This window comes from Apium graveolens, chromosome 8 (genome assembly GCF_009905375.1).
Source record: "Apium graveolens cultivar Ventura chromosome 8, ASM990537v1, whole genome shotgun sequence".
In the NCBI taxonomy this organism is placed as follows: Eukaryota; Viridiplantae; Streptophyta; class Magnoliopsida; order Apiales; family Apiaceae; genus Apium; species Apium graveolens.
Window position 1 is genome coordinate 147994673 of NC_133654.1, and position 72089 is coordinate 148066761.

Here is a 72089-nt window from a genome sequence, read left to right on the forward strand (position 1 = left end):
AGAATTGTATCATTTGCGTGTTACACTTAAGTCTCTTACTAAAAAAAATGCTAAAATCAAAGAAAATAACTTGTTTTTAATTGAGAGGAATAATGTGCTTGAGTCCCAGTTTGTTGAGTTTGAGAAACTAAAAATTGAGTGTAAGATTGCCAAGGAGGAATTAACTGAGTCCTTGAAAAAGGAAGAGATTTTAAAGAAGCAGCTCGAGCGTGAACAAGAAGTGATTAAAGCATGGAAAACATCCAGGGATATCCATGCTCAAATCACCAAAGTTCAAGGAATTGAGTCTTTATGTGATAAAGCCTGGAAAAAGAATAAAGAGAAACTAGAACCTATTTTGGTAAATGGTTTGCTAACAGATGTAGACTCGACGGATGATGAGGACTATCCGTCGGATAACAAAAAGTGTTATCCGTCGAAAGATGAAAATCCTCATATGTCGGCTGTGAGCAAGCCCGTTAGCAAAGCCAAACTAATCAAGCTAAATGAGAAGTATGGGTCTGTTTCCAAGAACTTTGTTTCAGGAGAGTCAAGTCAAGCTAAGAAAGGGAAAAAGGTTAAGGTTGGTCACATGACTGTCAAACAGTTAAGTGACAGACTTGAGAAAATTGAGGTAAAAACAGAGACTAAAAGGAAAAACAATAGGAATGGTAAAGTAGGGATTAACAAACACAATAACTACACACCTGATAAATATGCTCCTAGAAAAATCTGTGTCAAATGTGGTAGTGTAAATCATTTGTCTGTTAATTGCAAATATGCCATGCCTACTCCCATGTCTGTTCAGTCTCAATTTCCTAACATGAATGCAATGCCTCCCATGCCTATTAATGCTATGCCTACACAGAACATGAATGCACAGTTTGCTAATATGCCATTTGCACCTAATCCATATTATGCTGCATACAGCATGTCTCAAATGCCATTTAGCATGCCCTACTGGAATAACATGTTTACACCAAGCATGCCATTTCCTGGTAGCCATAATATGCATGATAATTCTGTTGCATTAAATGGTTTCAAAGGCCCAACCCAAATGACTAAGGAAGAATCTGAAATTCCTAAGTCAAATGAGTTAAGACCTAAGAAACAGAAGAAGAAAGCTAACAAGGCAGGACCCAAGGAAACTTGGGTACCAAAATCAACTTGATTTGATTTTGATATGTGCAGGGAAACAGAAGGAATCTTTGGTACTTGGATAGTGGTTGTTCAAGACACATGACTGGTGATTATACCCTGCTCACAGAGTTTAAGGAGAAAGCTGGCCCAAGTATTACTTTTGGAGATGACAGCAAGGGTTATACTGTGGGATATGGCTTGATTTCAAAGGACAATGTCATCAATGAAGAGGTTGCCTTAGTGGATGGTCTCAAACACAATCTGTTGAGTATCAGCCAGCTTTGTGACAAAGGCAATTCAGTAACCATCAACAAAGAAGCCTGTGTTGTGACTAATAGTCAAAGCAACAAAGTGGTTCTCACTGGTGTGAGAAGAGGAAATGTATATCTAGCTGACTTCAACTCAACTAAAGCAGAATCTGTAACTTGTCTTCTCAGTAAAGCAAGTCAAGATGAAAGTTGGCTATGGCACAAGAAGCTATCCCATTTAAACTTCAAGACCATGAATGAGCTGGTAAAGAAAGAACTAGTAAGAGGCATTCCTCTAGTGGAGTTTACAAAGGATGGACTGTGTACTGCCTGCCAAAAAGGAAAGCAGATTAAAGCATCATTCAGGAAGAAACTTGATTCAGCAATTGAAGAGCCTTTGCAACTGCTTCACATGGATCTGTTTGGACCAGTCAATGTATTGTCAATCTCAAGGAAAAGATTTTGCCTAGTAATTGTAGATGATTTCTCAAAGTTCTCTTGGACATATTTCTTAAAGTCTAAAGATGAGGCTAGTGAAATCATCATCAATCACATAAGGCAAGTCAACAATCATCCTGATTTCAAAGTTAGAAGAATCAGGAGTGACAATGGAACTGAGTTCAAGAATTCTGTCATGAGAGCATTTTGTGAGGAAAATGGGATTCTGCATGAGTTCTCAGCAGCAAGGACTCCACAACAAAATGGAGTAGTGGAAAGGAAGAACAGATCACTTATTGAAGCTGCAAGGACAATGCTTGAAGAATCAAAATTACCAACATATTTCTGGGCTGAAGCTGTAAATACTGCATGCTACACTCAGAACATTTCTCTGATTAATCAAGCAAGATGCATGACTCCTTATCAATTGTTCAAGAACAAGAAGCCAACTCTAAACTTTCTTCATGTCTTTGGCTGCAAATGCTATATTCTGAGAAATCAAACTGATCAACATGGGAAGTTTGATGCTAAAATAGATGAAGGAATTTTTGTGGGATATGCTGTTGGTAAAGCATTTAGAGTCTACAATCTAAGAACCAACATTGTTATGGAATCTATACATGTTGTGTTTGATGATAAAAAGATTGAAGGACTGGAAGATGGAGATTACCATGAGAGCCTCAAATTCGACAATGTTGAGATGGTTAGTGATGACAGTGATGATGAGAGTGATCAAGAAATAGTGTCTAAGGATAATGCAGACAAATCTACCACCAATGTAGTACAAAACTCAACATCCGTCGAGTTGCATAATGCTTCATCCATCGGAAGGCAATCTGTATTATCCGTCGGAAGACAACCTGCCTCATCCGTCGGTACTCAAAATTCACCATCCGTCGGGTTATCAAAAGGAGCAGGAGGTCAAGACAGATCACCTACAGAAAATTCTCCCTTCTCAAATCAAAGATCCACAAACTCAGGGGGAGTTTCAAGCAATCAAAACTCAATCTCACACCAAGACAATCATGAGGCCTCTTCATCTAGAGCTAATCTACCTCAACAAAGGAAATGGACAAAAGATCACCCCTTTGAACTTATCATTGGTGATATTTCTTCTAGAGTTCAAACAAGGAGAGCAACTCAGGAAGAATGTCTATACAGCAACTTTCTGTCAAAGGAAGAACCAAAGAAGGTAGAAGAAGCTTTGTTAGATCCTGATTGGATTTTAGCTATGCAGGAGGAGCTAAACCAATTTGAAAGGAATAAAGTATGGAAGCTGGTACCCAAGCCTAAAGGAAAGAATCCAATAGACACCAAGTTGGTATTCAGAAACAAGATGGATGAAAATGGCATAGTAATCAGGAACAAAGCTAGATTGGTTGCTAAGGGCTATTGTCAACAAGAGGGAATAGATATTGATGAAACATTTGCTCCTGCTGCAAGACTTGAAGCCATCAGAATCTTCTTAGCCTATGCAGCCCATGCCAATTTCAAGGTCTATCAAATGGATGTCAAAAGTGCCTTTCTAAATGGAGATTTGGAGGAAGAAGTGTATGTTAGTCAACCTCCTGGTTTTGAAGATCCAAATTTTCCAGAATATGTCTATTATCTATTGAAAGCACTTTATGGACTGAAGCAAGCACCTAGAGCCTGGTATGACACTTTATCAAAGTTCCTTTTGGAAAATCACTTCACAAGAGGTACTATAGATAAAACTTTATTTTTCACAAATGTTAATGGCTCTAGCATACTTGTTCAAATTTATGTAGATGATATTATTTTTGACTCTACAGATGAGAAACTTTGTAAAAAGTTTGCCAAATTGATGCAAAGTAAGTATGAAATGAGTATGATGGGAGAACTAACTTACTTTCTTGGTTTACAAGTTAAGCAAGTTAGTGATTGAATATTCATTAGTCAAACTAAATATATTTTTGATCTTTTAAAGAAGTTTGATCTAATGGATTGCACATCTGCAAAAACTCCCATGGCCACTGCAACTAAGCTTGAACTAAACACTACTGAAAAGTCTGTGGATATTTCAAGCTATAGAGGCATGGTTGGCTCACTTCTGTACTTAACAGCTAGTAGGCCAGATATAATGTTTTCTACATGTTTGTGTGCTAGATTTCAGGCTGATCCTAGAGAATCTCACTTGATAGCTATCAAGAGAATTTTCAGATATCTCAAGGGAACACCAAGACTTGGCATTTGGTACCCTAGAGATTCTGGTTTTGATCTAATTGGTTATTCAGATGCAGATTATACAGGTTGTAGAATTGATAGAAAAAGCACAACAAGAACTTGTCAATTTCTAGGAAACAAGCTTGTGTCCTGGTTCAGTAAAAAGCAAAATTCAGTTTCTAATTCTACAGCTGAAGCTGAATATATTGCTGCTGGCAGTTGCTGTGCACAGATTTTATGGATGAAAAATCAATTGCTAGACTATGGTTTGCAAGTTGAAAGGATTCCTATTTTCTGTGATAACACAAGTGCAATTGCCATCACTGAAAATCCAGTGCAACATTCAAGGACAAAGCACATAGACATCAAGTACCATTTCATAAGGGAACATGTGATGAATGGTACTGTGGAATTACATTTTGTTCCCAGTGAGAAGCAACTTGCAGATATCTTTACCAAGCCACTGGATGAATCCACCTTTTCAAGATTGGTAAGTGAGTTAGGTATGCTTAATTACTCTTAATTTATCTGAGTTATTTTGCAAGTTGAAAAGTAGCCAGAAATGTAGCTGATTTTTAAGTCTTGGATGAAATTTTGGCTAAGTCAAAATTTACATCTCGACGGATGACCCTTATCCATCAAGTTTAGTCATCCGTCGATATACTATTTGCCAATAAAAATCAATTACCTTTCTGGAATCTTTTAAAACTCGACGGATAACAGTTTATCCTCATCCGTCGAATTGTCTAAATCTCAGCCGTTAATTCCCTGAACATTATCCATCGAGTATACTTACAGTTTGTAAGCATTACACGACGGATAATGGGTGGAATTTTTACAGTTTATTTTTAAAAAATGGCTATTTTAGGCAATTTCTATTTTTTAATTTATTCTTCTTTATTATTTTTATCCGTTGTTTTTGAGATAGTATAAAAGCTTATTTCATTCCAATTATTTTCTTTTATCACTCTCAAATTCAACTGCTTCTATTTCTTTCTCTCTCAAGAAAATCTTTTCTTTCTCTCTTCAAGCTTTCTTTCTCTAACAATGGCACCTGTAGTAAAGATTATGTCTCAAACTGGGTTCATTTATGAGAAGAACAACTTCACTGCTTTGGTCAATAAGGGTATTCAGCAATCAGAAGACTATCACAAGATGATAGACTTTGTGAAGAACTGCAAGTTAAATTACGCCATGCTGGAATCACCCACAATTTTCTGTGAAGTTGTTGAAGAGATGTGGACCACTGCAATCTACAACTCTACTGACAAGACCATCACTCTAACCATCAAAGGTAACAAATTCTGTATCAATAGTGATGTGATAAAAGCATGTTTCAAAATTCCTGATAATAATGTCACTTCACCACACACTGACACAGATCTTATCAATATGCTTAACTCCATGCATTATGCACTTCCTACTACTAAACTAAGTGATATTAGAAGAATGGGTCTTAAGAAGGAGTGGAGTTTTATATGTGATGTAGTTACTAAAGTGTTCTTTGGAAAAGTCAGTAATTTTGATTCTGTGAAAATTTCCATGCTATACATGCTAGTCACAGATAAATTTTACAATTTCAGTGACCTTGTCTTGGTTGAGTTAGGTTTTAAACTAGGTGAGTTAGCTAAAAGAGGAAAGAATGTGTATTATGCTAGATTTTTCATGTTATTGGCTAACCATTTATGTCAAGAAATTGTGCTTGAGAACCCAAACAACAAACTGGCTTGTTGGGTTCAAGAGAGAAGACTCATTGCAGACTTGAACAGAGCCAACCATCACAGGGATGTGCCAATGTTCTACTTTCCTGTAATACAGGCACCTCAGGTAAGTGAGGTAAGTTCATCCATCCCTTCAACTATTCCAACCTCCTCAATTTATTTGAGTTCAGGAGTAGTTATGGCAACTGTGACAATGACCAAACAGTTGCCTACCAAAGCTGCCAAAACTACTACAATTTCTAAATCCAAATCAAATAAAACCCCTCTGGTATCTCTCAAAAGGTACCAGTTGAAAAATCCACCAAAACCAAAGAGGGGAGTGTGAAGGAGGGTAAGTTAGGTGAGGGAAGGGGTGAACATCAAAGAAACCCCAAGAATAAGGTTGAAGAGTTGAGTGAATCCCAGCCTAGCCACACTGCAGTTTCTCAACAAACTGCAGTGCTTAAAAAGGACAAAAACTCACTTCTAGCTGCATCCTCCCAAAAGGATGTAGCTATTGAACAAAGCTCTCAGCCAAGAGCACAGGCCAAAAGGGTTAAGGACACAAGCTCACCCCAAACTTACACAAGAAAGAAGAAATCTAAAACCTCTGGGGATGCACAGGGCACACACACAGTGCAAACTGGTGCTAAAGACACAGTCCATGCACTTTCTCAAATTCAGTTTGATGTGGCTCCAATAAATGTGGAGTCACAGCCAAAATCTCTAATAATAGAAGCATCTGAAACACCATACTCACCAACAAACTCTCTGGAAGTGGATATGATAAACACTTCAATTCCTAATTCCCCTTCTTTAACTCTGTTGGGGAAGTCAAAATCTAGTGCAAGTGAGCATCATCTTTTAGATGATTTGTTGGCTCACTTGCCAATTCTTTCAGATTCTATTATGACATATGTGCCTCAAATATCTTCAATCAACACAGAGTCAACAATAGTTTCTCGTCCCACCTCATTCATTTCTACTCTCTCGAAGGATACTGCTCATTCGTCGAGTAGTGATTGTATCCCGATGGATAAGCTAAGCAGCGGTTATCCGTTGGATAGCATTACCACTCACTCGACGGATATCACTTATCTGTCGAGTATCTCTGCACAACTTCAAACTTCAATTATTTCAAGTGCAGAAGATTTAGTGGTTGTACAGTCACTCTTAGGACTGAGAGAGGAGAGTGTATTGAGTGAGAGGCTGGTTGCTCCCAGGCAAAAGGAGAGGAAAAGAGTGAAACTTAGCAATCCATTTATTCAGGATTTCCAAAATTGAGTGAGACGAGTCCCACCTTAGTAGGTGAAGGTGAGGGTGTGAGGGTGGGGAGCCAGGGTGAGACCCTGATGCAACAAAAGAGAGATTATGAGAGAAATGCAGGTCCAGGAGAAATAAGGGTGGATCCAGCCATTGGTAGTGAGTCAATGTTTGTGGATGATGCTGAAAAGGAAAGACAATTTCAGCAACATTACAAAGCTGTAATTGATAACGTTTCCTTGGATGCTGACACTTTTACTCATCATGTGTCAGCCTATCAATTGTTGGCTGCTCAGGGCAATGTGGAGGCAGAACAGACTTTGAACTTAGTACACACCTCAGAATCTCTTCAAAGAGATAAAGTTGTTGTCAATAGGATGCCTTCTAAAGCTGGTGAGCCATCTGAAGAATTTAAAGTAAATTCTAATGATAATGACTCTATTTCTTTGGATGGAAGCATGAACTTAGGGGGAGATGTAGGCCCAAGTTCTGTTTCAGATTTACCTGAATGGGCATGGACAAAGGAATCTACACCAGGATAATTTGGTGTATCCTTGGTTAAGCAAGTGATGGCTATTCAAAAGGCCCTTCAGGAAACTTCAGATGCTGGTACCAAGGCTATTCTTCAAGCTCATCTAGACTCTCTACATCTCATGAAGATCCAACAGTTAAGACAGAATATGAGTGTGGATGAACTAAAAAGGGATATAGCTGACTTGAAGACCTACAATTCTGAGAAGCTGGATTCAGTCATGCCATATGGTACCATGCAAGATCTATTACAAAGATTGAGGAGAGAATCAGATTCTGAAAAGAAGTTGGCCAAGCTAGAAGACAGAGTTCAGGTTATTGAGAATTCAGTGGCTATCCTTCTTCAAAATCAACAGACTCAGACAAATCTTCTCATGCAACTGGCTAAAGCACAAGGCCTGACTCCTCAACTTGATGATAACAAAAAGGGGGAGAGAGAATCAAGTAAGGGGGAGAAAGGACCAAGTGAGGGGGAAACACTTCAAGTTCAAATCAGCAAAGTAATTGTACCTTCAATTACTGTCTCCAAGTCAACAGTTGCAGATGGTATAGATCTGATTAAAGCAGCAGCAGCAAACTTGAAAGTTGCTGAAAAAGGAAAGTTGAGTTTGATCAACTGGAATAAGATTGATGAGGAGATACAGAGAAAGTTTGAACTTGTCAAGGAGCCAGTTAAGTCAGCCATCCATCTCTCTCAAGTCAAGCCAATCAGTGTGAATGAGATGAGCATGAATTATCTGGAAAAAGGACAATCTTCCTGCATCAAGTCTCCAAAGGCTGAAACAATTCTAAAACCAAGGGCAAATTATCCAAAATCATCTTTGAAGAACCCCTTAGACACTGTGTATGAGACACCCAAGCCTGATGAGAAGAAGCTTTTGTCAAGATCTATTGTCTTCTATAAAGATCCAGCTGATTCAGCTTCAAAAAGGAGAATTGCTAAGATATTCAGAAATGTAAAGGAAATTTGTGTGGTAGCTGGACATCCACAATTTGCTCAAGCAAAGAGAGAAGAAAAAGTCAGATTGAAGCAGGAAAAGAAGCAAGCTGCTCTAGATGCAAAGAAGTCTAAACAAAAGAAAGAGCAGATTGCTATCTTGGCCAAGCTACAGGCTGTGAATTCATCTCAACAAATTCCCTCTCAACCATCTGAAGCTGCTGAATCAAAGAAGAAAATTGAAGAACAGAAGAAATCCCCAAGGAAGAAAGAATTGGGTAGAAGAACAAAAAGGAAACTGGATATTGTTGATAAGGAATTGGAAGATCAATTTCCTAAGGAATCCACACCAGCTACAACTCAAGCATCAAAGCCCTCTGTGGTATTTGAAGACATAAGGGTGGTGGATCCCTACAGGAATATTCATGGTGAACCTATTATGCCGAAGGATGAGCCAATAGAGTGGGATAATATACCAATTCCTGACTTCAGCTTACCAATCCTTAGCAAGCCAAAAAGGACAAAGTCAAGGGCAGTCAAGAAAGTGAAGTTGTCACCTCTCAAATCCATATAAGTAGTTAAAGCTCAACCCAAAGTCAACAGGGGAGACTACTTGTACTTGTGTGACATCAAAGAATTTTCAGATCTAAATCTTTATCTGGATGAACTGGATGAAGTAAGGGGAATTGATGCATACAGAAACCTACTTGAAAGGTTGGTGTTCAAGTACAAAGGAGGAAGGGAGATTCAGTGGCCACTTCACAGGATTCTTCAAGAGAGCCAAGCTGTGCTGATTAAAGTTTATTCATCCTTCAAGAAAAACTTTGGGTTCACTGTAACTGCAAGAAGACTAGTATTGAAGAAGATTGAAAAACTAAGGAGTATTAGAGCTAAAGATGCACTCCCAAAGACTCTAATCATCCCATACACAGGGAGAAGAGTGCATCTAAGGCCCTACTGGATGATGGAGTTCATGGATGACAAAGGTGTGAGAAGATTCTTCAGGTTAGAAGACCAATTGAGTATCTCTAGCAATGAGACTCTCTTGGAAATGTAAGAAAAGCTAGATCTCTCAGAATCCGATGAACTGGAATTCCACAGGCAGCTCCAAAATCAGATTGAGGAAAACAACAGAAAGCTTGGAAGAAGATCCAGACCTTCAAGAAACTAAAAAAATCTGCTCAGGCTAGAGGAGCATCTTGAAATGACTGTGAGCCAAACCTTGTACACTTTGATTATTTAAAGCACTTTCAGTATTATCTACTTATCTTAAAAAGCTGTATGTTTAGGATATTTGGTTATCATCAAGTACCTCTTAATTTATGGCTACAATTCCAATAGACATAAATTGTGGGAGATTGTTGTGCATATGTTGTGTACTTGATGATTTCATAAACAAAACATCTAAGTGGATTTTACTTAGTGAAATAATGTAGCACTCGACGGATAAGAATTATAGTCCCGATGGATAACTCATTATAGTCCCGACGGATGTTAACTTATTATCCATCGAGTGAGTAGCTTATGTAATAATAAGTCTGTAGCACAGTTCTGTATACATCTTTGTATAAATTCTATAGTAGCCTATAAGTCATGTTGACTTTAACTAGATATGCAGAATAGGTTGATTAATTGTATATAAATGATGTCTTGTAATTCTGCATAAGTGAAACGAAGTCAAGTGCCAAAATAGCTACCGACGGATGATTAACAAAACCATCGACGGATGATCAAATGACTATCAACGGATGTTTAATATAGCGGTCGACGGATGATCAATGAAGCCATCAACAGATGTTCAGAAAGTCGACGGATGATCATATATCCAACGGATGTTCATAGAATCCAACGGATGATTATGTAAAGAATTCAAACAGCAGTTGAACAGTAAAAGCTGAGCACAGCCGTCGAGATGTATACAAATCTACTATGGAAGCCCATTAACTGGGTAATAGAGGACGAAAAGCAGCAAAGCTTAAGACTGATAGTTTTTATATTTGTTCAGTCTTTTTGACTTTGTAATATTGGTGATATATAAACCAAGAATGTAGCAAATAGAAAAAGAGAGCTGAGATACACAAAACAGAGAAATCTTTGTAAGCAGAATTATTAGCATTTCCCTATATTCTCAACAATTCAATTTGTAAGCAGCTGTGAGCATTCCTGCACACAGAGTCCTCTCGATATATAATATATATCTCTGGTAGAATTGTTTAAATCTACCAGAAAGTTTTTAAAGACTCTTATTTTTAATTACTTATGTTTTGATTCAATTAAGTTTCTATTCCGCATTGTGCAAATCAAAACATTATATCTATATTCGAGTTGAATATTTTTATTTCGAGGAAAAAGGTTCAAGAATTTCATTCAACCCCCTTCTATAATTCTTGCTATATTGTTAAGGGACTAACACATTTTCTGCAGCCATGCTTCAAACAGATCTTGGACAATCCTTTCCATCGCTTATACAAATTTTCCAAATGAGTAGGCAGTTCATGTTCAATTGAGCACATTGAATATTAGATTTAAGATAAGTAAGCCAAATGTTTATACATATGAGGTAAATAATAAATGTATAGATAGAGAGAGTTGTTACCATATTATCCAAATCCTCCATACTTGAGTATTGTCTGATCACCATTAAGGATTGTTCACAATCAAGTCTTACAACATTGTAGTAAATACAAGAAAGGTACCTCTCAGTAACATCATGATTACGATAATATATAAACTCATGCATAATCCAATTTTTATAATTCTCTTTATTGAAGAAAAATATTGGCTCAACTGATGGATGTGTAATCGAAACAGCCATATGGTTGAAACACTGGAGAGTAAAGTTGCCATACCCATAATAATCAAAAACAACAATAGAATACATCTTTAAATCATAAAATCTCATAAATTCTTGAATGCCGTAGATTTTTTTCGATACTTATCATATTGCGCATTCCAAACAATTGGCTTGCACTTTAGGTGTAATTGGGAATGAAGTTTACTCCTGAATTTATCAATAAAACTAGACGAAACCCTCTGCAATTTTGGATAGATAATGCAATGAGGTTCAATATAAATTGAACTTCTTAATAATGTTCAAATATAATCAGTTAAAAACTTACAAATGCTCCATCTTCATCTTTCTCCACATTTGCAGAAACAAAACTGCCTAACGGTTTTCGTCCTCTACCTATATTTAACATTTATCAATCATGTATACCTAAGTTTTTAAATAAGAATCCAACAAGCAATGAAAAATATTGTCTGACATATTTACCCATATCTCAGTCAATATTCCAGGAGTCGTGCTTTCTCTTAAGTTCCTGAACATTCAAATTTAAAACTCAATTCAAAACAGTTCATGAAAAAATCTTCAAAAAATCGTGAATAATCTACTTTTGGAAATCTTATCAATCTGCTATATGGAAATATAGGTATCCAGCGGTGAACTAATTATAACAATTTGAAATCAAATCATTGTCTATATGACTCCGAACTAAAACATGCAATCAACATCAATACGAACCCCCGACAGTACTCTATCTCGCACGCGGACTACTGACAGACACAATACATACTAAACTCGGCTAAGTAAAGTGCGGTATCGGTTACTCTTATACATATAAATGGAGAATTACATATACTGAAAATTGATATTTTAATGAAAATTAAAGTCTTAAACAAACTATTAGCCATGAACTTTACAACCAATTGACAACAATTAAAACATGGATAGATGGGGTTACTAACCTCCATAAATTGTTCATAATCTTCTAATTGAGAGAGTTGGTTTCCATGATTTGAAGTAGTAGCCATCGATTCTCCCTCGGCAGAGCTCTGTTCTATGTTTTGTTTGTCGTTAACGGTATTGTGCCTAAATCCAACACTTTGTTAAAGATATGTTGGGTATGAATTACCTAATCTTTATAAATTTAAATTCTTTTAAATTAAATATTACAATATACATACTATTGAAATTTTGTAAAGATTATTAAATTAAATTTTATATTTTATCATTAAAATAATATCATAACAAAATTTATTTTAATTTTAATCCTTATATGCTTATAAATTAATAATTATCACATTTTATAAATTAATAATTATCACGTTCTATGTTTTGTTTGTCGTTAACGGTATTGTGCCTAAATCCAACACTTTGTTAAAGATATGTTGGGTATGAATTACCTAATCTTAAAATATAAATATAAATTCTTTTAAATTAAATATTACAATATACATGTTATTGAAACTTTGCAAAGATTATTAAATTAAATTTTATGTTTTATCATTAAAATAATATAAGAACAAAATATATTTTAATTTGAATCTTTATATGCTTAGAAATTAATAATTATCACATTTTATAAATTAATCAACACAAATTAAAAAACACATGTTGAGATTATTTTATTTTTTTATTAATTAAATAAATTATTCTTCAATTATTTCCTTAATAAAATTGTAATATACCTTAAAATTAATCTATATCATATGAAAAAACGTGAAACATGCGCTGATTTTATTACAAACAAAATTTAAAATTAGTTAATTATGTTTTAAAACAAAAATTATGACAACACAACATATATTTTTCTAACATACGTGAAAAAGTATATTCGCGTATATTTTTTTTCATTAACTGAAAAGTTACGTAAATATTTCTCTTTATATTATTTAATATTTTTTAAAAAATTAAATATAGTTAGAACGCGTAGCGCGGACAAAAATCCCTAGTTATTAATAATATGTAGGTGTTGAATACGCCCCTTTCTTTTGTTATCCGCCACTCCATATTATAGGGCATACGCTTTTTACGCTCCCGTGTATCGTGGGTAATTTGCGCGGCACTCGCCGTTAATCGCCGCCAATAGATAGTTTGGGTATTGGATCGGAGAAAATTAATTAAGGTTATCACCTCCTTTAAATATCACTAGTCGATAAAGCCGCGCTGCGACCTAAAAAACTTTTTTACAAAATTAATAGGAAGATTATTTAAGAAAAACGTGAACAATAATAATTCATAATTATTGCCAATTGTGTGTCACGCTTTGTTAGGTCGACAAATGTTATAATATACATAATGGATACATTTTTTTCATGATACCAGTTTATATCACGTTTTCAAAAGTCGATAATAATCGTACTAATTATGAGGTTTTGTTAGGCCTCTGTTGTAATAAAAATATATTAATTAGATAAATTCTAATATAAACTAATATTATAATTTAATAAAAATTAGTTTGATCCGCTCTCCCTTCAAACACAATACTATTAAAAATTTATTATGATTTAGATAAAAATTAGTTTGAGCCGCACTCCCGTCAAACACAATTCTAATGAATAAAATCATTAAAATTTAGTTTGTGGCGCATTCCCATCAAACACAAAACTAATTAAAAAATTAGTTAAACTTAGATAAGATTTAGTTTGATCCGCCCTACCGTCAAACACAATACTAATAAAAAATATATTATAATTTAGATAAAAATTAGGTTGAGCCGTCCACCCATCAAATACAATACTAAAAAAAATTATTATAATTTAGACAAAAAGTATTTAAATATTGAAAAAATAAACAGATTTCTGCAAATAAAAAATATTGTATTGGATATCTTTATATACACTCAAGAGCAAATTAAATAAAATAAATAGGGTTTTGATAAACAATTTTAAGGATTTGTACATCGAAGGGTCTATCGGCCCCTTTTCACTCCCATAGGTCTTTCCTGACTCTATGAAGAGAATTTTTTAAATATAATACATATTTGAATAATTTTCAATTATATCTAGTTGTTAAAATTTATTTTTATTTTCTATTTTGAATATGTCAGTAGCAACTTATTATTTTTTGGTATTTTGATTAAATTAAAATAAGTTTTAATTATTATAAGTATTTTCCGTTTTGAATATGTTAGTACCAAATTTTTTTATTTTGAATAAATTAATATAAATTTTAATATTATAGCCTTACCTAAAATTTAGGACTTTACACTCGAGAGCGGACGACTTGTAAAATTAAATAAATAAATAAGAACATTACGATAAACAATATTAAAGATTTGTACGTGAAAGGTCTATCGACTGTTATAACTCCATGATCATGGTTTCTTCCTAGTTGTTTGTATGCAGGGATTTGTTTAAATATCATCATTTTCGAAGAATCTTCATTTATATATAGCTGTTGTAATTGATTTTTTCTTTTATATTTTGAATATGTTAGTATTAACTTAATTTTCTTTTCTATTTCAAATAAGTTAAAATAAGTTTTAATTATTATAAGTCTTTTCCATTTCGAATATGTTAGTACCAATTTTTTCATTTTCTATTTTTGAATAAGTTGAAATTAGTTTAAATTATTATAAACTTGAACTTTATTTCTAGTTCTACACGAACATAGATTTTATTTTCTAAAATATTAACTATATAAGAAAAATTTATACTCTATATAAACTTGGATTTTATTTATACTTCTACATGAACTTGGATTTTATTTTCTAAAATATAGGACCTAGATAATGAAGTTCCAATTTTTTAGTGGACTTCGAATTTAAATAGGAAATTATGATTTAAGTTATGTGGGAAAAAAGGTAAAAATTTGTTTAAATAAATTCTAAATAGGATTAACTTCTAAATATATATTATCTTTCCTGTTAATTTGAATTGATTCGAATGAACAAATTCTAAATAGGATTATTTTTAAATATTTATTATTTTCCCTGTTAATTCAAAATAATTCGAATAAACAAATTCTAAAATAGGAGTGACTTCTAAATATTTATTATCTTCCTATTAGTTCGAATATATAAAAGGAAATTTAATTTTATTGAATTAAAATAGAGGAGCTCCAGAAAAATAGATAAATAATATTCAGACGATTTTGGAGCTTCTGGGGGTTTTGCTTTATATATATAATAAAGATATTAAGATTTATTATCTTCCCTATTAATTGGAAATAATTTAAATAAATAAATCTTAAATAGGAATGATTTCTAAATATTTATTATCTGTATTAATTCGAATGTATAAAAGGAAATTAATTTTATTAAATTAAAATTGAGGAACTCTAGAAAAATAGATAAATAATTTTCAGACAATTTTGGAGCTCCCGGAGATTTTCCTTTATGTATATTAAGATTTTTGTAATAAAAAATTATTTTCTCTCTTCTCTTTTTCCTCTTTTTTTTCTTTCTTACTCGGCACTTTTTGTCTGGATCTTTTTAAAGTCGTTACTATAATAATAATAATAATAATAATAATAATAATAATAATAATAATAATAATAATAATAATAATAATAAAAAGTGAGTATAGATATAATTGTTGAAGTTCAAATATATAAAAAAAATTAAATAATTAGAATTTAATATTTTATAATATTTATAAAAAAGCCACCGATACTTTGATTTTAGTAAGTATACAAACACACGGCACATCATAGTTAAGTTCTTTTTTTGCTAGTGCATATATATAGTTGTTGTAATTGATTTTTTCTTTTATATTTTGAATATGTTAGTATTAACTTAATTTTCTTTTCTATTTCGAATAAGTTAAAATAAGTTTTAATTATTAAAAGTCTTTTCCATTTCGAATATGTTAATAGCAATTCTTTTATTTTCTACTTTTGAATAAGTTGAAATTAGTTTTAATTATTATAAACTTGAACTTTATTTCTACTTCTACACTGTTAGGTCACACACACACTGTAGAGGGGGTGAATACAGTGTATAGTACAATCAAATCGAACTTTAATAACTCAAGTAACAGAAAACAAACATTATTGAAACAATAAACTATGTTACAGTATGGAACTGTTACCTCTCAGTGATGAATAAATATCACGAGAGCTGCTAGGGTTACAATGAATAATCTTCTCGAATATGATAACACTTATAGTGTAAACCCTATATCTGTGTTTATATACTACACAGTTACAAGATAATCGCTAATTGATATGGAATATAATTCTGCTTCCTAAAATATATCAATCAGATATCTTTTCTTCCAAGTATTCTATTCTTCATAGAATTCTTTCTTCATGCATATCTCTTCTTATGTTTGTCTCGATCTTCTTTCCTTTAATCAGCTGCTGTCCTTATCTGAACGTCCTTCAGTACTTAAGTTCTGATATCCATCTTCTGAAGATTATCTCCTGATAATATAAGTACTGATATCCTTAAATCCTGACTTCCAGTAAGTACTGATTTATCCTGTTTAAGTAAGATCTGAAAACTAAACATAAATCATATTAGCCATGACATTATCAAATATATCTAACAATCTCCCCCAACTTGTAAATTAGCATAATATACAAGTTTAACAGATATTTGATGATATCAAAAATATTAAGTACAAATGCATGAGAACTAGACTAGATAACTACAACTTAGAGTCCTTAAAGTTTTACCAATCTTTAACTTCTGATAACAACTTCAGTCTGTATTCACATCAGAATTTAAGCAGTTGTAGATCTTGACTTGGCTTCATCTTCTGATCTCTCTGATGTCAGGAGTTGTTCTGAGATAGTTCTTCAACAAATATCTCTCAGCATATTTGAGTTCATCAATCATCCTCCTTTTAGCATCTTTAAGTTCTGCAGTATCTTTACCAATTTGAAAGATTGCAGCCCTGAGATCATTAATTCTAGTTTTTCTTATATCCTGATCCAGTCTGATCAAATATGCCTTATCAGACTCAAGATTGAATTCCACAGCCCTGTAACCCAGAAAGGTAGTTATAATCTTAGCAGTGTTGGGCTTCATTTCAACGATATCACCCTTGTGATCTCTATACTTTGGAAGATATATGCTGTCAGACTTAACAGAATAAAGCCTTTTCTGTCTCTGAATCTGATTCTTAAAATATTTTACAGGACTTTCTGTTATTTTGTCATTTACTTGAAGTAAGAATAATACATGCTCCAGTTCTTCAAAATACTTCAATGGAATGGCATTTTCCCTTATATGATAAACCCTACCATATGTCATGAAGTACAACAAGATGTGTTCTTTCAAGTAGGTATGGTAAACCATTTGTACAGATTCCAGTTGATTCAATCTCTCAGGAGTTGCTCCAATACCTGGTTCACTTAAGGAAGTTGGATCATTGGTAGTGTTCTGTATTCTTCTTTCATCAGCACTTCTCAATCCAGTTTTATCTCTTGCTTCCTTTCCAGTAACCACTCTTGCTTCAAAACCACTTGCAGCAGTCTTCAAAGGTTGAGTCTGTTTTGCTTTAGTGAATCCTGGTAGGAGTGTCTTTGATTTATCTTCTGATATCAAGTTAACTTGAGCTATGTCAGAGGTTACTTGCTTCTTTGAAATATCAGAACTTACTATCTCTTGACTCTGAACAACTTGAGCCATGTCAGAGGTTGTCTTAAAAACTTTTCTTGAAGTCAGAGCAAGATCATCATCTTCATCAGTAATTTCTTCATTCACAGGAGGCACATAAACCTTGATAGGTTCACCAACTTTCTCTTTGCCCTGGGACCTTGGATCTATCTGCAGTTGTGATTTAGCCATGGTTGCTTCAGGATTTATCCTTTCTTTTATCACAATGCCTTTGAGTTTTGGAGGTGTCTTTTTACCAGAAGCTTCAGATTTAGATTTGACTTTTCCTGATTTAAGTTTGGCTTCTTCTTCCATTAAACTCTCCAAGTCCATTCCTGGATTTTCCTGAAGAAATAACTGTCTTGACATCTCTTCATCAAGATCTAAAAGTTCATCAGAACTTATCCTTTTACCAGTAGCAGAAGTAATTCTTTTTCCAGTATTAGAACTTGTCCTATGACTTGTGATTTCAGCTTTTCTTAATGAGAAACCTCTACCTTGACTATGACCTCTACCCATTCCAGAGTTTCCATGGTCATCTTTTTCATCATCCTTCCCCTTCAGTGTCTTATCAGTTTTGCATTTGGACTTAATTACTTTCTCCCCCTTTTTGGCATCAGCAGGTAAGAGAAGAGAGACAAACAATTCCACTGAGGCTTGGATTTCATTAAGTTGAGATTGCTAAGAAGCTTGATTTTTCAAAATATCATCAATCTGAGATTGTTGTTTCTCTTGAGTCTTCTCAATATAAGCAACTCTGTCAAAGGTAGGTTGGAAGAATTTTTTCTTATCAATCTTCTGAACTTGTTCTTGCTTCATTAATTCTTCCTGAATTTTATGTATCTCTGCATGAGTAGTTGAATGGAGACCTTGTAAATGTTTAATACTCAATACAGTGACTCGAAGCTGTGTTTTGAAATCATCAGTAATTAACATCTCATCAGCTTTTGTCAAGTGCTCAGCAAGATTCTTTGCAGATGGAACACAGGTAACTGAGTTCCATTCCTTAATCCACTCATATCCTGCAGGAGTTTTATTCCAAGGCACTGGTGCTTCTCTGATGATAAACTTCTTAACTAGTTCGGATTTAAGAACAGTTTGACGAGGTGCATGTCCTGAAGGACCTGCTTCATCAGCATCTGCATTTGGAGCAGCATCACCAGTATCTTCAGCATTTGCAGCATCAGAACTTACAGAATCAGTATCTTCTGATAAAACAACAGTATGAGAAGCAATTGAGGCTTCAGCATCATCCTCTAATTACTGATCTGGTTCCAAGTTCTGATCAACAGCCATATCCTGATGCTCACCTATATTCTGATCATCAGCATCTAGATGCAGAGAAGGTGTAGTAGATAGTTCTGGAGTTTGAGCAGCATCAGTAACAGGTGTTGTTGATGGATGAGTTGTTGTTGGAGCTTTTAAGTAAAGCACTTCAGGCACAACCAAGTTCTGGATATCAATTTCAGCACTTGTGCCCGGATCAACAGGAGATACAGTCTTGTGAACAGGAGACACAGATGGTGTGTTAGCCATTTCAGTAGCTGCTTCATTAGTTGGAGTTAATGGAGAAGCAGGGGCTTGAGCAGATTTCTTTTCTTATGAGATCAGAGATTCCTGTTCTCCTTCCTTAGGTGCTGCTTTCTCATCATCTGAAACTGGCCTTTTTGCTCTCTGTTTCTTGTATCTCTTTGAAGATGGGGATTTCTTGGGAGGTTCAGCAGAAGTCATTCTTCTAAGCCTTTTGAGAAGCTTAGATCCCCCAATTCCAGAATCCTTCTGAGAAGGAACTTTCTCAGCTTCTTTTACAACATGGTCTGATGTAGAAACATGTTCCTCACTATCAGACTCATCTCTCAAAACAATCCTCCTTCTCTTCTGAGATGTTTGAGGAACAGTCTTTATCCTCTTAGGCTTGAAAGATGAAGGGTTCACAGTAGGTGCTGAGGATGAGGGTTGAGTTGTCTGTGAAGTGGAGAGATATGATTTGAGATATGTTCTGAGGGATGGTTGAGTAGTATGAGTGGTATGTTCTGATGGTTGTTGAGGTGTTTGGGATGTGGTGGTAGGTTGAACATCAGAATAAACAGATCTATAGGTTTTAGGATCAGCATTTACCAAGATCTGTTTTACAGACTGAGGAATCTGTAAAGGTCTAACCACCCTTTTCTTAAGATCAGCATTTACCAAGTCATTAAAGGCTCGTTTTGTAATTTTAAATGGTGGAGTTAAGGTACTGGCAGGTTGGGGTTCATCAGTACAACAAAAAGTATATATAAGCTGACAGAATCTAGCAAAGTAGACAACATTCCTATCCTCTGTCATCCTATCCCCAATAAAACCTATCACAGCAGTTGCAAAATCAAAATGAGTTTGATTAATGATAGCATACCCGATGTGCTGACTCATTATAGGGATGGCATCAAAGTTGGAACACTTATTCCCAAAAGCTTTAGTGATGCAGTCAAAGAAGAAGCTCCATTCCTTTCTGATATGAGCCCGTTTCAACTGCCCAAGCTTAGCCAAACTCTGCTCATACCCCAAACTGGCCATTAACTCCTGAAGAGCTGATTCCTCTAGGGTTGAAAAAGTAAATCCTTCTGGTAAATGTAGGGCCTTGCGAATTGTACCAGGAGTTACCACATGTGTAGAATCATCCACTTCAAAAATAATACTGGGAGTACCATGTGTACCACCATTATCAAAGTGCCCAGTCCGCCAAAACGTCAGAACTTGTTGGCTCGAAAAGACTGAAGGCTAGGTCAATGCATATCCAATTTCACTGTGTGCAAGAAGATCTTGCAAAAAATGCAACTCAGACGGAGCTTCAGCATTATCAAGAATTGCAGCATAGTTATTTGGAACAAATTTGGCCCCATCAATGATCAAATCCTTAGGTGCCATGAGAATAATTGAGATTTAAGAGTGCCTGTTAGGTGTTTGATAAATTGTTTGTATGAAAAACCAACGTCAGGAGATGAGAGAGAGTAAAAGCAAAGAAATAGAGATAAAGTGTAAAAGTAAATAAAAGATTCTATAATCTTCTTTCTCTCTTACTTATACTTGGTAAAAAAAATATAACCGTTGGACACCTGTCAGACATGCAGCAATAATGAATAGTTAATGGGCACGGGAAAACAGTAATCATGACTTACCCACTTGTAGTTTTTCAAGGAAAAATCGTTCCACTTACCCAAAAATTCCATTAATCGAGGTAAATCAGTTTTAATTCAAAATTTAAACTGTTCCCACTTATTCAATTATTTTTCACTGCAACACCAATATTCTGAAAAAAAAATCGAGTGAGAATGACCAAAATAAATCAAGTAAACAAGTACTGATATTGTAAGATCAGAACTTAATTTAAATCAAAATAGATATGGTCATCAGAATATGAATATTTATCAGGATTTATCAATGCATTACAAAACATCTCAGAGACAAGAACTTGCAAAAAAAATAGAAATTTCATTAATATATTAAGAGAATACATTCATGAAATTTAAATTACATCAGAACTTTACAAGATTGTCCTAAGCTGCTAAACCTAACATCAACAGCCTTTGTCCTAGCTCAAGAAGCAGGGCAAGGCTGACGATGAAGAAAAACAGGAAGAAGAAAATAAGTTATTTGTTCTTCCTACTCTCGACGAACAGAATAGCGAGTCTGATGTCCTACTCTCGACGAACAGAATAGCGAGTCTGATGATTCGCTCTTGCTGGCGGAGAGCTTCTAGCCTTTCCTCCTCCAATCGCTCCAGATGGCGATGGTAGTCCATGTAGAAGAACAGGAGGTGGGTGAGTACCTCATGGGGAACTGAGTCCCATATCTCATCAGGAATGGTAGTGATGTGCCATTCCTGCTGCCATGCTTCACAGCTTAACTCCATATTGAAGGTCTCATAGTTTAAAAACATATTGTAGTTAACCATGATGTTGTGTATATGAGGGAAAAGAGAGTAGGTGTTTGAGGAGAGAATTGATGTATAGGCTGATGTGAAGTGTTCGTTTATATAGGCAAGAGAATGCCAGGAGACGCAAAGACATTTAATGCTGACAGGTAGAATTAATTCTACCTCGTCTCCCTAGACTGGGAAGACGAAAAACAGTCATTGGAAGTGTAAGTCAGGGTTTAATGCACACAAGTAACAAGTAAAAAAATTACTGTGCATGTACATATTTTACTAACCCTAATTAGATTGACTGTTAATATTCTACCCATACATATTCTGATTTAAAATAAAACTGTTTTTAGATTTTATCCACAAATAAGTCAAGTAAAGGATCAGAGTTTAATATCAGAACTTAGACTTATATCAGAACTTAACAGTTATCAGAACATGATTTCTTAACTCGAAAAATGAATTCCTATCTTTGTAAGTCCTCACACAAATTCTGATATAGATTCTTCAGAACTTAATCATCAGAACGTTCAATCAGAACTTGTCCTCAGAAATTGTGCAATATGACACAGAAACTGTTCATCTAAAATAACATAGATCACCACAGTAATTTTCATCATTTATATGGAGTGTTAAGTGTGTGCATTAAGCTAAATATCAGACAAAGAGTAAAGTCTAATTCACTTCAGTACATCTTAGAAATAAGGCATAACTAAAACTTTACTAAAAACCTGTCATTATTCTGAAGCATGCTATTGAATGAGTTCATACTTGAGTCAACCTCAACTGTTTTGTGCTAATTTTGTGCATCTTTTTAAATTCCATTGTACAGTGGCTTCTCAGTGTAAGTGAGTCACGACTGCTTATCAGAATTTATGCTATTATCAGAGTATTTCTCCAGTAATCATAGAGTGTGAAAAGTCACCAAGAAAATATTTTACTTTTCTGATGCATATTTACTTAATACCAGCAATGCACTTGGGTCGTCCCTTCCACATTTTTACTCTAGATCTCAAAGGAGTACCTGATTTTAATCCTTGATTCTTTTTCTTTTTCTTTTGATAAGTGAGGTTTATCAGCACTTAGTACATTCAACAGATTTACTCGCATCAGAACTTAACAGATGAGAAGCATTATTCTAGTTTTTGACCTAGTAATAAGATAGACAAAGTAAAGTTAACTAAGCTCAATATCAGAATTTGCTTGGTCAATAGATTTCCATAACAATAATTACTTCTAACATGGGATTTCTAGTTTATTGAAGACTACTAGGTCAGCATCTAGCACATGTATCCTCATAGGATCGAATAGCTACATAAACAGTCATATCACTATCAGAGTTTAGAAAGTCACATCAGACAACATTCAGTACTTAAGCAATTTTCAATTAAGCACAGAATACACAAAGAGAGTAATTTCTATAAATACTGATCATAAAGTCTGATGCATCAGAACAAAACTAAGCAGATTTAGAAAAAGAACCTGAAACCATTCCAAGTTCATTTACCAATCTTGTAAAAGTAGCTTCACACAGTGGTTTTGTGAAGATATCTGCTAGTTGTTGATCTGTTGGAACAAAGTGCAATTCCACTGTACCTTCATCCACATGTTCCCTTATGAAGTGGTACCTGATGCTGATGTGCTTTGTCATTGACTGTTGAACTGGATTACCTGTCATAGCAATAGCACTTTGATTATCACAGTAAATAGGGATTTTGAAATATGTTAACCCATAATCCAGTAACTGATTCTTCATATAAAGAATCTGTGCACAACAGCTTCCTGCAGCAATGTACTCTGCTTCTACAGTTGATGTGGAAATTGACTTTTGTTTCTTGCTAAACCAAGAAACCATTCTGCCTCCAAGAAATTGGCAGCTTCCACTTGTGCTTTTCCTGTCAATTTTGCAACCTGCAAAATCTGCATCTGAGTAACCTATTAGTTTAAAATCTGATTCTCTGGGATACCACAATCCCAGATCAGCTGTTCCTTTAAGATACTTGAATATTCTTTTCAAAGCTGTTAAGTGAGGTTCTCTTGGATCTGCTTGAAATCTTGCACAAAGACAGGTAGCATACATGATATCAGGTCTACTAGCAGTTAGATAGAGTAGAGAGCCTATCATACCTCTGTAATCAGTAATATCTACTGATTTACCAGTATCCTTGTCCAGTTTTGTTGCAGTGGCCATGGGAGTGGATGCACTTGAACAATCTTGCATTCCAAATTTCTTCAGCAAGTTTTTGGTGTACTTAGTTGACAAATAAAAGTGCCTTCTTCATTCTGCTTGACTTGAAGGCCCAGAAAATAGCTAAGTTCCTCCATCATACTCATCGGATACCTTGACTGCATCAGATTGGTAAATTTCTTGCAAAGTCTGTCATTTGTAGAACCAAAAATGATATCATCAACATATATCTGGACCAGAAGTAAGTCCTTTCCATGGTTGAGGTAGAACAGTGTTTTGTCTATAGTTCCTCTGTTAAATCCACTTTCCAGAAGAAACTGAGCTAAAGTCTCATACCATACTCTTGGAGCTTGCTTAAGACTATAAAGTGCTTTATCAAGCATGTAGACATAATCTGGATATTTGGAATCTACAAAGCCTGGAGGTTGTTCAACATATACTTCTTCCTCCAATTCTCCATTGAGAAAAGCACTTTTTACATCCATTTGAAAGACAGTAAACTTTTTGTGAGCAGCATAAGCCAAAAATATCCTTATGGCTTCCAATCTAGCAACTGGTGCAAATGTTTCATCATAATCAATTCCCTCCTGTTGAGAATATCCTTTTGCAACCAGCCTTGCCTTATTCCTTGTAATTATGCCATCACTATCAGTTTTGTTTCTGAATACCCATTTTGTACCAACAACAGATCTGTTCTTTGGTCTTGGTACTAGGATCCAGACTTTGTTTCTTTCAAATTCATTTAACTCTTCCTGCATTGCTTGCACCCAATCAGCATCTTGAAGAGCTTCTTCCACTTTCTTTGGCTCAGTCTGAGAAAGAAACGAATTGTAAAGACATTCATTTGAAGTAGTTGTTCTAGTTCTGACACCTGCATCAGGATTTTCAATTATCAAATCTGGTGTATGTGATTTAGTCCACTTCCTTGCAGATGGAAGGTTTTCTCTAGAACTGGATGCTCCCCCATGATCCATGTTATCTTCATTTTCATTTTCTGATGCTCCCCCTGAAACTGTGCTCTCTGAGTTGGATTCTTCAGAATTTAGATTTTCAGAACTATCAGAACTTGGCTTATCAGAACTTGGCTTATCAGAACTTGAAGAGCCAGATGTATGTTCTGATGCTTCTTGAGATGTGGTAAGATCTTGAGTATGCTCCCCCTGCATAGGTGCATCTTCCTTTGGCGTAGTCACCACAGTTTCAATAATATCAGAGTTTAATCCATCAGAGTTTGCAGTATCAGAACTTAGATTGTCAAGATTATCAGTATCAGAATTTAAGTCTTCATTTTCAAATCTCAGCTGATCATGATCAATAAAATCTTCAAGTCCAGTAATCTTCTTGTCATCAAAAGAGACATTGATAGCTTCCATGACCACTCTTGTTCTCAAGTTATAGACTCTGAAGGCTTTTGTGGAAAGTGGATATCCAACAAAGATTCCTTCATCAGCTTTTAAATCAAATTTAGATAGCTATTCATGATGAGTCTTAAGAACAAAACACTTGCATCCAAATATATGAGAATACTTCAGATTTGGCTTCTTTTTCTTCACCATCTCATATGGTGTCTTTCCTTGCTTGTTGATAAGTGTTGCATTCTGAGTAAAACAAGCAGTCTGCACAGCTTCAGCCTAGGTTGGAAGCTTTGCTTCATCAAGCATTGTACGTGCAGCTTCAATGAGAGTTCTATTCTTCCTTTCGACAACTCCATTTTGCTGTGGAGTTCCAGGAGCAGAAAATTCCTGCTTGATTCCATGGTTTTTGCAGAACTCTTCCATTATCAAATTCTTGAACTCAGTACCATTATCACTCCTTATTATCTTTACTGAGTCTTTGACCAATTTATCCAGTTGCCTGACATGATCAATCAAGATAGATACAGTTTCACTTTTTGTGTGCAAGAAATACACCCATGTGTATTTGGTGAACTCATCCACTATGACCAAAGCATATTTCTTCTTTGCAATAGACATGACATTTACTGGGCCAAATAGATCAACATGTAGTAGGTGATAAGGCTCAAGAATTGATGATTCAGTCTTGCTCTTGAATGAGGATTTTCTTTGTTTAGCCTTCTGACAAGAATCATAAAGGCCATCAGGAGCAAATACTGACTTTGGCAGTCCTCTCACAAGATCTTTCTTGACTAGTTCATTTATATTGTTGAAATTTAAATGAGAGAGTTTCTTGTGCCAATTCCAGCTTTCTTCAATTGATGTTCTACTCATCAGACAGATTGCAGAACCATCAGTACTTGTTGAAAGCTTAGCTTCATAAATGTTACCATGCCTATATCCTTTCTGAATAACTTTTCCTGTAGATTTACTTACAACTTCACAGTGTTCTTCAAAGAAATCAACATGATAACCTCTGTCACATATTTGACTTATACTCAGCAGATTGTGTATAAGTCCTGAGACCAGAGCTACTTCTTTGATGATGATATTCCCAAGATTGATATTGCCATATCCTAATATTTTTTTAATGTTGCCATCTCCATAAGAAACACTTGGGCCAGCTTTCTCCACAAAGTCTGATAGCAGGGCTTTAATTCCAGTCATATGTCCTGAACATCCACTGTCCAGAACTAGGATGTTTTTCCTGTTGCCCTGCAATCACAAAGACCACTAGTGATTAGTTTTAAGGACCCAGACTTGCTTGGATCCTTTGGCCTTATTAAGTTTGTTAACATTTGCAGCGGATTTAGCATCAGAGTTTATGTTAACATTTTTCTTATCAGAATTTACACTATCAGACTTTGAATCAGAACTTACACTAGAAGGAACAATGGAAACTTTCTTTAAAGAAGGTTTTATTTGATAGTAATCATAGTACAAACTATGATATTCCTTACAAGTATAAATGGAATGCCATAAACTACCACAATGAAAACAAGGATTTTGTGGCTTATATCTAACAGACTGACTCTTAACTCCAGACTTTGAAGGTAAGGAGTTTATGTTCTTATTCTTCCTGTAAAAAGAAGCCAGATGGTTAGAACTTCCATAGTTATGACACGTTTTCCTAGGAGCTTTAGGAACAGGCTTATAATCATTGCTTTTATTCACACCTTCCTTTCCATTCCTATTTTTCCTAGGTGATTTTACCTTGTTTGCATTCTTAACATCTTTCAGCTTGTGCTTAAGCTGCTTCTTAGTCATTAAGCCTATGTTTACTTCAGCTGTCTTTTCCTGTTTTAGTTTGTCAGAAGTTAATTCCTTTTTAACTTCTGATTTCTCATTATCAGACCTTACAGCTACAAACTTGACAGGTTTTAACTTTGGCTTTTGTTTAACAACTACAGGCTTAATACCTTCAGTTCCTTTATCATTTTTATCCTCTCCATAACCTAAGCCCTCTTTCCAGTCTTCACTACTTAACAAATTCTGAGTTGTTCTGCCAGAGTTAGTCCAAGTCCTGATAACCTCTCTTTCCTTTTCTAACTCAATTTTTAGAGATTCATTCATTTTTAGCACTTCATCCCTAACATAAAGAGCATCATCTCTATCTTTCTGAATTTGATGGAACATAACTAACTCCTTTTCTAAGAAATCATTTCTTTTCTTAAAAGCAAGATTTTCATAAGTTAATCTTTCACATTTTAAAGTTTGATCTCTATAACTAACAAACATGGTTTTAAGATATCTTCTCAACTCATTTATATCATCAGTATGAAAGGCATAAGTAGTTTAAGGTACCTTTGATTCAGCAGCTTCAGAACTGCTTTCAGCACTTGCCTTATCAGCATTTGCCATTAAGGCATAATTCTCCTCACTTTCAGAATCTGAGGTGTCTGTCCAGCTTTTCTTCTTTGTGACAAGAGCCTTGCCTTTGTCACTCTTCACTTTCTTACAATCAGGAGATATGTGGCCTTTCTCACCACAGTTGTAGCATTTGACATTTGTATAATCTCCTCTGTCAGACTTTCCTCCTCTGCTCTCAGATCTTCTGAAATTCTTCTTTTCAGAACTTGTGCCTTTTCTAGAATACTTCTTTCCCTTCCTGAACTTCCTGTATGCAATCTTTGTGATCCCTTTCACCATAAGAGCACACAGCTTCATCATCTCCTCATCAGCATCCGTCTCAGGCAAGCTTTCAGATTCTGAGTCATCATCACTTTCAGAACTTGATGACTCAGTATCAGACTTTATGAAAAGAGCTTTACCCTTGTCTTTCCTTGAGGTAGCTGCCTTGGGGGATTCTTCTTCAGCCTTAAGAGCAACTGTCCTTGACTTTCCACATTTCCTCTTGCTTCTTTGTTCCATCTCAAGTTCATGAGTCTTGAGCATTCCATAAATTTCATCAAGAGTTGTTTCATCAAGATTATAGTTGTCTCTTATTGTTGTTGCCTTCAAATCCCAGCATTCAGGAAGAGCTAACAGAAATTTAAGGTTTGAATCTTCAAGATCATACTCCTTATCAACCAGTGACAGATCATTCAAGAGTTTGACAAATCTATCATATAAATCAGTCAATGACTCATTAGCCTTTGAGTCAAAGTGTTCATACTCTTGAGTGAGTATTGTCTTCCTGTTCTTCTTAATCGTATCAGTTCCCTGGCACCTTGTTTTCAGGGTATCCCATATCTCATTTGCAGTCTTGCAGTTTATTACCCTGTTTGACATTACATTATCAATGGCACTATGCAGTAAGTGTCGTACCTTAGCATCCTTAGCAATTGATGCGATATCTTCAGCAGTGTAATCACTCTTCTCCTTTGGTACAGTCTTTGCTGCTTCACCTGCAACTGTAACCGCGAGCTTGGTTGGTTTGTGAGGCCCGTCCTTAATTCTATCAAGATATTCTGGATCTGTTGCTTCCAGAAACATGGTCATCCTCACCTTCCATATGGGATATTCAGATGGTCTCAATATGGGAACTCTGATGGTCTTATATCGTCTTTGAATTTGTGTCTTAGGAGGTTCTTCAGTTTTGGTGGGCTTAGTTGGAGTTTCTGTTTCAGACATGATTGTGTTTGGATCTTAAACTGTTTGTGCGTTAACAGATAGGCTCTGATACCACTTGTTAGCTCACATACACACTGTAGAGGGGGTGAATACAGTGTATAGTACAATCAAATCGAACTTTAATAACTCAAGTAATAGAAAACAAACTTTATTGAAACAATAAACTCTCTTACGGTATGGAACTGTTACCTCTCAGTGATGAATAAATATCACGAGAGCTGCTAGGGTTACAATGAATAATCTTCTCGAATATGATAACACTTATAGTGTAAACCCTATATCTGTGTTTATATACTACACAGTTACAAGATAATCGCTAATTGATATGGAATATAATTCTGCTTCCTAAAATATATCAATCAGATATCTTTTCTTCCAAGTATTCTATTCTTCATAAAATTCCTTCTTCATGCATATCTCTTCTTATGTTTGTCTCGGTCTTCTTTCCTTTAATCAGCTGTTGTCCTTATCTGAACGTCCTTCAGTACTTAAGTTCTGATAGTTCTAATAATTATCTCCTGATAATATAAGTACTGATATCCTTAAGTCCTGACTTCCAGTAAGTACTGATTTATCCTGTTTAAGTAAGATCTGAAAACTAAACATAAATCATATTAGCCATGACATTATCAAATATATCTAACAATGAACTTGGATTTTATTTTCTAAAATATTAACTAAATAAGAAAAAATTATACTCTATATAAACTTAGATTTTATTTATACTTCTACATGAATTTGGATTTTATTTTCTAATATATAGGACCTAGATAATGAAGTTCCAATTTTTTAGTGGACTTCGAATTTAAATAGGAAATTACGATTTAAGTTATGTGAGAAAAAAGATAAAAATTTGTTTAAATAAATTCTAAATAGGATTAACTTCTAAATATGTATTATCTTTCATTATCTTTCCTGTTAATTCGAATTGATTTGAATGAACAAATTCTAAATAGGATTGCTTTCTAAATATTTATTATTTTCCCTGTTAATTCAAAATAATTCGAATAAACAAATTCTAAAATAGGAGTGACTTCTAAATATTTATTATCTTCCTATTAATTCGAATATATAAAAGAAAATTTAATTTTATTGAATTAAAATAGAGGAGCTCCAGAAAAATAGATAAATAATATTCAGACGATTTTGGAGCTTCTGGGGGTTTTGCTTTATATATGTAATAAAGATATTAAGATTTATTATCTTCCCTATTAATTCGAAATAATTCAAATAAATAAATCTTAAATAGGATTGATTTCTAAATATTTATTATCTGTATTAATTCGAATGTATAAAAGGAAATTAATTTTATTAAATTAAAATTGAGGAGCTCTAGAAAAATAGATAAATAATTTTCAGACAATTCTGGAGCTCCCGAAAATTTCCTTTATGTATATTAAGATTTTTGCAATAAAAAATTATTTTCTCTCTTCTCTTTTTCCTCTTTTTTTTCTTTCTTACTCAGCACTTTTTATCTGGATCTTTTTAAAGTCATTACTATAATAATAATAATAATAATAATAATAAATAATAATAATAAAAAGTGAGTATAGATATAATTGTTGAAGTTCAAATATAAAATAAAAATTTAAATAATTAGAATTTAATATTTTATAATATTTATAAAAAAGCCGCCAATACTTTGATTTTAGTAAGTATACAAGCACACGGCACATCATATTTAAGTTTTTGTTTTGCTAGTGCATATATTAAAGTATAAAAGTACAAGGTACAACATTGTTTTTTGAGGTTGCTACTTGCTGGTGCATAAATTAAGTATTCAAAACAAACAGAAAGAAGTATGTAGTAGTTGAGACAGCTACCGAAGTAGTTGAGGTATTATGAAAGATACAAAATCTATGGTAAATTATTAATAATATAAAGAAAAATTAGGAGAAGAGGACTAAAGTAAAGTATCAAGTGCAAGTGTAGCAATATGGTTATGAGCCACGGTTCCGATCCAAAGCTTTCCTTTTTCTTCCCTGACTTCACTTACTAGTTTCATGACTACACCCTTCTTATCTTCAAGAACATCCAAGATGTCACCTTTCTCATTGAACCTTGACACCACCGAGTACATGTTCATTCCAACCAATCTAGCCAAGTATCTCATCCGAACTGGTAGTCTAAAGTATACACTCCTCATCCATGGATTGTTGATCAAAACTTCTTGTGCCCGTGTCCTACAACAATCTATTGCCACCCAAAATTCACCCTTTTCGTTCATCCTTACGTTGTCTGGGAATCCCGGTAGGTTCGCCATTATTTCTCTAGTGCCACTTTTCGGACCCTCCACCCAATATTTCACAAGCCTGCATTTTTGCACATAAAGAATGCCAACAACTTTATTCCAAGCTTCATAACTACACTGTCTGAAAACTAGGCCATGCTTATTTGTAAAAAAGAAAAAACAAGTACCTGCAATTGGTAGTTTCAGTATAGAGGAGAAAAGAGTGGTCTCTGGAAAATTGTACTCCATTTGGGAAAGCCAAGCCATCCAACACTACATGCGTTGTTTTTGTAGGAGGATCATATCTAAGAAGCCTACCAGTGGCTTCTCCTTCCAGCATTATAAAGAAATGATCCCTACAACTCAACCAATTTTTTATAACGTCAATAAACATGTACTTGTACTTGTACTCTATTTATGTGGACATACAAGTGAGCTATTCTTGTAAATCGCATGAGAAAGATGTGGTGATATCATTTATAAGCTCAGACAATCATAAACCTTGAGACCTCCCCGCAGGTTTATAGAAGAACAAATACCATTACTTACACTCTGTCGTATCTCTTGCTAGAATCTGTGAAGAAAACAGAACCATTATGATGAATGTCAAGGTCATTGGCAAAGAGTATAGGCTTCCCTGCTACATGTGTAGCCAAGGGAGTGGCATGTCCTCCTTTAGGCCCAACAACCAAGAGTCCGAAATAGGCATCTGCTATGTATAAATCACCACTCTTTTTATCAAACCTCAAACCTAGAGGTCGCCCACATTGTTTCTCGAATTCCCACTGCTTGTATGTTGTTGAATTAACACCTTTAGCACAAATCTTCTCAGACCTATTAAAACAGACAGTTTCATCACATTTCTAATGCATTACTTCATATACTTATTTATAAAACATTCATGTTCCTTAAAGATAATTCACAAATTTAGCGACCAACTTTATTACTGCAGCAAGAAAACTTACCAGTTTCTTGACACATATGCAAATGTTTCCCAGCCTCCTCCCTCTTGTCCCATCCATCTTACAATGCGACCATCGGCTAGCCCTGCATAAGGGCCACGCCCATAAATGTCAAACTCCAAGGATTCAGGACCAAAAACTTCATCCACAAACACTTGATCTCCTCGTGCCAGTCGACTATGATTGTCTATAGGCCAATTCTCCATGACTTGATCATACGAGGCAATTTCATTTTTCACCGGCCTGAAGTCATGTCCTCCAACAGGACTCAAACCAAATGGATCCATTACAATAAACCCTACTACTAGAAAAAGGAAAACGAGAATCGGGTGTTGTAATACAACTTCATCTTTTGGCAAGCACTTTCCTTTCACCATGTTTACAAGTGTGTGCGCATTTGTGTTGCAGATTGGCATGTTATAGAATGTGCTAATGCAACATGCATTGGTTGTGATGTAATTGAGGTTGTGAGTAGGTTGTCTATTGTTGGTCATGAATTCTGTGCTTTTTGAATCAAATCACAAACATATCTGATAGCAAGTTCGCAGCATTTTGTAGTTTGTGATCATCTCACTTGGACTATTATCTACTTCACACCAGTTCATGTTAATAATTTGTATTTTGGTCACGTATCACATCACTGTCTTAGATAAGTCGTAACATATAATTACTGTTTAATTCAAACTTAAAACATGTTTTTTCCCCTAAATTATACAGTTGTTGATCTGGAGGAGCTGGAACTAGTAGTTCCAATCCCAATACTAACTTTATCTCCCTACTACATTTAACAGACGGCAATTTGTACAGTACATAAGCTTGAAGTTGACCGCCCTCAGAGAGTTGACACGCACTCAGAGACATCAGTAAGAAAAGGGTACCGGATAAAACCTTAAAGTTTACTTTAATAGGAGCAAGTCAAACTAAGTTAGATGAAATTAAAGTAAAAACAGAATGTGAGACTGTACGAGATGACTTTTAAGATGTGAAATTTTGAACCCAAATATCAGACTGCCTAGAACACGACTTGACATGCATAGTACCTAACCTAAATCACAGAACGAAAACTTGTCAATTCAAAACCAAATGCAACCAACATGTTGCGGCTGATTAATCATTGAATGCCTATCTAATCCTTTGACATATGCATGTTGATGTCTGGAGAGCTCTCCCCCACACTGGTTGATGATGTTGAACCTTTCATCTTCATGTCTCCGGCTAGAGAAACATGTTGCTCCCGTTGCTGCTGCTGCTGCTGCAATTGTTGTTGCTGGAACTGATGGAGTTGCTGGTGCTGAAATTGATTCTGTTGTTTCTGAGGATGGAGCTTGAGTTGTTGAAATTGGTGGGCAGTTAACATTGAGTGCATATTCTGGTTGTTAGGATAAAATTGCTGATTCACTCCATATGATGGAGTATAGTTCATCATAGGACCCCCATTCACAACGTTTTGGCCGGTCAGCAGTTTAAGATGCTGGATTTCTTCCTTGAGAGCATCGTTTAATGCTACAAAGCAAAAAAAACACATCGTCATAATATATGGCTCTTGAGCAGAAACAGAAGCTTACCACTATTATAAACCTCTAATGGCTAGGAAAGGTAACACTATTCAAATTTTACATTAACTAAAAAGTTAGAACTCTTACGTTCAGATAATTAATGCATCCAATCTAATAAAGGAGATCATAGACTGAGATCAGTCAAGCAACCAGAAGAAGATTGACAACTTTCATGTCCAATGTAGATTAACAGAGGGATAAAGGTAAATCCTGCAATCTTTCTTTCTGTCTATTAAGGATCTCAAGGGTCTGAAGTGATACCATTAAGAATGAATTTGCAGGGGGTGCTGGTATTGCCAATTTTCATTATTAAAGCTTTGATAGCGAAAATTGTCAAAATACCATCCCCCCCCTCAAATACAACAAACATTGCATAGGATTTCTTTAGATCAGCGTAGCTCGAAGCAAGTTTGCTTATTGAAGATTTTAATATGATTTCCTTTCACATATTATAGACTACATATTTCCTAAAAGAAATATCCAAACTGAAATTGACTTGTAAGCAATATTACTCTGGACTGTTCATTTTACCTTCGTGTAACCGTGTCGGACACTCGACACTCGGACTTCGACACTTACTTTAGGTCAAAAACATGTACAGTATATTTTTAAAATGTTGCTGAGTGCGGTACTTTGGACAAGTATTCATGTTGGATGCTTCCAGCCGAGTCTGAGTAATATAGCTTGTAAGTAGAAAATATGCTTCAACTGGTAAGTTGTAAGTATATAAAAAGTAACAAATAACTTTCTATTAAAGTCGGCCAACAGACATTTAAACTCTCTCCTTGCATATTCTAATACATTACTACATTTGTCCTGTGTCCTTTGATTCTTTCTAGACTTCTAGTAGAAAGTTTCTAATCATCTTTCTGAAATAATGACAGACAGCTATGTTCTTTGGCAATCTCATATTTTATAAACTAATGACATAAGAGACCAGCCTCTTACCATCTTGCAAGTGAACCTGTTGTTCCGTTGTCTGCAACCTCAGCTTCAGTTCACTGTTTTCAGCTGTCAGACCATTTGTATCTCTCTGGGCCACAACATCAAAGACAAAAAAGTTCAGTTATGACCATGTCTTCATCCAAATACCATAAACATATCTAGGAGACTTATGTCATGCACATATAAGCCTCACATGTACAGATCAACTGATAATTTTCTTTATCAAATTATTCAACTGAGCACGAAATGAGGAATTACCTGCAACAGGGTCAATTGAGCAGCCAGAGTTGTCGCCTCCGTTTGCATAGCTTGTACTTTCCTCTCAAGCTCAGCTATGTACCTCATTTTCCTCTCTTTAGATCTGGCGGCTGACTGCCTGTTTGCCCATATCCTATATCAACATGAAGCACGAAATTAGACCCCTTAGGATAAAATATATTGTAAATGACTCCTAGAAACAAAAAAATAGTTACAAATATTAAAAAAGCAAGGACAGAGAATAGTGATAAAAAAAAAACTACCAGGCAGAAGCATTAAAATCTAAAAATAAGTAATCCATGTTCCTTTTTTAACTGCTAAACAAAGATAACAATAACAAAACTAAAAAACAAGCAGAGTTCTACTGCATAACATACCTACCAAGCAGAGGCCTCTTTTGAGGCATATAATATAATGAACTCAAACAAATATCCACCTCTATACTTCACGATCGGACATCTTTTAGTGCTGGGACAAGTGTTATTATGTGTTGGGTACCACAGGTCAAGATTAAAAAAATATGTTTACCATCTATTTAGTCTTAATATTTTTCTTGTCTACAGAGAACTGATGTCTGTAGTTAAAAAGTTTTATCTTTAGGGCTTGGAATATTTCTAATTTCACTATTCTTAATATCTAGGCTTGGTACATTAGGTTTTCCCTTGGCCTCTTTTAAAGCTCTGCCTTAATTTTTCCTTTTTTTGCATTTTTTGCTCTCATTAAGAACACTGATTTTTTTCTAATCGCGGTCTGCATTGCATTAGAGCTCTCTTTTATTCTTGCCAACTCCATGGGAGCCTTCCTGGCCACTGGCCTCGAATGTTGAATATCCCTCACTGCAAGAACAGCCTCAAGATCAGCAAGCTCTATTTTCTCAAGTTCTTCTTTCCATAAGTGCTTATATAACTTCCTCAACTGATGCTTCTTTTTCTGCTGGCACCTCAGCCTTATTGCCATGTTCTTCATTATAATCAACGTTATTAAGCCCTATTATGGTCATGTCACAGAACACAGACTTGACATCGATATTTAGATGGTACTCTGCAGTATAGTCCCTAATACACAGATTTTAAAGAGCATATCCAACAGAAAAAATCACTGGGGGTGCCAAAATTGTAAAATCATCATAAATGTTATTTTTTCAGTTTTCTCTCTTGTCAAAATATCAATTTTAGCAACTTCTTTTAAAATGTGCTACAATTTTAAAAGTTGCCACCATGGTCCCATACATTTACTTTTTTATAAAAGTTCTGAACATATAACATGTATTGTTAATTGTCATACATGTTCTTGATATATACACACACACACACACACTCTTCAACTAAACTTGATATATTTATTGCTAGAGATGAAGACTGGTAAAATCTTGTTGAGAAATAATGCACATAACACCCTTTTAAACAACACAAGGCAATCAGCCACCTGGTGAGCTTGTTAAAGGAAATAAAAAAATTTAAACCTCCAGATATTCAGTATGCGGCTAAGAAGAGGTAGAAGGTGTCCAACTATCTGTCATAAGCATCTTGGAACATAGTGATATCTTTCTCAAAGACAACATGCTGGGAGCTTCCATGGACCATGGTATCAAATTTTTGTTCTTTCCAGATTTACTCCAAAATACACTGCTAACTTACAGGGTCCAAATTAACTTCCTTCCACTCTCATCTCTTTGTCCACCAACTTACAATTTTTTTATTAAACTCGTGAACGAATTAATTTTTTCTTTTTTGAAAATTAGGAGAATGGTGTCGAGCAACTAATTAAAAGATTAAAATGCATATACATTATGTTAGCATTTAAAATATATACAGTTGGTTCTAACATATTACTAAGATTAACTATGTTAAATAAGTGGATTATTATGCACATTCTTCAGTTTAGATACATGGTAATGATTATCTGATAGGAACAAATAGGTAATACCTATTTATTAGGAATATAAATGCTTATAAGGACTAGTTTTACACAAGATAAGGTTTAACCTCTGCTAGTAGTGCAAGTGGTCTATTATTACTTTAGATCTTCTTATATCAACTTATTGAGTTTATAATTTATCCAACCCTTGGGGGAGAATGTTGATTGAATATTTAATAATTACATAAATATTTATTTTACAAAATGCTTTAAGGTATGCATTTCACTCGATTGCTCTTCATAAAAGTTTAATGCAATTTTCCTCTAACAGTTCTATAGACTACTCTGCTAGAAAGATTGTAGCTCTCTCTGTCATTCCCACTTCTAATAGTTCTAGATTCCATATACAGAGATATTATCTTTTACAAACATTATCAAGTATCAACATGAAAGCATTAATTTTATTCAACTAAAACTTTCTTTCTTATTTCTTATACTTTCTCTATACATATTTTCATCTTTTTTGCAAACAAAGTAACATAGACCATAACTTCAAATTTTGATATATTTATTTTTATTTTTTGTGATTTCTTAAAGAGACGGTGCAAATTTAAGTTTTTCAGAATTTAGCTAGAAGATTTACCATAAAACAATTTGTATTTAGTAACAAGTCTATACAGAGAAGCCATATAATTCGAAACGCGTATTATAAAGGATGATATGATTCAATGTACGTTAAACATGTGCTTGGTCCCTCTATACTTTTTTACAATACTTTTCTGCAATAATCTGTATCCTTTGTCTACATACACATTTCCTTCCTCAAACATTAAGTTGAGTTCTAGTAATATTTCATTCTTGTATTTCTAAAATTTCATAAATATAAGCTCTTTAGAATTTTTATGCAATATTCTTCAAAGTGTTTAGTTGACTCCTCAATTAAAAGTTTCAAGCAATCTCACATCCACTTATTCACACTCAATCTTGATTGAATATATATACATAACTTTCTCTTTATAAAAGTTCAAAGCAATCTTGCTCAAAGTTTTTCAAGGACTCCAAAAGATTTAAGCTTCTGACATCTAACATCTTAATCCCACTTACTCATACTCAATCTATATTTTGATATAAATTTACAAATCATTTTATCTCGCTAATTTGTATACTTTATTAATATAAAATAGCATCAATTCGTTTCAAACTTAATCTTTTCTTACTCTCTTGATTTTTACATTATTTTAATATTTGCACATTTTCATTTGTTTGCATAAAACAAAAGTGAACGCATATATGCAGGCAGTTGTTTTGCCTTCTAAAGCTATTGTCATCACTCACACTAGCAACTTCCCATGAAACCAACAGTTCTATCACTTCCTACCAAGGTTGTTAAGGCATCCGTGTGGTGTCCCATTGGCGTCTATGTGGCATTATGGCGTGAAAAAGGCTGTTTTCCGTGTGGTGTCCATTTGGCGTCCATGTGGCATTATGGCGGGAAAAAGGCTTAAAACATCGCTAACGCCTTGTGAACATGCACCAATTGGGCGCCTCAGGACGCCACAGACAACTTAGGACGCCACATGACATCACCAAATAATTATTGTTATTTTTTTCAAAAGTCTGGCCTATCCCTAAAAGTCTACCCGCCGCTTGGTGCTTGATCACATCTAAATGGGCTACTGACTTCCAAATCCAAATTGAAACTTGTGGCCTGCTACTGCCATTTCCCTACACCCCTGCCTAATTATAAACTCAAAATTTTATGTTTTAGTTATATGAACTAAAGTAGATAACAGTATAACAAGATTAAATTATAAATTGATGTTTTAGTTCTATGTACTAAAGTAGATAATACTATAACAAGATAACAGTATAAAACATACCTGTCCTACTATTTTTGGCATTTAGTAGTTTGTTCTTTGTTCTGAAATTTTTTTTGGCTATTATTATGCAACTCTAAAACCATAAATATAAATATGATTAACATTGTATAGTACGGAAAAGTTTATCATCTACGCAATCATGCCAGACTCCACCTCCTAAGGCTTTGTAAGTTGTTAGCTGGTTACAAAGTGGATAAGGAAAAAAGGTTCGCACTTACCAGAAAATTGAGTACTATAGCTTATGAATAGCAACAACTTAACTGGTATGACACTAAAAAATCAGTGTTCCATATCGTAGGCATAGCAGATTTTATAACTGGACTAATAAACATATAGCATATCATAGTTAATTTGAAATTTACCTTTTAGCACGTTTTGGGTCAACCAGAGCAAGCTCAGCAAGCTTAGCAGCAGACATTGATTTCTTAGCTTCAACAGAAGATGTGTCTTCTGTACCTGACATGAGCATTTCTGGTTTAATCGTACTGGACCCATCCATGGACTGGCTATGTTGATGTCTAACCCTAGGTCTCTCGGTAGAGGTAGTGACCACGTTCTCAGTTGCAGGAGCAGCTGGGGCAGAAACCGCGGGATTAGTTGACGGTTGTCCTGACGCATATGACTGTTCACCAACTTGGAAGGAAGATGTGGCAGATGAAGCATTGAACTTATCCATATCAAGATACATTGAAAACAGATCTTCTTCTGTGTCATCTGAAAATGACGGTCCATCCAAACCACCCACAACACCTAGATCACTATCAAAGCTAAGATCATCGGGTAACGTAAGAATTTCTGAGTGGGCCCGTCTGTGGCCTAAAGTTTTAGGTGGGTTATCAGGCATTTGGCTTATATCATAGCTGAAGTGATTAGTATCTGAAGACATCCCTTGAGCAAATCGACCAGAGTCTGAAAGACTATCAGGTCGCAGAGGAGGCAATGCAGTTGAACCTGATGGCTCTGTCTTCATATGGAGAGCATTCCCAGGAGGTGGTAAAGCTGAAAACCTGCCTGAAGGCGGAAGTAAACCCCCACCTAGGTTCAAAGATATATCCTTCTCCATTTCTCAAATTTTACCACGCCAAGAGAATTGCTAGATACAATGCCAAATAATTAAAGTCCTAACACATACCTACGCCTTCCAAGTCAAATCACGATCCCTGAAACAGACCACAACAAATCAATAATAAAAACAAACACAACTAACTGGTCCTAGGAAACCAAAAATTGTGGCAAAATCTGTTTCTTGAATCACACAAGTTGTTATCTTTATATCACTACCGCAGAGTTATGTATTAAAATTTATGACATATGTACCGCCTATGTGTATAAATGCTAGAATTGCTTAATACGTAACGAAGATCGAACCAGCAGGGAAACACACACACACACACTTGTCCTTTGATTTATCATATTAATTCTGAGTAATGTTAACATTCTGGAATTTACAAAGTAAAAAAGACAACACACCTTGATTACAATTAATTGATGCTAAAACAAACATTGCAAAATACATAAAACAACAAAGATCTGTAATTGAATGAAGAAACAAAGGAGAAAAAGGGGGAGGTTAATAAAAAAAGAAAGATAACCTTTAGATTAGATCTCCCGTAAAAGCGAATTGAGAAAGCGAGAGCGAAATTAAAAAAAAACAACTTTAAACTGAGAACCTAATTTAAGCATATAGATATATAAACATGTATAGTATGGTATGGGGGAGCATATCACATCTGGAGAACAAGAGGAGAGGAGGCCAGGCGAACAAGAGAGAAGCTTCTGACATAAGCCTACACTCACGGGAGCTGTCCGAGATTAGAGGCTTATTTTATTTATTTTATTTAAATTCACATGAAAAGCTTATTTATAAAATTCAGGTGCATTAAAGAATATATTTTAAATTAATTTAATTGTATATTGACATATTTAAGTTTTTTTCAAATAAATTTAATGAAAATCCTAAATATTTAATAATTATGATACATAAATAAATAGTATATAGACCTATAAAAATTTATGATAAAAATATTTTGACAACATAAACTTTAAATAAATTAACTATCTTGATAAATATTATTGATGAAATATAAGGAATTATCAAATTAAATAAGTACTCCATCTGTCCCAACTGGATTCTTTACATTGGTGAACGGGGGATCAACATATATTTTAAGTCTCCCGTAAAATATATTTTCCTAAATAATTTTAAATATTTTTTTTTGAAATAAAAATAAAATATTTAAACTTTTATACGGAAAAAGAAAATTCTAAAAATATTTTACAAAACTATATTTTATAATAATTTTAAAATAAGTGTCAAGCACGAGGAAAACGTACGTAAATAATTCAGTGAGACGAAGGGAGTAGTAGACAAAAGAAGGAAAGAAAATCAAGGGGGGAAATAAGAAAAAAGATTTTTTAAGAAATATATTTAATTGGAAAATTAATATATATTGAGAATAGAAAATTATTGAATTTAGAGAAATAGAGAGGAATGACTAATGAAAAATTATTAGAAATATAAATGGAGGAAGAACCGGTTAGAAGAGAGAATTATTGGAAATAGAGATGATAAAATATTTAATGCAATGTAATTAATAGTTTAGAAGAATAATAAAAGGAGAAGATGACATGTGTCATCCTTTAAAGGAGAGAGTGACACTTGATATAGTTGTACCCTACTTTAGTATATAGTGTAGAATGTCTAGACTAATTGATTAAATCAATATATTCTTAATGTGTATTAAAGAATGAGTCATAAAACTTTAGATTTGATCAGGGTCGACCAGTTTAGCTATTTTAAACTAATTAAAAAATAGATTTTAATATATAAGGCATGTTATACCATTTAAAAAGTTAAAAAAAAGTTTAAAGATATTGGTTATAGAGCGATCAGATATCCACTTTTCCCGCTAACAAGATTTTTCTAATTCAAAATTCCCCTAATTAAACATCTCATATATCGTGTCAATAAATCATAGATTCATATATCATTCAAATTCCTATTACTTCTTAATCCTCTTTGTGAACCCTAATCACAATTATACTCTCATCTTTCATATTAATGGTGTTACGAGCAATTGATGATATCAAACAGAAACTATCAAAAGTTCGCTTCAAAACTTATATATCAACGGATGATGATGACATCAACGGATGATGACATCAACGGATGATGATATCAACAGATAATGAAATCAGTATTTGTCACATCAGTTGATCTTTGATATGGAAAAGGAAACAGGAACTCAAGGCGGTGAAGGACTTTATCTTAAAAGTAATTGTATAGGTTTTCTTGTTGGTGATAGAATAGGATTCCTTATACATTGTGTAGCTGTGCTCTATATAAAGCACGGATTAGATTCATACTATATGCATTGCGACATTGTTATATATTTCGCATAACCTAGTAGCTCTCAAGGATAATTGTTCATCCTTTCGAGAGAGTACGTTTGTAATAAGTTTTTATCAGTTAATATAAAACTGTTGATTATGTTGAAATTTTGTCGAATAGATTGTATTAACTGTATTCATCCCCCCTCTACAGTTGATTAAGGGCCTAACAATTGGTATCAGAGCTTGCTGTTAACGTAAAAACAGTTTAAGATCTGAAAATCAATCTACAATGGGAGACAAAGAAGAAGAGACGCATAATCTGAAACCACCACCCCCAGCCACATCACAGATAAGCAGCAACATGAGTAGGTATGAAGCAATTAAGGTACCTATCCTGAAGATACATAAATATCTAATCTGGAAAGTCAGGATGGCCATGTGCTTGGAAGCCACGGATCCTGAATACCTAAGCAGGATCTATGATGGTCCTCATAAATCAATGAAGGTAGTTGTTTCACTGACAGGAGAACCAGAGAAGATGATAGGCAAAGATAGGAAGGACTGCTCTCTTGAAGATATCTCATTTATAATGAAGGATGCTAATGTCAGACATATCCTGCACAACAGTCTTGATAGTATTATGTCCAATAGAGTCTGTTAGTCCCTTAACAATATAGCAAGAATTACAGAAGGGGGGTTGAATGGAATTCTTGAACCTTTTTCTTGAAATAAAAATGTTCAACTCGATTATAGATATATTTGTTTTGATTAGCACAATGCGGAATGTAAACTTAATTGAATCAAAACATAAGTAATTAAAAACAAGAGTCTTTAAAAACTTTCTGGTGGATTTAAACAATTCCACCAGAGATATATATAATATATCGAGAGGACTCTGTGTGCAGAAATGCTCACAGCTGCTTACAAATGGAACTACTGAGAATACAGGAAATGCTAATGATTCTGCTTACAAAGATTTCTCTGTTTTTGTGTTTCTCAGCTATCTCAGTTATTTTTCTATTTGCTACTCTCTTGGTTTATATAATACCAAGATTACAAAGTCAAAAAGACTGAACAAATATAAAATCTAACAGTCTTAAGCTTTGCTGCTTTTCGTCCTCTATTACCCAGTTAATGGGCTTCCACAGTGTGTTTGTATACATCTCGACGGCTGTGTGTCAGCTTTCACTGTTCAACTGCTGTTTGAATTCTTCATATGATCATCCGTCAACTTTCATAACATCCGTTGATGATTTAATTGATCATCCGTCGACTGCTATATTAAACATCCGTTGATAGTCATTTGATCATTCGTCGATGGCTTTGTTAATCATCCGTCGGTAGCTATTTTGGCACTTGACTCTATATCACTTATGCAGAATTACAAGACATCATTTATGTACAATTAATCAACCTATTCTCAACCTATTCTGCATATCTAGTTAAAGTCAACATGACTTATATGCTACTACAGATTCTATACAAAGGTGCATACATAACTGTGCTACAAACTTATTATTACATAAGCTACTCACTCGATGGATAATAAGTTAATCATCGGTCGGGACTATAATGAGTTATCCGTCGGGACTATAATCCTTATCCGTCGAGTGCTACATAATTTTACTAAGTAAAATCTACTTAGATGTTTTGTTTATGAAATCATCAAGTACACAACATATGCACAACAATCTCCCCCAATTTATGTCTACTGGAATTGTAGTCATAAATTAAGAGATACTTGATGATAACAAAACATCCTGAACATATATCTTTAAAGATAAGTAGATAAAACTGAAAGTGCTTCAATTAATTAAAATGAACAAGGTTTGGCTCACAGTCAATTCAAGATGCTCCTCTAGCCTGAGCAGATTTTTCTAGTTCCTTGAAGGTCTGGATCTTCTTCCAAGCTTTCTGTTATTTTCTTCAATTTGATTCTGGAGCTGCCTGTGGAATTCTAGTTCATCAGATTCTGAGAGATCTAGCTTTTGTTGCATTTCCAAGAGAGTCTCATTGCTAGAGATACTCAATTGGTCTTCTAATCTGAAGAATCTTCTTACACCCTTGTCATCCATGAATTCCATCAGCCAGTAGGGCCTTAGATGCACTCTTCTCCCTGTGTATGGGATGATTAGAGTCTTTGGGAGTGCATCTTTAGCTCTAACACTCCTCAGCTCTTCAATCTTCTTCAATACTACTCTTCTTGCAGTTAAATTGAACCCAAAGTTTTTCTTGAAGGATGAATAGACTTTAATCAGCACAGCTTGGCTTTCTTGAAGAATCCTGTGAAGTGGCCACTGAATCTCCCTTCCTCCTTTGTACTTGAACACCAACCTTTCAGGTAGGTTTCTGTATGCATCAATTGCCCTTACTTCATCCAGTTCATCCAGATAAAGATTTAGATCTGAAAATTCTTTGATGTCACACAAGTACAAGTAGTCTCCCCTGTTGACCTTGGGTTGAGCTTTAACTACTAACTTGGATTTGAGAGGTGACAGCTTCACTTTCTTGACTGCCCTTGACTTTGTCCTTTTTGGCTTGCTAAGGATTGGTAAGTTGAAGTCAGAAATTGGTATTTTATCCCACTCTATTGGCTCATCCTTTGGCACAATAGGTGAAAGGAATATGTCCTAAGTCCAATCGTGTATTAGGATTTAGGAATAACTTTTATGTAATCTGTTTTGATTTCATTGATATTAATAAAAGACTTGTTTTGTTTTTATTACGGGCTTTATCTATTTAAGTGTTTAAATAAGATATACCATAGTTTAGAGTAAAGCTTTTTATGGATTATGATGAGATCATAATAGTGAAACCTAAAAAGATGATAACTCTAAACTTAAATAGTTCCTGGTCATAGGATTACTAACTGGTAATTAATAATCCGCAAAGATCGGTACGTACTATGCTTGCTTCATTATGAAGGATGTCTGTTCTCATAGACATTTGTGTGGTGACACTATAGCTAGTATGTAGGTGCTTATTATAGAATAAGTTCACTGAACATGACTCGCACAGCTGAACAACTGATGGAGTTCACTCACGTGTCAGTAGTTGTTCATATAGTGATAGTTGTACAAGTATCCTTAGACTTGAGGTCATCATAGTCATCTTGTGTACACTGAACTATGCTTTGGTTTAGTTCTTAGTCTCCAGGGACAATTATTAGGGCTCTTCTGGGTATAGGAATTTGTACACGAAGATAGTGTATGATCAATAAAGGATCTATCCCTTCCAGTGAAGGAAGCGAATGTTCAAGGCTGATCCACTTATGCTAGTTCAGGAATCTCTGGCCAGAGTAAATGAAATTAGAAAGGAGATTCTAATTTGCCTAGAACTACGCATAGTAAATGGTAAGCAAAGTGATTGAATTAGATAGGCTTGACATGAGATCCATGCCGTGTATTTAATCGGGACATTGTAGGGTAGAAGGAGTTTATTGTACGGTAACTATTCACTGAATAGGTTCTTGGTATTCTAAGCAGTGAATTCATATTATCCGGATAGTCGCGATATGCTGAGAAGTATCCCTCACGATGTAGAATAAATGTGATTAATTAATTAATCATATTTAATAAATTAGAGAATTTATATAAATAATGATAAAATAGTTTTATTATTATTTATTTCTACTACCGGCTTAATATTGAACCTACAGGGTCACACCATAAAAAGAGAATGATTTAATGGTGGAGGAATTAATTAATAATGGCTAATAATTATTTATTTATGAAATAAATAATTAATTGGCAAATTTAATAATTGATTAAATGAGATTTAATTGATTATAAATTAATTAAGAAAAGTTCTTAATATTATTAATTAAAGGATTTAATTTTTGGAAATTAAATCAAGAGAGAGAATTATTTCTAAAGTGTTTAGAAAAAGGATTAATAATTAAAAGGTGTTTTAATTATTAATGAGAATAATAAATGGGATAATAATAGTATTATTTATGAGAAAATTTCAGCTGAAAATTTTGCCTATAAATACACTATTATAGACCCTATTTTATTCTAACCCACAACGAACCCGAAAACCCAAAAAGTTTGGAAAACCCAATTCTCTCCACCTCCTTCCTCCTCCTTAACATCGTTTTCTTGGTGGATAACGGTGGAGTGCTTCACACTTGAGGAGTAACTGCTAAGGATCTCTGATCGTTGTCTCCGAATTATTTTAAAAGGTTAGATTCGATCCCTCGAATTTTAATTCACGATTTATATGCTTTTATTTGGATTTTGTATATGTAAAAGTGTTTTACCATGACCCCGCTGCGTTAAAAATCCTACAATGGTATCAGAGCATAGGTTGTATGCATATAGATCTGTGGTAAAAATTTCAGAATTTTATGTGCTTGTATGAATTAATTATGATTTTTACAAGTTATTTTATGGATTAATTTTGTCTGATGAGAAATCATTTCTCAGAATAATTTTGAATGTTGATCTGGGTTCTACAAGTGTTGTAGATCGTCTGGGTATTTTTTTCATAATTTTATGATGTATAGATTTTTTATTATGAATTTTAGAAGTTCTTACAATTAAATTCGTAATTAAATAAATCATATATATATATTATTTGTAAGTATATATATGTACATCTGTAAGTCATCTGTGTGTTGTCTGCTGTTGATGCTGCACGGAGAAGGACAGAGAATGTCAGGCGGCTCGTTTTCCGAGAAGAAAAAGCGGCGGCTGCTGAAAGAAAAAAAATAAAAAAAAAATATAGGGGTGTAACGCATTCCGGGAATGCGTTACACACCTGTGGCGCATTCACGGAATGCGTTACACCCTTTAATGGCTTAAAAGGGCTGTAACGCATTCCGATGATGCGTTACAGCCCGTCTGTTGATTTTAAAATTGATTTTCTGGGAGTTTCGTAACTCCGTTTTGGGCGTGCAATATACCGTTGGATTCATTTTTCCGAGACGGATCTAATGGAGTGATCAATTTTAGTTTATATAAAAGTTTTGAACTGTTTATATTCCATGAAGTGTTTTAAAGCTGTTTTTGATCGTTTGAATTGATTTTAAATGCTTCTTGTGATACATAGAGATGTATATTGCTTGTTCTAATGTGCTAGATGATGTAACATGCCTACCTTGATGTTTATTCATGTTGATATATGTGATATATGCTTAGTTTATCATGCGATGATAGATTTAGGTGAACTTAAATGAACATAAGGCGTTTGTTAGACAACCTAGTATAGTGAAATTGTTTCATAACCTTAATAATAATATTATGAATACAATCATGAGATTCTTGTGTTTATGAAACACGTAATTGAATATGAATTTTTGATATGAGAGAAAGGATGATTCTGTCAACAACAGATTTCTATCTGTAAGAAAGGGTTATTAAGTGACGCCTCTTGACAATGCTCCACCCGATCTGGGAATCATCTGATTATTGATTATTGATTTGAAATATTTAATTTAAAAGGAAGAATTTCTTTATAATATGATTATGATTGTAACGTAATATAATCCCTCTAAAATTAAATAATATCAAGTAGTAATTGGCCAATGACACAACGGGCTTGTGTCGGTCATAGCCTTCCAACATGATAGAAAAGTAGTTCTTATTTTTGAATAATTGTCGGTTCGTGCTTCGTGCTACAGCCGAGGGCTTTGATTTCGAAATAAGAAATACTTGTCTATTACATACAGATGTGTACATTGAATAAGAATCTGAAGGTCGGTACGTGCTACAGCCGTGGGCCTTTGGGGACTGATTCAACTGTACGGAATGTTGGGTTAGACTTGACTTAGAATATTGAGTTTGTCGTGCTACAGCCGAGACTCAATTATTCAAGAGCCTAAAGTTTGATTAGGGAATAACATAAGATGTAATTGACAAGAGTTGTCTGCCTATTAAACATTACATGGAGGTTCGTGCTACAGCCGGGGTCGTGTAATGGAATATAGGATCCCTATTCCCACTAGCATTATGAATGCTTAATTTTTCACGTAGGGGGTTGAATAAATTAGGAAAACTAGTGGGAGCCACTTATAAATAAAGACCTGATTCATATAGTGTTTTGAAATGAAATTGAATATTTGCTAAGTGTTGTTATGTGTTTATCATTTACAGATTTACTTTGTACGTTATGTCTTCTGCACTATCACTCAGGAGCATACTAGATGCTCACAAATTGACTGGTCCTAATTATGCTGACTGGCTTCGAAACTTGAGAATTGTTCTCAGGATTGAGAAGCTGGAATACGTGATTGACTCACCTAAGCCTACTGAGCCTGCTAGTGATGCACATAATGATGAACATGTTGTGTATCGTAAGTGGATAGATGATGCAAATGTTGCTCAATAAATCATGCTAGCTTCCATGAACATTGAGCTACAGAAGCAACATGAGCATATGGATGCTCACACTATCCTCATGCATCTACAAGAGTTGTATGATGTGGCAGGGAGGACAGCTCGATATGAGATATCGAAGGAGCTGTTCGGGTGTAGGATGTCTGAGGGATCATCTGTGAATGACCATGTACTTAAGATGATCAATTTGATTGAACGTCTTGGATAACTTGGTTTTGCCATGGATGGGGAGCTGAGCCAAGACTTGGTCTTGCAATCGCTTCCGAGTTCGTTCTCGCAGTTTGTTGTGAACTTTCACATGAATAAGTTGGATGTCATCCTGCCTGAACTCCACAACATGTTGAAGACTGCAGAATCGAATTTTCCCCCTAAGAAGAGTTCTGTTCTTCTAATTGGTGAAGGTTCCAATCCTAAGAAAAGGAAGAGGAACCCTTCCAAGAAGAAGAAAGTAGGTGAGAAAACGCCGGTTCCACCAAAAGCTGAAGACCCCAAGAGCAAAGTTGTTTGTTTTCACTGTAACAAGGTGGGGCACTGGAAGAGTAACTGCAAGGTTTACCTTGCAGAATTGAAGAAGAAGAAGGGTAGTGAGACTACCGCTTTTGATTCAGGTATGTTCATGATAGAAGTGAATATGTCATTTCTACTTGGGTATTAGATACCGCCTGTGGTTCTCAAATCTGCAATTTGTTGCAGGGACCAAGGAGAAGTAGGACTCTTGAGGAAGAGGAGGTGATTCTACTGATGGGAAATGGAGCAAGAGTTGCTGCTGAAGATGAGAATCATTTCATTTACATATGCCTACGGGCAAGACTATTGTTTTAAATAATTGTTATTTTATTCCCTCGATTGTGAGGAATATTATTCCCATGTTAGACTTGTGTGGATTTTTCATTTATTATTGAGAATAATGAATGTTCTATTCTTAGCGATAATATTCTTTATGGACGTGGTACTTTAAATAATGGTCTGTATATATGTGACATAATTTACTTCAGATTGAACAAACTAATAAAAGAAAAGGGATGATGAAAATCTCACTTTATAGTGGCACTGCAGTCTCCATTTAGTAGACATGGAGAGAGGGCTGCAGATTTGATAGGAATGGTACACACAGTTGTATGTGGACCAATGTCTACACAAGCCATGGTTGGATTTTTATACTTCATTACTTTCATAGATGATAGATCTGGATTCAGATATGTGTTTGATGAAACACAAGTCTGAGGCCTTTGAAAAGTTCAAAGAATATAAGTATGAAGTGGAGAAACAACCAAACATAGTATTATAACTCTTCGATTAGATCGAGGTGGTGAATACTTGAACGGAGAATTTCTAGATTATCTCAAAGTAAATGGTATAGTTTCCCAGTGGACTCCTCCAGATTGGTATCTGAAAGGAGAAATCGAACTTTGTTAGACATAGTTCGGTCCATGATGAGCTATGCAAATCTTCCAGTATTCCTATGGGGTTATGCATTGGAAACCTCAGCATATTTACTGAATAAGGTGCTTTCCAAATCTGTTCCTTAAACTCCGTATGAGATATGGAAAGAAAGGAAACCGAGTCTTAAACACGTTAAGATTTGGGGATGTCCAGCTTATGTCAAGTAAGTTGACCCAAATAAGCTGGAATATCGATCCGTAAGATGTAGTTTTGTGGGATATCCTAAAGAGACTTTAGGGTATTACTTTTACACCGATCATCGGGTGTTTGTCTCCAAACATGCTACCTTCTTGGAAAAGGAGTTTATCCTTGAAGGAAACAGTGGGAGCAAAATTGAACTTGATGAAGTTCAAGAAGCACAAACTACTACGGATCAAATGGAAACACCTGTTCTGACTGAACAACCTTTTGTTGAACAGCCCATTCATAGATCAGGGAGAGTGTCTCGCCAACCTGAGAGGTAATATGGCCTTGTCATTGAGAATGACAATGAGTTGTCGATCATTGAAGATGATGACCCTGTGACCTATAATGAGGCTATGAGTAGTGTTGACTCAGAGAAATGGTATAGTGCCATGAAATCCGGAATGGAATCTATGTATACGGTATACGAAAGAATGATTAGGGCAGATGGTCAGGTGGAGACCTTTAAGGCCAGGCTTGTGGCAAAAGGATTCAAACAAAGGCAATGGATTGACTTTGATGAAACTTTTTACCTGTAGCCCTGTTAAAATCAGTTCGGATTTTGCTTGCGAATGCTGCTTACTACGACTATGAAATCTGGCAGATGGCCAGATGGTTTTCTTTCCAAGGGAAATAAAACCTAGTGTGTAAGCTGTTGCGAACCATATGTGGTTTAAAGCAGGCTTCTCGAAAGATGGAACATTCGTTTTGATGAGACAATCAAAGAGTTTGATTTTATCAAAAACGAAGATGAACCATGGGTCTACAAAAGGGTTAGTGGGAGCACGGTAACATTTCTTGTATTGTATTGAATTAGAGTTGACACACATAACAACATAGCAGACCCACTCACAAAGCTACTTTATGAAAGTCACTTTGATCGTCATAAAGACAAGATGGGTATTAGATACCAGAGTGATTGGCTTTAGTATAAGTGGGAGATTGAAAGGAATATGTCCTAAGTTCAATCGTGTATTAGGATTTAGGAATAATTTTTATGTAATCTATTTTGATTTCATTGATATTAATAAAAGACTTGTTTTGTTTTTATTACGGGTTTTATCTATTTAAGTATTTAAATAAGATATACCATAGTTTAGAGTAAAGCTTTTTATGGATTATGATGAGATCATAATAGTGAGACCTAAAAAGATGATAACTCTAAACTTAAATAGTTCCTGGTCATAGGATTACTAACTGGTAATTAATAATCCGCAAAGATCGGTACATACTATGCTTGCTTCATTATGAAGGATGTCTGTTCTCATAGACATTTGTGTGGTGACACTATAGCTAGTATGTAGGTGCTTATTATAGAATAAGTTCACTAAACATGACTCGCACAGCTGAACAACTGATGGAGTTCACTCACGTGTCAGCAGTTGTTCACATAGTGATAGTTGTACAAGTATCCTTAGACTTGAGGTCATCATAGTCATCTTGTGTACACTGAACTATGCTTTGGTTTAGTTCTTAGTCTCCAGGGACAATTATTAGGGCTCTTCTGGGTATAGGAATTTGTACACGAAGATAGTGTATGATCAATAAAGGATCTACCCCTTCCAGTGAAGGAAGCAAATGTTCAAGGCTGATCCACTTATGCTAGTTCAGGAATCTCTGGCCAGAGTAAATGAAATTAGAAAGGAGTTTCTAATTTGCATAGAACTACGCATAGTAAATGGTAAGCAAAGTGATTGAATTAGATAGGCTTCATACGAGATCCAGCCTTGTATTTAATCGGGACATTGTAGGGTAGAAGATGTTTATTGTACGGTAACTATTCACTGAATAGGTTCTTGGTATTCTAAGCAGTGAATTCATATTATCCGGATAGTCGCGATATGCTGAGAAGTATCCCTCACGATGTAGAATAAATGTGATTAATTAATTAATCATATTTAATAAATTAGAGAATTTATATAAATAATGATAAAATAGTTTTATTATTATTTATTTCTACTACCGGCTTAATATTGAACCTACAGGGTCATACCATAAAAAGAGAATGATTTAATGGTGGAGGAATTAATTAATAATGGCTAATAATTATTTATTTATGAAATAAATAATTAATTGGAAAATTTAATAATTGATTAAATGAGATTTAATTGATTATAAATTAATTAAGAAAAGTTCTTAATATTATTAATTAAAGGATTTAATTTTTGGAAATTAAATCAAGAGAGATAATTATTTCTAAAGTGTTTAGAAAAAGGATTAATAATTAAAAGGTGTTTTAATTATTAATGAGAATAATAAATGGGATAATAATAATATTATTTATGGGAAAATTTCAGCTGAAAATTTTGCCTATAAATACACTATTATAGACCCTATTTTATTCTAACCCACAACGAACCCGAAAACCCAAAAAGTTTGGAAAACCCCATTCTCTCCACCTCTTTCCTCCTCCTTAACATCGTTTTCTTGGTAGATACCGGTGGAGTGCTTCACACTTGAGGAGCAACTGCTAAGGATCTCTGATCGTTGTCTCCGAATTATTTTAAAAGGTTAGATTCGATCCCTCGAATTTTTATTCACGATTTATATGCTTTTATTTGGATTTTGTATATGTAAAAGTGTTTTACCATGACACCGCTGCGTTAAAAATGCTACAATAGGTTCACCATGTATGTTCCTGTAGGGATCCACCACCCTTATGTCTTCAAATACCACAGAGGGCTTTGATGCTTGAGTTGTAGCTGGAGTGGATTCCTTAGGAAATTGATCTTCCAATTCCTTGTCAACAACATCCAGTTTCCTTTTTGTTCTTCTAGCCAATTCTTTCTTCCTTGGGGATTTCTTCTGTTCTTCAATTTTCTTCTTTGATTCAGCAGCTTCAGATGGTTGAGAGGGAATTTGTTGAGAAGAGTTTACAGCCTGTAGCTTGGCCAAGATAGCAATCTGTTCTTTCTTTTGTTTAGACTTCTTTGCATCTAGAGCAGCTTGCCTCTTTTCCTGCTTCAATCTGGCTTTTTCTTCTTTCTTTGCTTGAGCAAACTGTGGATGTCCAGCTACCACACAAATTTCCTTTCCATTTCTGAATATCTTAGTAATTCTCCTTTTTGAAGCTGAACCAGCTGGATCTTTATAGAAGACAATAGATCTTGACAGAAGCTTCTTTTCATCAGGCTTGGGTGTCTCATACACAGTGTCCATAGGGTTCTTCCAAGATGATTTTGGATAATTTGCCCTTGGTTTAAGAATTGTTTCAGCCTTTGTAGACTTGATGCAGGAAGATTGTCCTTTTTCCAGATAGTTCATGCTCATCTCATTCACACTGATTGGCTTGACATGAGAGTGATGGATGGTTGACTGAACTGGCTCCTTGACTAGTTCAAACTTTTTCTGTATCTCCTCATCAATCTTATTCCAGTTAATCAAACTCAACTTTCCTTTTTCAGCAACTTTCAAATTTGCCGCTGCTGCTTTAATTAGATCTATACCATCTGCAACTGTTGGCTTGGAAACTGTAATTGAAGGTACAATTACTTTGCTGATTTGTACTTGAAGTTTCTCCCCCTCAGTTGGTCCTTTCTCCCCCTTACTTGATTCTCTCTCCCCCTTTTTGTTATCATCAAGTTGAGGAGTTAGGCCTTGTGCTTTAGCCAGTTGCATGAGAAGATTTGTCTGAGTCTGTTAATTTTAAAGAAGGATAGCCACTGAATTCTCAATAACTTGAACTCTGTTTTCCAGCTTGGCTAGCTTCTTTTCAGAATTTGATTCTCTCCTCAATCTTAGTAATAGATCTTGCATGGTACCATATGGCATTACTGAATCCAGCTTCTCAGAATTGTATGTCTTCAAGTCAGCTATATCCCTTTTTAGTTCATCCACACTCATATTCTGTCTTAACTGTTGGATCTTCATGAGATGTAGAGAGTCTAGATGAGCTTGAAGAATAGCCTTGGTACCAGCATCTGAAGTTTCCTGAAGGGCCTTTTGAATAGCCATCACTTGCTTAACCAAGGATACACCAAATTGTCTTGGTGTAGATTCCTTTGTCCATGCCCATTCAGGTAAATCTGAAACAGAACTTGGGCCTGCATCTCCCCCTAAGTTCATGCTTCCATCCAAAGAAATAGAGTCATCATCATTAGAATTTACTTCAAATTCTTCAGATGGCTCACCAGCTTGAGAAGGCATCCTATTGACAGCAGTTTTATCTCTTTGAAGAGATTCTGAGGTGTGTACTAAATACAAAGTCTGTTCTGCCTCCACATTGCCCTGAGCAGCCAACAATTGATAGGCTGACACATGATGAGTAAAAGTGTCAGCATCCAAGGAAATGTTATCAATTTCAGCTTTGTAATATTGCTGAAATTGTCTTCCCTTTTCAGCATCATCCACAATCATTGACTCACTAGCAATGGCTGGATCCACCCTTATTTCTCCTGTACCTGCCTTTCTCTCATAATCTCTCTTTTATTGCATCAGGGTCTCACCCTGGCTCACCACCCTCACACCCTCACCTTCACCTACTAAGGTGGGACTCTTCTCACTCACTTTTGTCAATCCTGAATAAATAGATTGTTGAGATTCACTCTTTTCCTCTCCTTTTGCCTGGGAGCAATCCAGCCTTTCACTTAATGCACTCTCTTCTCTCAGTCCTAAGAGTGACTGTATTACCACTAAATCTTATGCACTAGAAATAATTGAAGTTTGAAGTTGTGCAGAGACACTCGACGGATAAGTGATATCCATCGGGTGAGTGGTAAAGCTATCCGATAGATAACTGCTGTTAAGCTTATCCGTCGGGATACAATCACTACTCGATAGATGAGCAATATCCATCGAGAGAGTAGAAATGAATGAGGTGGGAAGAGAAACTATTGTTGAGTCTGTGTTGATTGAAGTTATTTGAGGCACAGATGTCACATAGTATCTGAAAGAATTGGCAAGTGAGCCAACAAATCATCTAAAAGATGATACTCGCTTGCACTAGATTTTGGCTTCCCCAACAGAGTTAAAGAAGGGGAATCAGGAATTGAAGTGTTTATCATATCCACTTCCAGAGAGTTTATTGGTGAGTATGGTGTTTCAGAGGCTTCTATTATAAGAGATTTTGGCCGTGACTCCACATTTATTGGAGCCACATCAATCTGAATTTGAGAAAGTGCAGGGACTGTGTCTTTAGCACCAGTTTGCACTGTGTGTGCCCTGTACATCCCCAGTTGTTTTGGATTTCTTATTTCTTGTGTAAATTTGGGGTGAGCTTGTGTCCCTAACCCTTTTGGCATGTGCTCTTGGCTGAGAGCTTTGCTCAATAGCCACATCCTTTTGGGAGGATGCAGCTAGAAGTGAGCTTTTGTCCTTTTTAAGCACTGCAGTTTGTTGGGAAACTGCAGTGTGGCTAGGCTGGGATTCACTCAACTCTCCAACCTTATCCTTGGGGTTTCTTTAATGTTCACCCCTTCCCTCACCTAACTGACCCTCCTTCACACTCCCCTCTTTGGCTTTGGTAGATTTTTCAACTGGTACCTTTTGAGAAATACCAGAGGGGGTTTTCTTTTACTTGGATTTGGAAATTACAGTTGTTTTGGCAGCTTTGGTAGGCAACTGTTTGGTCATTATCACAGTTGTTATAGCTACTCCTGAACTCAAAAAAATTGAGGAGGTTGGAATAGTTGAGGGTATGGATGAACTTACCTCACTTACCTGAGGTGTCTGCATTACAGGGAAGTAGAACATTGGCACATCCCTATGATGGTTGGCTCTGTTCAAATCTGCAATGATTCTTCTCTCTTGAACCCAACAAGCTAATTTGTTGTTTGGGTTCTCAAGTACAATCTCTTGACAAAGATGGTTAGCCAATAGCATAAAAATTCTAGCATAATATACATTCTTTCCCCTTTTGGCTAACTCACCTAGTTTAAAACCTAACTCATACAAGACAAGGTCACTGAAATTGTAAAATTTATCTGTAACTAGCATGTATAGCATGTTAAGCATGGAAATGTTCACAGAATCAAAATTACCGATTTTTCCAGAGAAAACTTTAGTCACAACATCACACATGAAACTCCATTCCTTCCTAAGACCTAATCTTCTAATATCACTTAGCTTAGTAGTAGGAAGTGCATAATGCATGGAATTAAGAATATTGATAATATCAGTGTTAGTGTGTGGTGAAGTTACATTATCATCAGGAATTTTGAATCATGCTTTTATCACATCACTATTGATATAAAACTCATTACCTTTGATAGTTAGAATGATGGTTTTGTCAGTAGAGTTGTAGATTGCAGAGGTCCACATCTCTTCAACAACTTCACAGAAAATTGTGGGTGATTCAAGCATGGCATAACTTAACTTGCAGTTCTTCACAAAGTCCATCATCTTGTGATAGTCTTCTGATTGCTGAATACCCTTTATTGACCAAAGCAGTGAAATTGTTCTTCTCGTAAATGAACCCAGTCTGAGACATAATCTTTACTACAGGAGCCATTGTTAGAGAATGAAAGCTTGAAGAGAAAGAGAATATTTGCTTGAGAGAGAATGAAATAAAAGCAGTTGAATTTGAGAATGATAAAAGAAAATAATTGAAATGAAATAAGCTTTTATACTATCTCAAAAACAACGGATGAAAATAATAAAGAAAAATAAATTACCCAATAGAAATTGCCTAAAATAGCCGTTTAAAAATTAACTGTAAAAATTCCACCCATTATCCGTCGTGTAATGCTTACAAGCTGTAAGTATACTCGATGGATAATGTTCGGGAAATTAACGGTTAAGATTTAGACAATTCTACGGATGAGAATAAACTGTTATCCGTCGAGATTTAAAAGATTCCAGAAAAGTAATTGATTTTTATTTGCAAATAGTATATCAACGGATGACTCAACTCGATGGATAATGGTCATCCGTCGAGATGCAAATTTTGACTTAGCCAAAATTTCATCCATGACTAAAAATCAGCTAAATTTCTGGCTACATATCAACTAGCAAAATAACTCAGATAAATTCAAGAGTAATTAAGTATACCTAACTCACTTACCAACCTAGAAAATGTGGATTCATCCAGTGGCTTGGTAAAGATATCTGCAAGTTGCTTCTCACTTGGAACAAAATGTAACTCTACAGTACCATTCATTACATGTTCCCTTATGAAATGGTACTTGATGTCTATGTGCTTTGTCCTTGAATGTTGCACTGGATTTTCAGTGATGGCAATTGCACTTGTGTTATCACAGAAAATAGGAATCCTCTCAACTTGCAAACCATAGTCTAGCAATTGATTTTTCATCCATAAAATCTGTGCACAGCAACTGCCAGCAGAAATATATTCAGCTTCAGCTGTAGAAGTAGAAACTGAATTTTGCTTTTTACTGAACCACGACACAAGCTTGTTTCCTAGAAATTGACAAGTTCTTGTTGTGCTTTTTCTGTAAATTCTGCAACCTGCATAATCTGCATCTGAATAACCAGTTAGATCAAAACCAGAATCTCTAGGATACCAAATGCCATGTTTTGGTGTTCCCTTGAGATATCTAAAAATTCTCTTAATAGCTATCAAGTGAGACTCTCTGGGATCAGCATGAAATCTAGCACATAAACATGTAGCAAATATTATATCTGGCCTACTAGCTGTTAAGTACAGAAGTGAGCCAACCATGCCTCTATAGCTTGAAATATCCACAGAATTTTCAGTAGTGTTTAGTTCAAGCTTAGTTGTAGTGGCCATGGGAGTTTTTACAGATGTGCAATTCATTATATCAAACTTCTTTAAAAGATCAAAAATATATTTAGTTTGACTAATGAATATTCCATCACTAACTTGCTTAACTTGTAAACCAAGAAAGTAAGTTAGTTCTCCCATCATACTCATTTCATACTTACTTTGCATCAGTTTGGCAAACTTTTTACAAAGTTTCTCATCTGTAGAGCCAAAAATAATATCATCTACATAAATTTGAACAAGTATGCTAGAGCCATTAACATTTCTGAAAAATAAAGTTTTATCTACAATACCTCTTGTGAAGTGATTTTCCAAAAGGAACTTTGATAAAGTGTCATACCAGGCTCTAGGTGCTTGCTTCAGTCCATAAAGTGCTTTCAGTAGATAATAGACATACTCTGGAAAATTTGGATCTTCAAAGCCAGGAGGTTGACTAACATACACTTCTTCCTCCAAATCTCCATTCAGAAAGGCACTTTTGACATCCATTTGATAGACCTTGAAATTGGCATGGGCTGCATTGGCTAAGAAGATTCTGATGGCTTCAAGTCTTGCAACAGGAGCAAATGTTTCATCAAAATCTATTCCTTCTTGCTGGAAATAGCCTTTAGCAACCAATCTGGCTTTTATCCTTACTACTATGCCATTTTCATCCATCTTGTTTCTGAATACCCATTTGGTGTCTATTGGATTCTTTCCTTTAGGCTTGGGTACCAGCTTCCATACTTTATTCCTTTCAAACTGGTTTAGCTCCTCCTGCATAGCTAAAATCCAATCAGGATCTAACAAACTTCTTCTACCTTCTTTGGTTCTTCCTTTGACAGAAAGCTGCTGTATAGACATTCTTCCTGAGTTGCTCTTCTTGTTTGAACTCTAGAAGAAACATCAACAATAATCAGTTCAAAAGGGTGATCTTTTGTCCATTTCCTTGGTTGAGGTAGATTAGCTCTAGATGAAGAGACCTTAATGTTGTCTTGATGTGTGATTGAGTTTTGATTGCTAGAAACTCCCCCTGAGTTTGTGGATCTTTGATTTGAGAAAGGGGTACTTTCTATGGGTGATCTGCCTTGACTTCCTGCTCCTTTTGATAACCGGACGGATGGTGAATTTTGAGTACCGACGGATGAGGCAGGTTGTCTACTGACGGATAACACAGATTGCCTTCCGACGGATGAAGCATTTTGCAACTCGACGGATGTTGAGTTTTGTGCTTCATTGGTGGTAGATTTGTCTGCATTATCCTTAGACATTGTTTCTTGATCACTCTCATCATCACTTCCATCACTGACCATCTCAACATTGTCGAATTTGAGGCTCTCATGGTAATCTCCATCTTTCAGTCCTTCAATCTTTTTATCATCAAACACAACATGTATAGATTTCACAACAATGTTGGTTCTTAGATTGTAGACTCTATATGCTTTACCAACAACATATCCAACAAAAATTCCTTCATCTGCTTTAGCATCAAACTTCCCATTTTGATCAGTTTGATTTCTCAGAATATAGCATTTACAGCCAAAGACATGAAGAAAGTTTAGAGTTGGCTTCTTATTCTTGAACAATTGATAAGGAGTCATGCATCTTGCTTGATTAATCAAAGAGATATTCTGAGTGTAGCATGCAGTGTTTACAGCTTCAGCCCAGAAATATGTTGGTAATTTTGATTCTTCAAGCATTGTCCTTGCAGCTTCAATAAGAGATCTGTTCTTTTTTTCCACTACTCCATTCTGTTGTGGAGTCCTTGCTGCTGAAAACTCATGCAAGATCCCATTTTTCCTCACAAAATGCTCTCATGACATAGTTCTTGAACTCAGTTCCATTGTCACTCCTGATTCTTCTAACTTTGAAATCAGGATGATTGTTAACTTGCCTTATGTGATTGATGATGATTTCACTAGCCTCATCTTTAAACTTTAGGAAATATATCCAAGAAAACTTTGAGAAATCATCTACAATTACTAGGCAAAATCTTTTCTTTGAAATTGACAATACATTGACTGGTCCAAACAAATCCATGTGAAGCAGTTGCAGAGGCTCTTCAATTGTTGAATCAAGTTTCTTCCTGAATGATGCTTTGATCTGCTTCCCTTTTTGGCAGGCATCACACAGTCCATCCTTTGTAAACTCCACTAGAGGAATGCCTCTTACTAGTTCTTTCTTTACCAGCTCATTCATGGTCTTGAAGTTTAAATGGGATAGCTTCTTGTGCCATAGCCAACTTTCATCTTGACTTGCTTTACTGAGAAGACAAGTTACAGATTCTGCTTTAGTTGAGTTGAAGTCATCTAGGTACACATTTCCTCTTCTCACACCAGTGAGAACCACTTTGTTGTTTTGATTGTTAGTCACAACACATGCTTCTTTATTGAAGGTTACTGAGTTGCCTTTGTCAAAAAGCTTGCTGATACTCAACAGATTGTGTTTGAGACCATCCACTAAGGCAACCTCTTCAATGATGACATTGTCCTTTGAAATCAAGCCATATCCCACAGTATAACCTTTGCTGTCATCTCCAAAAGTAATACTTGGGTCAGCTCTCTCCTTAAACTCTGTGAGCAAGGTAGAATCACCAGTCATGTGTCTTGAACAACCACTATCCAAGTACCAAAGATTCTCTCTGTTTCCCTGCACACATCAAAATCAAATCAAGTTGATTTTGGTACCCAAGTTTCCTTGGGTCCTGCCTTGTTAGCTTTCTTCTTCTGTTTCTTAGGTCTTAACTCATTTGACTTAGGAATTTCAGATTCTTCCTTAGTCATTTGGGTTGGGCCTTTGAAACCATTTAATGCAACAAAATTATCATGCATATTATGGCTAACAGGAAATGACATGCTTGGTGCAAACATGTTATTCCAGTAAGGCATGCTAAATGGCATTTGAGGCATATTGTATGCAGCATAATATGGATTAGGTGCAAATGGCATATTAGAAAACTCTGCATTTATGTTCTGTGTAGGCATAGCATTAACAGGCATGGGAGGCATGGCATTCATGTTAGGAAATTGAGGTTGAACAGACATGGGAGTAGGCATGGCAGATTTACAATTAACAGACAAATGATTTACACTACCACACTTGACACAGATTTTTCTAGGGGCATATTTATCAGGTGTGTAGTTATTGTGTTTGTTAATCCCTACCTTACCATTCCTATTGTTTTTCTTTTTGGTATCTGTTTTTCCCTCTATTTTCTCAAGTCTGTCACTTAACTGTTTGACAGTCATGTGACCAACATTTGCCTTTTTCCCTTTCTTAGCTTGACTTGACTCTCCTGAAACAAAGTTCTTGGAAATAGACCCATACTTATCATTTAGCTTGATTAATTTGGCTTTGCTAATGGGTTTGCTTACAGCCAACGGATGAGGATTTTTATCATTCGACGGATAACACTTTTTGTTATCCGACGGATAGTCCTCATCATCCGTCGAGTCTACATCTGTCAGCAACCCATCTACCAAAATAGGTTCTAGTTTCTCTTTATTCTTTTTCCAGCCTTCATCACAAAAAGACTCAATTCCTTGAACTTTGGTGATTTGAGCATGAACATCCCTGAATGTTTTCCATGCTTTAATCACCTCTTGTTCACACTCGAGCTGCTTCTTCAAAATTTCTTCCTTTTTCAAGGACTCAGTTAATTCCTCCTTGGCAATCTTATACTTAATTTTTAGTTTCTCAAACTCAACAAACTGAGACTCAAGCACATTATTCCTCTCACTTAAAAATAAGTTGTTTTCTTTGATTTTAGCATTTTCTTTAGTGAGAGACTTAAGTGTAACACGCAAATGATACAATTCTGTAGACATGTCATTTATTGCATCATTACACTCAGCTTTAGATAAATGTGTAAGGTTTGTAGTGATTACCTGATTGCTTGAGGAACTTGTCTCTGTTTCATCAGACTTGGCTATTAGGGCTAGATTGACATAGCTGACATCTTCATCTTCTTCCAAACCATCAGCTGCCTAGTCATTCTCTTGTGTAATAAAAGCCCTTTCCTTTTGTTTGAGTAGATCAAAGTATTTTTGCTTATAATCCACAGACTCAAACCTTTTCTTACTGGGATCTGACTTTCTACACTCATTTGCAAAATGCCCTGCCAAGCCACATTTGAAACATTTGAATTTTGACTTATCCACCATGTTTCTATTTGGCTTGGTTGCTCCAAAGTTCTTCTTGAACTTGAGCTTGGCAAATCTTCTTGAAAGAAATGCTAGGTGCTCATCAATGTCCTCCATGTCATCTTGGCTCAATGAATCTTCACTTTCTGCAGCTAGCCCCTTACCCTTATTCTCACAGACCTTTGCAGTTGATTCTACAGCTTCCATCTTCACTTCCTTCTCCATTTCCAGATCAGCAACTAATGTAATGGATCCTCCTTTCTTATTTCCTCTCTCCATTCTTTCATCCTGCTCTATCTCAAGCTCATAGGTCTTCAGAATGCCATACAGTCTCTCCAAAGTAAACTCCTTATAATCTTGTGAGTGTCTCAATGAGACTGTCATTGGTTTCCATTCCTTTGGAAGAGATCTGAGAAATTTCAGATTGGAGTCTTTAGTCTGATAAACTCTTCCATGCAACTTAAGAGCATTTAGTAGTTTTTGAAATCTACTAAAAATGTCAGTGAGTGACTCACTTTCTTTATTGTGAAAATGCTCAAATTGCTGAATCAGGAGCTGCATTTTATTTTCTCTTACTTGCTCAGTACCATCACAAATTATCTGTATTGTGTCCCAAACTTCCTTGGCAGTTTTGCAGTTGATGATGTTATCAAACATGTCTGCATCAACACCATTGAACAGAATGTTCATGGCCTTTTTATCTTTCCTGACTTGTTCAATGTCAGGATCAGACCATTCATGCCTTGGCTTTGGAACAGATGGTTCGTTTCCTGTTGCAGCTCTCATTGGAACATGAGGACCTCTTTCTATGCAGTCCACATAGGCCTCATCTTGAAAAAGCATATGAAGATGCATCTTTACCTTCCAATGATGGTAATTATCTTTATCAAGAAAAGGAATCTTGACTCCAACATCTTTCTTGTTCATCTTGCTGAATTGTTTTGATCTTTAAACTCTTTGTAGATTAAGAGCTTGCTCTGATACCAATTGTTAGTCCCTTAACAATACAGCAAGAATTACAGAAGGGGGGTTGAATGGAATTCTTGAACCTTTTTCTTGAAATAAAAATGTTCAACTCGATTATAGATTTATTTGTTTTGATTAGCACAATGCGGAATGTAAACTTAATTGAATCAAAACTTAAGTAATTTGAAAACAAGAGTCTTTAAAAACTTTCTGGTGGATTTAGACAATTCCACCAGAGATATATATAATATATCGAGAGGACTCTGTGTGTAGAAATGCTCACAGCTGCTTACAAATGGAACTACTGAGAATACAGGAAATGCTAATGATTCTGCTTACAAAGATTTCTCTGTTTTTGTGTTTCTCAGCTATCTCAGTTATTTTTCTATTTGCTACTCTCTTGGTTTATATAATACCAAGATTACAAAGTCAAAAAGACTGAACAAATATAAAATCTAACAGTCTTAAGCTTTGCTGCTTTTCGTCCTCTATTACCCAGTTAATGGGCTTCTACAGTATGTTTGTATACATATCGACGGCTGTGTGTCAGCTTTCACTATTCAACTGCTGTTTGAATTCTTCATATGATCATCCGTCGACTTTCAGAACATCCGTTGATGATTTAATTGATCATCCGTCGACTGCTATATTAAACATCCGTTGATAGTCATTTGATCATCCGTCGATGGCTTTGTTAATCATCCGTCGGTAGTTATTTTGGCACTTGACTCTATATCACTTATGCAGAATTACAAGACATCATTTATGTATAATTAATCAACCTATTCTATACAAAGGTGCATACATAACTGTGCTACAAACTTATTATTACATAAGCTACTTGTTAGGTCCCAATGTGTTTGTAGAAGGGGGGGTTGAATACAAACGTTACCAAATAATCGAATAAAATGCGGAATAAAAAATATGAAACAAAATTCAAGTTAAATAAAAATATTATTAAACTTGAAATGTGTTACAACAACTGTATCGATTACAAGGTATTAATCTCAAATCAATTATCACAAATCTAGAATAAATTCGACATGAACTTTTTCTATTTTTGCAATAATTAGAATCAAATGCTAAACGCGATTTGAGATTAAGTTCTAGGGATTTTGATCCGCTAGATTGTTACACAAGAACAAGATAAAGATTTCTAGTTGATTGGATTTAACTTTACAATCTAGAAATTTAATCTTGGATTAAACAGATGAAAAAAAATGTAATATTTCAAGGCGGCTGCTTTTCTTGTTCTTTGTTCTTCTGTTTGAATGATGATTATTGAAAGAAGGTCTTCTGCTTCTTTTTAATCAACAAACCAATAGAATTGAATTGGCATGACAATCCTATAGCTGGCAAGACTTTCGGTAGGACAATTGAATGAACTAGCTAGACAATCTGAATGAACTAGCATGACAATCAGAATGAACTAGCAAGACAATTATCCTCCTAGAGTAACTTTCGGTATGACAATGGAAATGACTTGGCATGACAATCGGTATGACAATCCAGATTGTCATGCTAGTTCATTTCCATTTGTCTTGCTGATTTAAGACTTGAATTTATTCCAATTAAACTTCTGAAAATTCCTAAAATTAATTCAGAATTAATTAATCAATTAATTCAATTAATAAATAAATTATTCTTCGCAGATATAATTTATTTTCTTAATTAAATTAGATGACTTAATTAATTAATAGAGAATTAATTCTAGTCTTCAACAACACCCATCCTTCTGCAGATCTTCTGAAAATCACTGAAAATTATGAATCAATTCCACCACTTCAATGTTGACACTCGATGTACTGTTTGGTTCATGAGTGACTAACTTCCGTGACGTTTCTTCATGTCTTGACTTTGACACTTTGATTTTCTTCAGATTAAATCCTTGTAATTAATGATACTCTGACGAGATCTCTGTCACTTGATTAAATCCACGATCTTGATTTATATCACTGAGGCATGATCAACTTCTTGAACTTCTTCCAGTGAATTAACTCCTCAAGTCTGTAGATGAACCTTGTTTCTGAATCCTTTGACAGATATTACTTTGCGAGATCTCTCTGACGGTCGATCCACTATTTACTTATTACATTCTTATTTGAGTTGAGTTGAATCCTCGAATATACAAATAGGCCTATGACATATGACTTACAATCTCCCCCTATTTGTTTGTTAGACAATAACACACAAATACCTAGAGGATAACTCAACTAACAAATAAGAAAAAGATATAAACATGCATGCAAAGTAAATAGCAGAAAAGTTCTGGATGAGATTTAACATTTTCCAGATTCCAAGTAGATGTTCCTCTAGACTGAACATATCTTCAAGTAGTTCCATCTTCATTTGTACAACCACATTTCCTGTTGAGAAGCCCATATCTCTTGCTTCTCCCCCTATGAGAATCAACTGATTAAAGAAGATCACCTTCGTTTTACCACATATCCCGTACAATAGGATCCGCAGATAAAAACCAATGGTACTCCTCTAACTTCTCCCCCTATGAGAATCAACTGATTAAAGAAGATCACCTTCGTTTTACCACATATCCCGTACAATAGGATCCGCAGATAAAAACCAATGGTACTCCTCTAACTGCTTCTTCCCTTACTAGGAAATCACCTTGTGTTTACCACCTCTCCCGTACAATAGGATCCGTAGTTAGAAACAACAATGGTGTGGTGTAGTGTACATTTTTAGGATCTTTTTCTTCCTCCCTGCTATTTCTCCCCCTTAGTTGAGGAATCCTCCAAACTATTACTTAAGCTTTTATCTCCCCCTTAAAGAAGGAATGTATGCCGTCGTCTGAAGGAGTTCTCATATTTCACTTGGTTGGAAAAGAAATAACAAGTAGTTTCTCTTTCTTCCTCACTGTGAGTGTGTGATTGTGTTTTAGTGTACCTCACATGTGTTTCACTCTTCTCTCCACTCGTGTTTACACTCATTCTCACAAGTGTATCACTCTTCTCTCATAGCTCCATAATCCAGTTGTACCTGCAAGGAAAATCACCTTAGCCATCCTTAAGGAGGTCACATGTGGTGCAATGGGAGTTCACAAATCCCCATCCCTGTTAAACTCGTCAGATGAATCTGAGTCATAATCTACAAGTTGCTAGTTTCCCTTTTAGGGTTCCAGATTTGAATTCTGGGAAGGTAAACAATGATCCAAAGAATTTAGCATAAAGATCAAAGTTCCCTTCTAATGTCTGTGAAGACATTTCCTTGTGACTCATCAGGTAATATCTGAATCATTGTCAACAAGTTGCCGATCTGCACCTATGTCAGATCCACTATCCGCAGATGCATCCAGGGGATTTAAGCCTGGGGTGGTAGACACTGACCACTGACATATGGCTTTTGGATCAGTATCCTCTCCTAACACCTGTAAAGGCAATTGGTCCACTAACGAACCTTGAACAATCGAATCTGACCTTAAAATGGTCGAAACTCTTGTTTCCGTCAACTCATCCTTTGTGTGTGTAACCTCTCCTTGTGCATCAAGAATTGTTTATGTTTGAAGTGGTGACACTACATAGGATACCTTGGCCGACAGGCAAAATTCAATAGACTCACCCTGTTGAGAGAATGAATCTAGTAACTATTTTTGTGCCTTTTCAGCCATTACATCTTTTTGAGAAGATGTATGGGGGCTAGCAGTTGTCTCGGTTTAAATACTACTCATCTATGTATGAGACAGAGCTACTGGGTTGACTACAGAACCTTCCTCTTTTGTGGTGCACTAGGCACTATCTCCCTCACGCTCATTCATACTACATTTAGTGGTAAGAGAGTGTTGATCGGTTCTCTTTTTGTGTTTGTCTTTACAGTCTGGGATAGACGTTGTGGGTTTTCAACCTCATGACTGTCAATGAAAGAAAGTCATTGGAGACTGAACCTGTATCATAGAACATATGGTAATAGAGAGAAAATGATTTACAATAGTGATTTCAAAAGATTTTACATAAAATAAGAAATCACTAATGTAGAAAGAAGTTTAATTTTTGTTTTTCAATATGAATGAGTTTTTGATAAAACATTGATCACTTAGGGTAAAGTCTAAGTAATTCTCATTCATATCAAAAGCTTACAAATATCTGCAACATAATGTTAACAACATATCATTGACCGATACTTGTCAAGTACTTTAGATACTAATTGTTATGTTGCATAAAACAATATACCACTGCACATATAAAACAATATGATTGTGCTTAGTGATAAGAGAGTTATAAATATGACGACTCTACTTATTCATATAAAATTGTAACTGCAGTTAGAGTGCCATACCATGTCCTTGACGATTGCTTGAGCAGTATACTAGTTCATACCAACCTGAAGTGAGATTGTGAAGAAGAGATTGCATAGTCCGATAGATCTGCAGCTGCAAAGTCCATGAACTGTGGTGCACTGACTTCCTCTTTTAACTCACCAATCAGGAGTACACTTGTACACATCTTACTAGAGTACAATTCCAAGTGTAATGTGCAGCAGGTGCCTGATATGTCGTAATATTCTCAAGTCTCGTCACTGGTGCTATATGTTAGATACTGCTTCCTGATAATAACCTAGCACAATATACAAAATTACAATGATAACATTCCCAGCTTACAAACAGCCATATCCCTCAGATAAACCTTTGCTGTTATCTCCAAAGGTAATCAGGGGGCCAGCTTTCTCAACCACATTTGATAGCAGGGCTCTATCTCCGGTCATATGTCTTGATGATCCACTTGTCAAGAATCCACACTACCGGTTACACCTGTATACTGCCCTGCACTTCAAATGGATTAGACCTTCTTCGGAACCCAAACTTGGTTGGGCCCGGCATACTTGTAGAACTGTCCTTTGTCAGACAAAACAACATTTTTAATTTTAATGGTCTCAACATTCTCAATGACTGAACATTTGACCTTGTTAACAGCCTTAACAAATTTCTGTTTAAGCTTAGGCACAAATGTCTCCTTTCTATCCTTAGAAGGACTAGCAGTCTTAGACCTATCATGCTTCTTGTTATTCACATGCTGACGAGGAGTAGTCTTATCATTAGACACATGCTTACCATTAAAATAAGCATACATCATATTAAAAGCACAAGACATACAATTAGCAACACCACATGCTTTATGAGAGTGATTAACAGCAGGCAATTTATGCATGGTAGACATGGCATTATTGTTATCCAACTCATGTGTGTCTGAGTTAGTCTCAGTTGCTTTCACAACTTTGACTGGAACTTTCGACTCACTTGACTTGGAAACAATCTTCTCATAAGCATGATCTTCAGCACGTATTTCTTCTTGAATAACAGAAGAGGTCGCATCAAATGGTTCAACAATTGATGCTTTATAGAGGGGTTCATCAACACCCTTAAGCACATGTGGTACTTCCCTCCCTTTAGCACATACATGAGGAGGGGAGTTTATGCCTAATTCTCCAATAGCAGCATTGTAATCATAACCTATTCTAGATGTTTGATTAACAGCTTGCTTACTGTAGAACTCTTTAGCCTTCGAACAAGAATTGAAGTAGGCTCTAACCTTAGTCTCAAGACCGGTGATCTTGTCTTTGAGAATAGTTTCGAGTTTTCTATAACAGTCAACTCTATTCTCTAGAAAAGATACCTGTTCTTTTAATTTGTCTTGATTAATGTGCACAAGTATTAATTCATTGACCTCTTTCTCAAGGTCTGTGATCTTTAAACTTAACAGTTCATTATCACGACGTGCACAATCTAAGTTACCTCTTAGATGATAAACCATTTCAGCATCAGAAAGTTTTACCTCTATTCTTGACGATGAAGCTTTTCCATCAATAGCCATAAGAGCAAGATTTCCTTCATCTTCATCTTCACTGTCAGTATCATCCCAGCTTCTTCCCTTTGCCAGATAAGCCCTTTCAGAGTTCTTTCTTACTTGCTTTGGCTTCCTGCATTATGTGGCAAAGTGTCCCAACTCATTGCAGTTATAGCATCTAATGGTGCTCCGATCAACCATCCCTGTTTTGTATCCACCACTGCTGGTGTTAGAGGATGAAGATCCACCTTTCTGGAATTTGTTGTAGTTGGACTTGTACTTAAGCTTGGGATTCCTCTTGAATCTGATATGGGAGAATCTCTTGACAATTTGGGCCATTGACTCGTCTTCTAATTGCTCCAGCTCTTCCAAGGAATAAAAATCATCACTTGATTGATTTGTAGTAGGAGGATCATATTCTGCTACTAACTCATTTTCCTCACCCTTGGAAAACTGTACCATTCTTTCTAACTGTTGAGATTGTTGTTGTTGTTGACCTTCAGCTACAAGTGCAGTAGATGTGCTGACCATTCTATCCTTCCCGTAGACTTCCTTCTGTTGAATCTGCTCCAACTCATAGGTTTTTAACACTCCATAGAGCCTGTCCAAAGAAATCTCACTCAGATCTCTAGCTTCTCTAATGGCAGTGATTCTATGTTCAAGATGAGCTGGCAGTGTTAAAAGGAACTTTTTGTTGACCTCCATGATTGAATAATACTTTCCATTGATGTTCAGGTTGTTGATCAACGCATTGTACCTCTCAAACACTTCAGTAATTCCTTCTCCTGGATTTGATTTGAAATGTTCATATTCAGAGGTTAGGATTTCCAACTTGTTCTCCCTAACTTCCTCTGTGCCTTCATTAATCACCTCAATAGTTTCCCACATGTGTTTGGAATTTTTACAGTTCATCACATGTCTGTTCATCAAGGGATCAAGGGAATCAATTAATATTAATTGAAGGCTGGCATCCAGGGAGGCTTCTTCCTTCTCAGCAGGAGTAAAATCTTCAGGCTCTTTTGGATAGGTTCTAGCTTCAGTAGTCACCACACCATCTATTATTACCTCCGGTTCAATAACCATCGGAGTTTTTATACCCTTCTTTAACAAGTTTGAATATTTGGGATTTGCAACTTGTAAGAATAATAGCATCTTCTTCTTCCACATGATATAATTCTCTTTATCAAATTGTGGAATTTTAACGGTTCCAACTTTATGTGAAGTCATTATCAATTTTTGAATAAATAAAAATTCAAGGAGTTGAAAAATCACACAAGTCTAGGATCTTGATTTGTTCGTTAATCAGAAGGCTCTGATACCAATTGTTAGGTCCCAATGTGTTTGTAGAAGGGGGGGTTGAATACAAACGTTACCAAATAATCGAATAAAATGCGGAATAAAAAATGTGAAACAAAATTCAAGTTAAATAAAAATATTATTAAACTTGAAATGTGTTACAACAACTGTATCGATTACAAGGTATTAATCTCAAATCAATTATCACAAATCTAGAATAAATTCGACATGAACTTTTTCTATTTTTGCAATAATTAGAATCAAATGCTAAACGCGATTTGAGATTAAGTTCTAGGGATTTTGATCCGCTAGATTGTTACACAAGAACAAGATAAAGATTTCTAGTTGATTGGATTTAACTTTACAATCTAGAAATTTAATCTTGGATTAAACAGATGAAAAAAATGTAATATTTCAAGTGTTAGGTCCCAATTTGTTTGTAGAAGGGGGGTTGAATGCAAACAATACCGTTTCGTCGAATAAAATGCGGAATAAAATTGTGAAACAAAATTCAAGTTAAATAAAACTTTTATTAAACTTGAAAGGTGTTACAACTACGGTATCGATTACAAGGGATTAATCTCAAATCAATTATTACAAATTTAGAATAAATTCGACATGAACTTTTTCTATTTTTGTAATTAAAAGATCAAATGCTAAAAGCGATTTGAGATTAAGTTCTAGGGATTTTAATCCGCTAGATAGATATACAAGAACAAGATAAGTAATTCTAGTGGTTTGGATTTAACATTAACAAACTAGAATATTTGATCTTGAATAAGCAGATGGATGATGAAATATTTTTCTTTTGTTCTCTGCTGTGTTCTCTTGTTCTGTATGATTGATTGATATGTTGAATTGCTGCTTCTGCTTCTATTTAACAATCCAACCGAGAGAAAAAGAACTGGAATGACAATCCTTTTTAGCTTGAAAGACTTTCGGTGAGACAATCTATTAGAGCTAGCAAGACAATTAAAATGAACTAGCAAGACTTTCGGTATGACTATTGATTGTCATACCGATTGTCATATTAGTTCAAATGAAATTGTTTTACTGAATTAATAATTGATTTTAATCTAAATAATAATTCTATCAATACAATCAACTGAATTAGCATGACATTCGGTATGACTATCAATTGTCATACCGATTGTCATACTAGTACAATCAGTTGTCTTATTTAGAATTATCACAGATTTTAATCAATTAATATTCTGAAAATCCTTAATATTAATTCTAAATTAATTAATCAATTTATTTCAATTAATCAATAAATTAATCCTTGCAGATATAATTTATTTTCTTAATTAAAATTATATGACTTAATTAATTAATAGAGAATTAATACTAACCCTGAGCAGCATCCATTCTTCTGACAATCTTCTTAAAGTCTCTGAGACTTATGAATCAATTCCGTCACTTCAATGCTGACACTCGATGTACTGTCTGGTTCATGAGTGACTAACTTTCGTGACGTTTCTTTATGTCTTGACTTTGTTGTTCTGATTGAATCCTTGTAATAAATGATACCTTGACGAGATCTCTGTCACTTGATTAAATCCACGATCTTGATTTATATCACTGAGGCATGATCAAATTCTTGAACTTCTTCCAGTGAATCTTCAAGTCTGCAGATGAACAATGTTTCTTTATTCTTTGACAGATGTTACTTTGTGAGATCTCTCTGATGCTTGATCCACTATTTACTTATTACATTCTTATTTGAGTTGAGTTAAATACTCGAATAAACGAGTAGGCTATGACATATGCCTTTCAATCTCCCCCTATTTGCTTGTTAGACAATAACAACAAATACCTAGAGGATAACTCAACTAACAAATAAGAAAAAGATATGAACAGTAATGTAAAGTAAATAGCAGAAAAGTTCTGGATTATATTTAACATTTTCCAGATTCCAAATGAAATTTACAAGTGAATACAAGATAGATGTTCCTCTAGCCTGAACATATAACTACATTAGACTATCTTGATTCATAACGCTCTAATCATATTACATTGAGTTTTGAGCTAATTGACTTTAGTTGTCTTCTCTTCTGACTTCACCTTCTTCTAAATCTTGAAGCAATTCTTTGTCAAAAACACGATCCTTTTCTGAAGTGAAGCTTGCAGGTCTGACTGGTTGAACTCCAACTGTCTTCAACTTATTCTTGAGTTGATTGTACCTTTTAACATTCTTCTCACAATAAGCTTGAATCAAGTCAGCAGCTTGAGTCTTCAACATGGATGAATATCCAGCTGTTCTCAAATGATGTTCCATCCAGACCAGATGCTTAGCTGAGTAGTCTTTAAGAGATTGTACATCTAGCTGACAAATTTGAAGACAATCAGACTTAAAGAATCTCACTTGATGAGGATTGTTGACCACTTGAGGACTAGCTCTGCTGGCAAACTCTTTAAGCCTTTCCCGAAGAACTTCATT

At 35.1% G+C, this 72089-nt stretch overlaps 2 protein-coding genes across 2 annotated transcripts; both read right to left on the minus strand.

The window, feature by feature from the left end:
• Window positions 1–30644: 30644 nt before the first annotated feature.
• Window positions 30645–32423, minus strand: LOC141677016 (protein STRICTOSIDINE SYNTHASE-LIKE 13). The gene is made up of 4 exons (XM_074482748.1): window positions 32001–32423; window positions 31585–31869; window positions 31224–31391; window positions 30645–31117 (listed from the first exon to the last, which is right to left on the minus strand). Exons 1-4 carry the CDS (start codon window positions 32411–32413, stop codon window positions 30709–30711), a joined length of 1275 nt encoding a protein of 424 aa, XP_074338849.1. The 5' UTR covers window positions 32414–32423; the 3' UTR covers window positions 30645–30708.
• A 456-nt stretch (window positions 32424–32879) lies between these two features.
• LOC141677598 (putative transcription factor PosF21) lies at window positions 32880–40305 on the minus strand. Its single transcript, XM_074483601.1, has 5 exons — window positions 40086–40305; window positions 38856–39653; window positions 34757–34889; window positions 34502–34586; window positions 32880–33500 (listed from the first exon to the last, which is right to left on the minus strand). Exons 2-5 carry the CDS (start codon window positions 39554–39556, stop codon window positions 33124–33126), a joined length of 1296 nt encoding a protein of 431 aa, XP_074339702.1. The 5' UTR covers window positions 39557–39653; window positions 40086–40305; the 3' UTR covers window positions 32880–33123.
• Window positions 40306–72089: the final 31784 nt, after the last annotated feature.

Bases quoted from the DNA above. Each gene is read 5' to 3' on its own strand.
- LOC141677598 (XM_074483601.1), bottom strand. From the start codon at position 39,556: ATGGAGAAGGATATATCTTTGAACCTAGGTGGGGGTTTACTTCCGCCT. The intron at 34,587-34,756 runs GTAATTCCTCAT...GTTGTGGCCCAG, and splicing joins CTCAATTGACCCTGTTGCAG to AGAGATACAAATGGTCTGAC. The intron at 33,501-34,501 runs GTAAGAGGCTGG...TTTGCTTTGTAG, and splicing joins ACAGGTTCACTTGCAAGATG to CATTAAACGATGCTCTCAAG.
- LOC141677016 (XM_074482748.1), bottom strand. From the start codon at position 32,413: ATGCCAATCTGCAACACAAATGCGCACACACTTGTAAACATGGTGAAA. The intron at 31,392-31,584 runs GTAAGTAATGGT...GTTGAGTTGTAG, and splicing joins AGCAAGAGATACGACAGAGT to GGATCATTTCTTTATAATGC. The intron at 31,118-31,223 runs GTACTTGTTTTT...GCAAAAATGCAG, and splicing joins ACTGAAACTACCAATTGCAG to GCTTGTGAAATATTGGGTGG.